Source organism: Fusarium oxysporum, chromosome 6 (assembly GCF_000149955.1).
Source record: "Fusarium oxysporum f. sp. lycopersici 4287 chromosome 6, whole genome shotgun sequence".
NCBI lineage: Eukaryota > Fungi > Ascomycota > Sordariomycetes > Hypocreales > Nectriaceae > Fusarium > Fusarium oxysporum.
Window position 1 is genome coordinate 2614492 of NC_030991.1, and position 71105 is coordinate 2685596.

Sequence of the window (71105 nt, forward strand, 5' to 3'; positions counted from 1 at the left end):
CGCAGGTTTTGCCCCGATCTCTTGTGGGCGCTAGGTAGGAACTCATCTAAAAGTATAATAACTAAGAACTTGCTTGACAGTAACCTTAAGCTCCCATGTTAAGACTTGCTTCCTTTCATACCGTCCTCGTCTAAACTGATCATAAGACTACGCGGAAGAGGTCAGTCATGGACGGAGCTAAGCTTTAGGCAGCATACTCACATCTTGGTCGGTGGCACGATCTTTGCTTAGGCTGGAAGGAGGGGTATTATTCACCATGACTGACAGGGGTTATTTATTTCACACGGTTAGAACCATGACAAGTTCAGTGTGCTCTGCGCTGCAACATACATTTCATCAGAGACTTCTGTTGCGGAAAGGAAGAAGCGAATAAAAACCGAATCTTCACAATCATGTGCCATTTTCCGTGCGCCTGAACCTCCCCCATTCTGGGATCCAAGAATTGTCGATCGGCGTTCGTGGTGAGATATAGTAAGTAATAGAAGTCCTAACACTCTCCCCTTCTCGGTCCAGCCTTTCAGTAGCGGATGCGGAAGGAAAACCTATTCGAGACTTTCCGCCACCGGCAAAAAAAATCATTTTCTCGACATAATGCCTATCATATAAAGTCTCATATAAAGTGTCAAAATGTAGCTTCGTCATACTTGCCGCCCTGCTGGTACAGTAATCGAAGGTTGACCGAAATGTTCCTGTACATAGTATCACCTTCTCGAGTGATAGCTCACGGACTCGTGTCCGCTGAATAAATCCAAGCAGATCCGTCTCTTTGGCAGAAACCCCAGAAAACTTGCAACGCTTTAGGATGGGCAGCCTATCAAGTTCGACTATGCGCTGTAGAATGGTTTCGTAGTAGAAATGACCGACTAAGGCCGAATAACCCATTGGGATCCGAAGATAATCTATTTCCAAGTTTTCAAGTTGGTTGCATAGCCGAAGCAGTCCTGAAAGGCCGACAAAGTCGTTTTCATCTCCAGCTTCTGCTTGTACCTCAGCCGCATCCTTCTTGGAGGATCGCCCCACGTCCTGTTTGTTCTCTTGTAGAGCTCTACGAAACGCGAAAACCCGAGTGGAGAGGCTTATTGATAATGACCTTAGGGTTGCCAAAGTCTTGGCAAAACCGGAGTCATTCCAGTCGATTGCATTGATTTGATCGCACACCAAGCTAGAACAATGCATGTCCGGTTCGCTGAAGATGTTGAGGCTGTCAATGCGCAAGCTGCTCGCGGCTAATGCAGATACAACTGTATCAAACGTGTGCATTGTGCATAGCCACACACTCTTCTGCAAGGGGACTAAAGGCCCTGAATCGGCACGTAAGGTCATTTCTTCGCCGTTACGGACAATGGCTACTCGTAGCGTAAGCAACCGAAGACTTCCGTTCTTGCTGTATTTTGCAAGCCCGTTGAATGCTTGGCTAAGTAGATTGACTTGCATCCTCCGTGTTTCTTCTTTTTGCCAATAATTTTCCTTCCGTGGTTTCCGGCTTTCGCATTCCTTGACAATACCTACAAGATATAGGTACTGGATTAGACATCGAAGACCCCCAGCTTGAATACCCTCAGCGAATGTCCGTAGAGCATCAACCGTGACATTGACATGTTTCGAACGAAAGAACGTCCTGAAACGATACTGTGAGGATTTCAAGGCAAGTGATTTGCAGGTAAGGCGAAGATTGCGAATATCGTCGAAGTCTAGCAGCTGAGCAATGCATTCGACAACGGGTTCTGGACAGCTTTCCAGACCTAAAGGCATGTTGTATATGAAGAGTAAACAAGGATATGTGTGAACGAGGCCGTTTGTTCCTCTTTGGTGTTTAAGATGGGTATCTTGATTTGTATAAAACGGAACGATATATCCAGAGTTAGGTGCACTAAGGTGGCAAAATGGCATGGCCTCGACGCTTATTGGGAACCATTGAAGAATAGGTATGACGAAATAGTAGTTGATCAGACAGCTATCCTCTCACCTAGCTGTTGGTCTTGCTTGAGTGGATTATGTCACTATTTCGCCCATAGCAATCACCTAATGTCCTTTAGATAACCTCAGTCGGCACGACTCACTGCTAGCCATGAGGGAAGGTTTACACCATTGGGTCTAAAGCCTATAATGGCGTGATGGCAATTGCGGGGTAAGACCGCGGTCAGGAGACAATGTCTCTAGGTGTCAACTGAGTCGTCTTGGATCAGATCATAAATTGTAAAGTTGATAAGGAAACACGTCATTGTTACAATGCCAAAAACTCTGTCTAGAAGGAAGTCAGATCACTTACACAACACTACTGTTCCCACATGGGTATTACTGGCGCTGCATTTAGAGGCACCCTTCACTTCAATCATTGCATCAGATCATGCCGAATCATGTTGAGCTTACAACACATTGACAATGAGCAAATCCTTTCTATAGAGCCACGGAGCGTCCTCTCCAGTCAGATGTAAAGACTTTGCCTTCTTTAATGCTATATATACCCCCAGCAGCTGACTTTCAGAACGATGAGCTATAATGACTTCCCATGTATCCCTGCAGATCACTAGTTTCTCAACAAGCACGCAAAACAATAGGCGGTTTACTTACCAACAAACGCATCTTTCCACATTCCATTGCCAACAAAGTACGCACGATGGCTCTTTTCCCTCGCAGCCTTTATAATTCTGATTCCCCCTTTCACCCAATCTTCCGACTTCTCGAAGATTACGACACATACTCCCGAAAAGATCAGAATACTCATAACACTGGAATGATCCACTGGCAGCCCAGGTTTGATATTTGCGAGACGCCTCGGGCTTACGAACTCCATGGGGAACTTCCTGGTATTAACAAGAAGGAGGTGCAGCTCGAGTTTACTGAGCCGCAGACACTGGTCATCCGTGGAAAGTCCGAGCGAACCTATACCTCAGGGAACCCTCCTGCAGGTTTTGTCGAAGGCCCATCTGCGCATGGAGCTATTAAAGGCGATGGCGACGACCACAATAAATCGCAGCCTCAACAGCCAGAAAAGGGCGACAAACATGGCGAAAAGACGAAGTATTGGATTGCTGAGCGCAGCATCGGCGAGTTCTCCCGCACCTTCACCTTCCCATCTCCTGTGGATCAGGATAGTGTCAGCGCCGGCTTTCAAGACGGGATCCTGAGTATTATTGTCCCGAAGGTCAAGAAACATGAGTCCCGCCGCATCCATATTGATTGAACCTAACCGCGAGGCCAGCAAATACGGCGGCGTGCTTGAGCTTTCACTGATCGTAACTTGTCTTATCATTCTCATTTTCCTTGGAGGCTGCTTTTGTATATCTATAATATAATTCGGTCCCTATCTTCTCTCATTTATTAAAAATACACGCTCTCTGCAACTTCCATAGTAAGATCTACAAGATAGTCCTGTTCACAACCACCTCTAGCCTCCCAAGAACGTCTTATGTGACTCTTCGACTGATTGAGTGCTTTTTACTGTCCGGAGTAGTGCTGCGAGGACCTTGTCAGATTATGATGTTGTGGTTGTAGAATTGTAAGGAAGTTTCAGTTGTTTGGCAAAGTTAAGAGAGGCTGGTCGTACTGCATGCGTAGTATGGTAGCATTAAGTTATTTATTTATAAGACTAATATAAATAATATAACTTAAATCTCTGCACAAGTATTAACAGATTTAACCATGTAAAACATCGGACACGTTGTGACATATCACGACGCGTTATAACGCCTAAACCCAAATGTCTCCTCCTTTACTCGATTCATATGGTCGGTGAACCTTCAACTTCGAGATGGCGGACATACCTCTTGACCCTGAACTACCGACCAACCACGAGGGACAAGCCGAGGTCCCTCGGCGTTCTCGGAATCCAGACACCACGACGTCCGCCAGCCTTCTACTTTGGCACCGACAAGTGATGAGGAGCGGAGAATCTTCCGCGTCTGGAAGGGACTCACGCTGGCCGAGCGCAGCAAATATACCATATCATGGGTATGGAACTATGGGGTCGAGATTCAATCCAAAACTTCCCGACTATGGATCTGTATGCCATGTGTGCGCCAGAAGACCCCCACGCTACAGTCATACGAATCCAAAGGCACCCAAAACGCTGAACTCCACCTCTGGAATGCTCACGGCTACTGGGATCCATCAGGACGACGTTCAACACCGCCAGAGAAGAAAGGAGGCAAGAGGGTTCTTGCTTCTATTTCGGACTTCATGAACCTGAAACGTTTCGATCTAAAGGAGCAAGCGCTGGCCAACAGCTTGATCAAACGATTTGATCCAGGAGAGTTCCAGAAGCTCATTGTCAACTGGAGAGTCGAAAGCCAGCAATCGTTCAAGCCGGTTGAACACCCTCGATTGCAACAGATTTTGGAATACCTCAATCCGGCGGTCAAGGTTACGAGTGCGCACATCACGGCGAAGACTGTGCACACACTGGCGGTTCAACAATTCGAGCGATGTCATAGCACGGTCCAACAGGTCTTAAAGAGGTCGCCGAGTCAGATCCATATTGCCTTTAACGGCGCAAGGACTAGGAATCGTCACGCGTTACATGGCGTGGCGGCTGTCTTCAGAGACACAGAGAATCAGCTCCAAAAAGTTGTGCTCGGCATTCCGGAGCTGGTAGAAAGACATACTGGCGAGAACACTGGCGCCGAGATCCTCGAGATCATTAAGTCGTTTAGCATCGAGGACAAGGTCGGTTACTTCACTGTCGATAATGCAGCAAACAATGAAACGGCAATGTCAGAGATAGCAGAAGAGCTGAAGTTCGACCCGGTTCAACGACGAGTTCTATGCATGGGACACATCCTTAACATTGTTGTTAAATCCATTCTCTTCGGAAAGGATGCTGATACGTTTGAGAAATCTCTCGTCAAGGAGCCTTTGACGAGAGCAGCCCGTAACCAGTGGATGCGGAAGGGTCTTGTCGGGAAAGCGCATAACTTCGTCGTTTGGGCCCATAGGGCCGACTTACTGACTCAGTTGCTTCATCAACTGCAACGAGTCTCACTTGCAGCTTCTGGCGAGCCTGAAAGTGGAAAGCAACAGCCAGTTGACGTTGTTCTTGATAACGATACTAGATGGTTGTCCCAATACTACATGATAAAACGAATGCTTCGCTTGCAGCCCGTCTACGAAGAATCCATCGCCAAAGCCAAGAGGCTATTCCGAGACGCTCGGAAAGGTGAGAGAGGACAGAATCCTCCTCCCTGCCTCGAGGAGTCGAGCTTCATCAACGAGAACGATTGAGCGGTGCTGGGGGCATTTGATGAGATACTCTCTGATTTCCACGTCGCTATGCAAGTACTTCATGGAGACGGGAAGTCTCGATATCGATCGTCTGGAGTTAGGGAAGCTTTTGGTTCCATGACTGATGTGCTGGAGGCGTTCGAATTCCTGCTTGGGAGGCTCGAGGACGCAAAATCGCGTATTGAGAGGCATCCTGCGCCGGAGCAATTCTGTGTCAATATCAACCTTGGCTGGAAGAAGCTCGATAAATATTACAATACGTTGAGGGACTCGCCAGCATCCTACGCCGCCGCCGCCTTGCACCCTAGCCTACGATGGGACTATTTCGACGAGGTTTGGGGTCAACAGCATCCGGGTTGGGTCAATGAGGCGAAGGAAATCGTGCAACGTCTATGGGATACGGAATACATAGACCTACAGATCACAGTCACCTCTCTTGAAGGTTCGGTTGTGAAGAGGCGAAAGACAACTTTGTCCTCTTTTGATCGGTATCGCAACCGATACCGTCAAAGCCAACCCTCCGCTGCTCAAGCGGATGAATATATCCGCTGGCAGGCCATTGTGTCTGGGAGCGACAAGGACGTCGCAGACCCAGTTGGGTACTGGGTGCTCAAGAGGTTTGAGTATCCAAGGCTATCTCGAATGGCTCTTGACGTCATGACAGTGCCGGCCATGAGCTCGGAGTGCGAGAGACTGTTCTCCGCCACCGGGTTGATGGATTGATTCCCTACCCTGGACTCGGGGTCATTAGAACCAGGGGGCACAGACAATATGTCGATGGCCATGCGACTGAGACACGGATATGTCCGAACCTGATCCGTCTGACACCACCAGACCAGAGGAGAGCCTTCGATCTTTATAGGCTGGTTGTGGATAAAGTTTTCGAAGTCATCTACGTCCCTGGTTATGTCTTCGGCGACCATAATCTTGTTCAGAAGCGGATCAAGTTCGTTTGAGTCCCCTTGCTGCGACCTAGACGCTTCGCTCAGCGCCTGGGCAGGTCCGAGGGCGGGCGCCATCTTGTATTCTTCCTCCCATATCGAAAGTGCGTCCCTAATGGCAGCCTCGGCCCATTCTCCCTTCCAGTTTATTTCAAGGTATCGTGCTCGCTTCGACGGATCAAGGAGAAGGGCAGTTGCGTAGATAGGAAACTCCCCAGACAAAGCATGGTACTTATCGAGTACGAACCAGCCCATACCAATAGAGTGCAACATGAGAGATATCATTTGTCTCCTAGGCTTCATAGAGCTCCTAGCCAGAGGATCAGAAACTGGTTGGTTGAGTTAGGTGAAAGCTGAGATGATACCTTCTTCTGCTCGTAGTGGCGAAGTAATATATCCTTGATCATGAGGTTTTGTGAGAGCGTCGCCGTCACACCTTGAGCCCACAAGGTCGTAGACGATAATGGTTGTAGAAACACGTGCGTTTTCTCCAGGTGGTCCCAATCAGAAGAGGTGAGAATATTGTCACCTAGAGCTTTGTCGTAGTCAAGTAGGAACTGCTTTGCTGCTTTTTCCTTATCAGATTGACGATCATCCTGTGCCATGAATTTCAGCGCGTATCGTTATGAATACCGAGCCGTAATTGATGCGATCATCCCATGCATCACTGTGGATAGGTGAGTTACGTAGCCACAGCCCGATCCGGTGCAGTTTGCGCAGCGCTGGCACCATAATCCAGCCCCCCCTTCTGGTGTTGTCTGGCTTATTATCTGATCTCGGTGGAGGATTTACCTTCTGAATGGGAGCTAATTTGCATGCAACGCCGCCAGGATGCTCTGTCTGAGCATTTATATGATCTGGGTGGTTTGTCGTATTACCACCAGACGCGTCGTTTAGGATGAAGTTGTACGGTTCGTAGAGCTTATTCCCAGTGATATCGCCAGCAGCATCGAGGGCGACTTGAAGTGCTTCTCGTGAAGACGCGAAAAGAAAGGCTCGAAGGGATAAGTTGATAACATCAAGGATACATCGGATATGGTGCCGTTTTGGATCCCAGTTGATCTGCTATAAATTAGACGGCTAGATAGGAGAACGAAGCTGGAGTACGACGCACATTGCGGTCCTGCATAAACCCGGTTGATAAGTGCTGCAAACATGTTTCGTTTGATGCCGCATTATCACCCGTATGACAGCCGAGCTGATTCGCGATATCGTAAATATCAAGTGTTGAGAAGATAATCAGAGACTGATGTTCACCGGAATGGCTGTGTCGAATCTCTGGTAGACTCAGAAGCTCTCGTCTGGGTTGGTAATCTTCGTCAACCCATCGTGCACATACTGCTAGCACACCATGGCGGTGCGGCGATGTCCAGAGATCAGATGAGATGTGGATCTTTAAAACGGCGCTTCGTAACTTAGCCTTTAACTCGACTGATAAAGGCTAAAATTTGCAGTAATATGACGCATCGCTTCATAGCTCGATGTCAGTATGAGGTCCTCAATTGCCGGATTACAGGACAGCATGATGTCCTGCATCTCATCCCATGTAACTGCCGAAAAGGGAAGGCGAAGATGTGTGAGAAGGCCAACCATGCTCTCAGTATATCGCTGAGGATTGAACACTTTGCGGAGGGCCGATTCTGATGGCGTTGCTGTATAATAATTATCGGGCCTAGTTTGCGTTAATGGAGGTCCCATGTCCGATGATCGTTCGAGTACTGTATTGTCTGAAGAGTTGATTAACGTACATGATAAGCGAGTGTCTCAGACAAGCGAGTGTCTCGGACAAGCGAGTGTCTCACTGTACTGTGTTACCTAAAAACAGCTTACCTTATAACACTTTTTTAGCTAAAATAAAATAATGGAAAATATTAAAAACTATAGTTTTAAGTAGTAACGTATATGATAAGCGAGCGTCGCAGACAAGCGAGCGTCGCAGTATACTGTGCACCTAAAAGCAGCTTACCCTATAGAGCCCAAAAGTTTAAATAAAATAGTTAAAAATCTAAAAAAAAGTAGTTTTAAAGTTAGTATAGTTAACTAGGTAAAAAAGTATTTTTTAAATATTTTTATCTACTTTATTTCCTATATAAAACCTTAAAACACAGTGTATAGCACAGTATAAATAGACTTTTTAATATAACTCTATTAAGATAATAGGTATAATTTCTATAAAGATTATACTTAAATATATAATAGTTAGGTATATTATATTATAATTTGAACTAATTTAAAGCTAAGTAGACTTTTTGAGAGCAGTTTAAAAAAGTCCTTTTAAGGTGAAAAATGGCTTGCAACGCTCGCTTGTCTGCGACGCTCGCTTATCATGTACGTTATAGCTTTTAAAACTAAGATATTATTTTTTAGATTTTTTTTAATATTATATTATATCAAAATCCTGTTAAAATACAGTATAAATAGATTTTCTTTAATAACTCTATAAATAATTTAGCTATAATTCTCTTATAAAGTATATAGCTTTCTTATATAGATAAAAGTAAGTTATACAGCTTTTAGCTTTTTTAAACTTAGCCTGAATTCTATATAAGCTTTGTAAAGTCAGCTTTTTAGGTGTAAAGTGACGTGGGACACTCGCTTGTCTGAGACACTCGCTTATCATGTACGTTATATCACGGTGTTTGCGTTTGGCGTGGTATATGGCGTTGTGTCGTTTGGGGTATGACCAGGCCTGATCAGAAGAACAGAGAAGGCATTCATCAACCATTGGTCCCTTCGTTCTGCGCTTCCCTGATGGTCCGGACTGGCCTTTTTTGGGATATGTCGCACGGAACATGCAATCGAAGTTCAGGACCTCAGATGATGCTGATTCTACATCAATAGTAAGGTCAATAGTCATCTGGTGCTGTAATGAAGAAGCCATTATTAAGAGTAGCAGAGGCACAAAATAATACAGCGTATTATATCTACACACTTGAGTGGTGTTTGAGAGATTCCAATACTATAAACATGGGGAAAATCGGATGTTGTCAGGCGATAACGTGCCATCCGACCAGTCAGAGTGTGCAGCTTATCCTGATATCTATACTGACATGAACTTACGGACAAATTGTTCAGCTGCCTGCCTGGGAGGGATTTGATGAAGGGTCATGTGCTGAGGATTATATAATTATATAAAAGTCCGGAGACTACTCTTTTGCTGGTCCTGTAATATATGGCAAACTCCGAAATCCACGAGCAGTTCCTTGGAGGTTGGTAACTCGGCAGACCTTCTGATCGGGGAGCCGGGCTTCTGTGATATAGTCTTATTGATCAGACAACCTCTATTTACTGACTTAAGACGTCTCGCGCTTTCGGGCTATGCGCACTGATTAAATGTTGACGTAACCGCACAGACCTCCTTCACAATCATCACCATCAGTGCTAGGATCATTGTGCAGACAAAATTCAGACCATGGTGACCAGCCAATCACTACCTTACGTCCTGATCACAGTACTCCCACGCAAGATTCTAGTCCGTGCTAGCATTTTGCCGACCCACCACAATCCCTGGACCCTGGAGCATTCAATGAACCCCGCCATTGTATGCACACAGTGCATCTCAGCCGCAAATCTTTACGATTGCAACATGCTCTGCTCCGCGAGTTGGAAGAGACAGAATATGGTTCTAGACTCTCAGAGTAGGTGAGTCTTAGTGGCTGCGATCTCCTGATTTTATATAAACAGAGCATGATGATATGACCGGGCCATCAATACCCAACAATGAGGCCCGTGATTGAGGCTCTGTATGAATTTGGCCGCATTTCATAATGGCACCAGTAGCCACTGTATCATGGGATTTCAGGCTCGGTTCTAGCCAGCCGTATTCCCAAAGTCTCTGGCAAATGAGCATAAATTTCATCTATCTCGACTGAGGATTTGTTTAACTCGACCTTCTTCAGTTAACATACCAGATTCCACTACAGTTTAGTTCTGAAATTATTCTCCTACGCTGGGCATTGGATAGCCCCTCCTGAACCCTCTACTGTTACAAACTCTATCAGAACTATCCCATCCACTGCCCTGCAATTATGTCCCAGAGAATCTACTCCGAAGTACCTACTACTGTCATTAATGACAAGGACCTGACCTATGAAGGCGAGGCGCTCAGCGCTTTACACGAAAGAGCCCGGAGCGAGGCAATCAGGACGGCGCAAAGTCATAACGCCACCCCCAGATATGCCGCAGTACAAGGTTTGCACCAATCAATACCTTCACGAGAAGGCAAGGCTATTAACCAACTATCGATATGGGCATAGGAGATGCAGCACTCCCGTGCAAAAGCTGCATGGAGTTTTCCTGGTAGCAATTAAAATTGAATCCTATTGATATAAATCGCCTCTGTAATATTGATGATAATCGTGTAGCGTAGGGTTGCAAGTAAGAATAGCTATTATCAATGGTTCTTACATCAAGGACAATTACGCCTGTATCTTGACAAGTAGGATACCCTTGATTGTCATCTAATAAATGGCGTTAAGCGATATTGGAAATTGAAAACCATAACCCTTAACTTGACAATTTTGGTATTGCTTCTCAAGATATTCCTAGGACCAATTCTCTTCTTGGCCGACATCAGAGCCTCATACCTATCCCCAAAAGCCGTCTTCAGATCCAGCTCTCCATCATCCAAAAATCCCACAGAAGCAAGCTCAAGAATACTCTTGGGGTCCTGCTCAAGAAGCTCTTGCTTCAAGGCCAAAGTCCACTGGTCTGTCACCTTGGACGGAGCTTCTTCGGGCGATGCTGCGATGATCCTCAACCAGTAGTGATCAGAGCCGGGCGAGAAGACGGATTTTTATGCATGGCTTAGGTCCCGATGAAACTGGAAGAAAAAGCCAGGACTGGGGATAGTGTCGTTGTACTTGGCCAGGATCTTAACCATCTTGGGTCTAGGAATCTTGAAGTTGAGAGTCCGCGCTCGACCGTAAACACCATAACCAGCCGTCTCATCATTCTCGTCACAGTGAGTGGATTATGAGTTCGCGTTGACGATGTGTATGTCGCATGTACTCAGAGCTTCAATCTGGCCTATCCACTTGCGGCCCTCCTCGTGGTCATCATCTACCCAAGGGCATGACACAGAGAAACCGTTACCGATGCGAGGATCGCTACTCCAACGGGCTGCGAGGACAACCAGTTCGGGAAATCTTCAGCGCTGAAGAGTTTGTGGTAACCTTCAGCGAAGGTAGCCTAGGCTGCTTGATTGTTTCTCGACCCAAACGCAAAGGTACCTTCAAGCACCCGTGAGAAGAGCATGAATTAGCATCATATGGATATAAGTAACTCCAGAGTCCAAGCTTAGACTCACCTCTTTCAACGTGTACACTTTGATGGTCAACTCTGCGAATGACTCCGAAACTACCACCTCCATCTTGCAATGCGATCAACTCATCACCAGATGCATCAACAAGCGCACCTTCTACGTTGACGTACTTTGCTCCGTCAAGCTGATTAACCCCTAATCTACATTGTAGAGATAAAGGGTCGTACTGGCCTAGTGTTACTCAACCGATGTACCAACTGAAGCATTGGATGTAGATTCGCGGTTGTCCATATTCGTGACAGTACGGTCGATGTTTCTCATGTTGTTGTGATGTGTCTCTGCTGATCCAAAGCTTTTGCTAATTCCCTAGTAATAATCCAGCTCTAAGTTTTCCTAATATCAATGGTTCCCGAGTTCCTTCCTACAACAATTCAAAGACTCGTCTTCATTATAGAATTAGATCGGCCGTCCGGCTCCAGTGAATCCACAGTTTCCCAGTTCATCCGGAAGGGTAAGGTAGCAGTTGTCACAATGCTGGGCTCATAGCTGCTGCCAGAAAACAGTGCTGGATAGCCACGCTATGAAACTGAAACTGGGGGGAGTTTCAGTTTCACGAAACCGGGCGTCAGTATAGTTTCAGTTTCATATGAACCGGTTTCAGTTTCATACGAAACAATATCCAGTTGCAGTCCAAATTTTTGACAAGCTCGGCATCGATATACTCCTTATCTCCAAGTACCCCAAAGATGTTTGGTATTATCTGCCTACCTACACTACCAATTCCCTAGGCTCGCCATCACTTTCTGCCCTCTTACTCCTCTCTATATCTTCTTGGAGTATCCTTACAGCCGCGTCGATATCCTCCGCTTCCCTAAACACCCCTGCAAGAAGCGGCCTGCTCTTTCCCTTTGGAACGCTTATCCAACTTTTAATGCACTCACATGCCTCTACCATTTTGGCAGACATGCTACTTCTATCCCATCTAACCTGCCGTCTTGCGCCTGAGAAGGTTCGCTCTGCTTCCGTAGACATGGGGGGGGATGCAGAATATGTCAATAGCCATACGGCAGAGGAGGGGGAAATTCTCTCGCTGGGTCGGTTCAAGCCACCACTGTAAGGCCGTTTGTTGTCCAATCCCAACCTGTGAGCCCTGCGAAGCATCATCAAAACCAGGCCATTAGAAGCCTTCAAATTACTTACATAAATAAAGCGGTCGAATTCATCCTTCACCTCACTCGCTGTGCTGTACACCTTCTGCCTCCAGCGATCAAACTCATCGAGTTCTTGCTCTTTCTCCTGTTGTTCATCTGGGAGCTGGTAGCTCTTGTAGTCTGTGGACCAGATCTCCCTTACAGCCTTCACGGCATTGCTGACCCAGGCTGGGTTTCTCTTCCACTGCTCACTCAGATAGCTCTTTCGGAGTGCTGGGTGGAGGAGAATACCGGCCACGTACACCGGGGCTTGTTCGGTAAGCTGGTAATACTTCTCGAACTTTAGCCAAGCCACGTGAAAGCGCGTATAGAAGCGTGGGCCACTGAAAGCCCGGTTTTTAGTCCGCGTGAAGTGATGATGGAAGAAATCCATATGGGAGAGAACTTCATCGAGTGTATTCTCCCGGCCTTGGCGCACCGAGATCTGGTGGAATACTTGTAAGAACGCATGAATATCTCCTAGTTCGTTCCAGTCGTTGTGGTCCAGTGCATCTTTCTCGATTTTGGCATGATTTTCTTGAATCCAATCCATGAACTTTGCCCGATTCTCAATTGCCACGTCAATGAGGCGAAACCATGAATTCCAACGTGTGTCATTGTCCCTCGGCAAGGCCCTGCCAATCTCGGCCTTGAAGTCGTTGTAAATGCTGGTAGAGCTCCTTGAATATATGCACAAGTTGTGAAGTTTCCCCAGAACACTAAACTCCCGCCATTCCTCGGTAGCTTGTGCCTTCGTAATAATGCCCCCTTCTTCTCTTTCGGATAGCCTGCACAGCCGCTCATACGCCTCATCAATCCCCTCTCTCTCATCCTCTTGAATCTTCTTTGCTTTACTCCGAAAGAGGAAGGCTTGAACGATGAGGTTCATGATGTGGCCACTGCAGCGTAGTCGCCTGGCAACCGGATCTAAACCATCAATCTCTTTTGCGATATCGTCAAGCATAGTGTCGTTAGCGTCGTGGTTATCCATCGTAAAGTAGCCAACCTTTCCTCTGAGATCGTACTCTTCGACAACCTCCAGGAAAGCCTTGGCTTGCAATTTCCCGTTGTGGCTTCCTTTGAACTCGCGCAGCGACAATAACGCTTGAGCGACTCCTCTCGTCTCCGCATCTACAAAATGGACCACGATTGCCTGGTATGCCGCCTTCTGTTCCGATGAGGTCCACATGTCAATGGTGAAGTGGACCATAGATGAGAGAGAATTATGAAGCTTCTTGACGAGTCCTTGTTTTTGTTGAGCGAAAGTCTTTTTGAGAAGCTTCGGCACCGCTCTGCGGCTGCGTAGGAGGACGTCCCGGGCCATATAGTTGCAGGAGAGTATAACAGCATGAAACTCGGGGTACTCGATGAATGTGTGGGCGATATTGCGAACCGCAAGAAGCCTGGCAAGTGCTTTCTCGAATGCAGGAATATTAATAGCGTTTGCCAAATATTTTTCCTCAGTAAGGTCTCGACTGGCTTGACGTTCCTCCTGCCTTCCGAACAAGTCCGTAATGGTGCCATGTTGCTGCTTCTTCAGATCCGACCTTCCCACATGCTCTATCACCCGGATGCCATGAAAGTCCCGCAGGTGCTTGCGGGCTCGACTCAGGTTCGTCGTTATCGAATTAGGCTTTTTCGTGGAGTCGCAGTGCTTGCAGTACCAAATTTCGTGGTATGAGGTATCGCGAGCTTTCTCCCCTCTCTCTTCATAAGGGCCACGCGCCTCGTTCCAAGTGCTTTTGTTCGTACGGCCTTTGGCGCGCTTGCCAGCCCGATCAGAGAGAGAGAGTGATCCAATGTGTGCTTCGCGGGAACGGGAGAACCAGGAGAAGCAGACCCCAAGAGCTCATCAGAAGGCTCCGATAACAAGGGAGCGGGCGAAGCTGATGACATGTTGTCGGACAATTAATTCCACAGGGATCAGTGATGGCACCAGTCAACTGATAAGAATTAACTAAAGAACAAATGAAATTGAACCGCCATGTGTTCGGGCACAGCTATTTAAGCTCATGTCGTTAGGATTGGAGTCCTTGATGCGACAAGCTGGACGTAAAACCGGAGACACGACTCCAAAGTACGGGCCGCGTTTCACATCCAGTCGCACGAACCTAGTGGTGATATGCGACACATATTTACTATTAGCAAGTTTCTAACTGCGTTGAAGGCATTTGGTTTGCAAAATTTTCTTGGTTAAGTACTAAGATATTTGGGACTCATCGGGCGTATATGAAACATATGAAACCGACTGAAACATATGAAACTGGGGGAGTTACTGTTTCATACGAAACCGGGTCCAGGGACTGTTTCAGTTTCATATGAAACAGTATGAAACAACACGCGTGGCTATCCAGCACTGCTGATAACACGCCAAAGACCAGCCGTCACGTCAGAGACCTGGGGAAGAACAAGAGCCCCTCTACCAGAAGGCGGTATTCTGTGATATCAAAAGGGTTTGAAACCCAAGAGTCCAAGATCGCCTCTTTGAGCACCAGAATAGCCAGCCTGGAGGAGGAAGTGGCCGGTTGAGCAGAGGCAAGAAGAGAAAGGCGATACCGAACCCCAATAAGAAATTTATCACGCTGGTAGAGGCTCTAGCAGCTGTTGACACTATTTCAGAGCCAAACGAAGCAATTGAAGGGGTGGATGTTGCTGAGGATGTGATCGAGGTGGGAGTGATAGAAGAGGATGAGAGGTCAAATTCAGGGAAGGAAGAATTAGGTGTCGTACGCACCCGCACAGGGCGTGAGGTTAAAAGACCCAGAAAATATCAAAACAGATTCAATTTTGATCTAAATTTTAGTGATAAACTTATTTTTACTATTTTTATTAAGTTTTTCCCATGAGGTTAAAAAAGTGCATTATGTATGGGGAAATCTTTTTTTCGCTGACCGGCAGGTGGGTATGACCGGCAGGTGGGTACTGCATGGTAAATACATCCTTGGATAGTTATCTCCAGATTTCGCTTCTACTTCCACTTCCAAATGACTTCACTTATTGACTGGGGCATTAACACTCAAGATGAGCCTCATTATGGGGAGACATGCCTGAAGGTCTACACCCATGGGATTGGCACATTTCATCCAACACTCTCTATACCATCTGTGCAGTTCCTGAGCCATTGATATCGCCTTCTTCCTCTGAGTACTGCGTGAATGATGCTATTACGGGCAGCATGGTGAATGATGAGGGACTGTACTCTGCACCGTTATCAGGATCTCTGTCCAGCACGCACGGCGTCGAAGAATATTTTCAACCTGCAAGTCGAATACAGCAAGCAAGCATGCGTGTACGAAGAGGCAAGCTTGGACATTCTGCAAGATCACCACGGAAGCTTAAGCATTGCCACTGAATCGATCCCAAATTCGACTCCACCTGAGGCCGAACCTGCACTGCCCACTGGCGTGAAGGTCAGCGCTAGCATCAAGACCCACACGAATGCGGTTACAAAGGCTGAGGGGAAGAAAAGAAACAGACGAAAGCCCAGTGACAAAAAGAATGCAAGAAGGACGAAGACTGAACTCAACAAGGAAGAGAAAAAACGCTACATGAAGATTTTGGAGAGGAACCGAAGAGCTGCGGCGGATTGTCGTGCCCGAAAGCAAGAGCAACAAGACAAGTTGAACGCAGAGGTGGAGAAGCTCCAAGACCAGCACAAAGAGCTATCTGCTTCCTGCAACGAGCTGAGGGAAACAGCTTACCAACTAAAGCTCGAGCTCCTGAGGCACGGCGACTGCGACTGCACCCTCATTCGGCGATATATCGCAAGTGAAGCGGTCAATTCTGTCGAAACTCTGATTTCGAAACAATCTCCCTTCAGCAGTCCCAACTGCATCACTGCCAGTGCCAGTAGCCCGAGACGAGGACTGGGCGGAAATAACGGATGAATAAACCACCTGGCATGTTCCCATGAAACTGGAGTCTAGTGGCTGTTTTAGTGGTAGATGCTGCTGATGAGTCTCTTATCATGTTATGGTCTAGGACAAGGGATGCAGGATGAAGGGACGGGCGATTGCGACAGGAAAAGATGATTGATTTTGTTCGTACTGTGGGCATTAATGGTGCATTGAAGTGACACCAATAAGGGTGGAACAACTCGTTATATCGTCATAGGGTAATTAGCCAAACTTTGAATACAGCAGCTTGGCCAATAATTGATGTTGGACGCTGGGACTAGTTCAACAGCCGTCAGCCACCGTACGTTAAGTTAGCTGATAACAGATAAGCGATGTAACCATCGGGATCTGTAAAAACATTGGGTACCGCTGCCTGAGATGATGGACATCGAACCATGGCCAGTCAGATTGGTTAGCTTCTTCAGACCGAGATCGAGATCACCAAGACCCTGATGGTGATGAAACGCACGAATCGCAAACGCAGACAGCTATGTATATTGATATCAGGTGATGTGGCTTGGCTGCATCTCACCACTATTCGACATTATCGTAATCAACGCCATGCCCCGATAAGTCTTTAGTTTTGTCGGGTAACCGGATGCAACTCCTGCAGGGCCTCGACCCTCGGCTATCCCTTTGAGTGCCACAGCCCTTAGGCGGGGTCACGACAGGGGTATAGAGCCAACCAAGATAAATGAAACTAACGGTACTTTTCCACACATACTAATTTGTATGATGGTAAAAGTCCCAGCAGTTTTGATAGTTACAAAGAGCTACCTTACAGACTTGGCAAATCTCTTATGAACTTCCGGTACCCTGCACGTACTAACCTTATGACTAAGCTAAGTGGGGCGAGTGACTCTCCTAAGGGCTGTGGCACTCAAAGGGATAGCCCAGACGCGAGGAGAGTCGAGACCTCCCAGCACATTGAGGTAAGGTAGGTCGGAAAATATTGGGGAATAACACAAATTGATGTGCCATATCACAAGCTTTGCGTATCACATACCAACGCCACCAGCTCCGGGCTGTTGTATATAATTCTTTGTGCCAGAGGCATTGAGCTAGTCTCTCCCCTTCAAGACATCGCCATCATTGGATGCACAGATTATTATGAGCACCGCTGCTATTATTTCGGACTTTAACGTTTTCGAATGGGACGGAACGCCATTTTCCTCCAAGGTAAGTAGCGGTCGGTATTCGACAGATGCAGGACGACATGAACCCTTGTCGCATTTAGGTAATCTTCCAATCATTGCACAATTTCACCTGTCCGTGTGGCCAAGACACCGGTGCTCTCACAACACCTTGCCACCCCTCATGGCAGTCCAGGTTGACACCTCACTCACAGTCGACATTCGATAATATCCTCAGTCAATTCGAGCAGGGTAAGATGCCCATGGTCTTATCGAATGCAGAGAATGACCTTCTACAGACCCTGTGTTCCTCGATCCCTTGTACCGGGCACCTGGGTATTATCTTCGGCCAATCTCGCCCATCCCCAACATACCCCTCACCCAACCGCGACCAAACCCCTCTTCAAGTCAGCTGCACAAGACAGGAAAAGCCTCCTCTTGTATCACCAATAGTTGTATTGGGAATGATGACCTACCTGCACAGAGCGGAGAGGGGCCGCAGTCGAAGCATTCCATCAAGAACCTCGATTCATCCTGGGCCGACATGAACCAGGCAAAAGTCCTGCCGCCAGCACTTACTGCGGGGCTTTTGGAGCGACGCGACTCGACAACGAGCAATGAAGAGAGTCTTGTGGGCTTGGAAAAAACTCCCACTCAAGTGAAGATGCGCTCGGCATCACGCAGGCCAAAGAAGGTCGTCAAGAAACCCGCACTCCCTGCGCATGTCGTTCAAGCTAGGGAGTGCCATAACAATGTTGAGAAACAGTACCGCACCCGCTTGAAGCAGAAATTCGAGCGACTATTGGCTGTGCTCCAAGCTTCAAAGGCGAAAGACGAGTCCGGCCACGAAGAAGATCCGGAAGCACCGGGCTGTGGTTACAGTCGAGGGGAGGTGTTGGATTTCGCAAGGCAGCGCATCCTCGCCCTCGAGGAGGAGAACAGACATCTGTCTGATCAGATACAGCATCTGGACAGGGGCTTTACGATCGTATAATGACACAAAAGAAGCTGGATGTCGGCAACGACAACATGTACATAGGTAGTGCTATAAGATGTTTGTGGATGTGAGTATGGCAAACCACTCACTTATTATATGTATTTGCTTTGCTTTGCATGAGACACTTTGAGGTCCGTGCGCTCCACTTACCGCAACTGGCGGAACAACTGCTTTGCGGCGTAAAGGTTGTCCTGGTTGCTACATATCTTTGATGCTCGATAACAAGGCTAGCATCATCTGCCGGGCTCAAACTGGAGCCCGTGGAGAGTGCAAGCCTCCATATGCTAATCTTGAGACTAAAAGATACTAAATTCGACTGGAATTGGCAGACTATGATTAAGTTCCCTAGTACATCCGGCAGATAGTAAACTCTTTGTAACTGGTCAATAGAACACAGATTTGGTCCTAGTAGGATATCTAAACATTTTCTATCCGTCCATCATATACATGGATCTGCTGTGGTCTTTCCAGTCTACAAGCGTTGGTAACAAAGTTATGAATACATACAGGGCACGTATCATGTTCTGCAAGGTACCATGCTGCGATACAATCAGAATGAAAAATATGTATGTATGTATGTATATTTTTCGTCCGGGGGGCCGTGAGGCCCGTAAAGTCCCCTATTGGGGCACAGGACCTGCTGAGCTAGAGTTTCTAGTGCTAAAATCTACGTAAAGCATTCGCAAATTACAGAACAGACCAGTATCTAGCATATCATCGGCTCAAAAGCGCGTCCTGTCGAGCCTGTTACCCGTCAGCGGGATGACCAGGTGCGGCTATCATAGCGATAGCCGCTGTATCAGTCAGTCTTTAGTGAGACTGGGGAGAGGCGGCGGCATGACCGCACAAGGCGGCCGAGCCCATGAGAATAAAGAAAAGAAACAAAGAAACAGAAGGGAAAGGAAGATAGAAGGAGAGGAGGAGACGCAAATGCATCTCCTATCTGCCTCGTTTAGTAACTAGTGCATATCCTTTCGAAGAAGGCGCTTGATTTGGTCAACTTGATGTACTTGTCGAAGTTCCTTCCCATTGCGAGGTTGACCGCCGCAGTCGGCGAGGGGACGAGCCTTATTCGACACCGCGCGGTACTTTCCTGTAGTAGAAGACATGGCTAGGTGCTTTGCGTCGTCCGCGCGAGCAAGTCACCCGCGCGTCGTTGTGGTTGAATCATTCGTGGTATGCAGCGAAATCCCCATGGAGGGATCTTGCTGCGAGTAGATGGTGTAGGGCAGCCCGAGGGAGCGAGAGTTCCGGTGGGCAACATATAGTCGCCTTGACATTCAATCTCTTGTATTGCTCGGGAATGGAGATTGTTCACCATATTTCGAAAGCTTCTTTTGGTTTCTGCCTCGCCACCTTTCGCAGGTATGCTAGCGTCTGCTGAGCGCCTTCCGGTTCTGGTAGCGAGGACGCTGCCTTTGCTAGTTTATCGGCTTGTTCGCTGCCGGGAATGTCTGTGTGGCCAGGTATCTAGCGTACTAGACAGACTACAATGTCCCGTGCCGCTGATCCTGGGAGGTTCAGAGCGGCCTTAGGCCCTCCAGTGCTCCTGTAGCTTCAGCGTCAAAGACTTCGGCAGGTCTAAGACGGCCCGAGCCCTCGCAGATGGAGAGGTCCTTCTGGTGAATGGCGAAGCCATAGCTGGCTGCTCCCTCCGAAGACAATAAGCCGTCTGAGTATACGATCTAGGTGGTTAGGTCTACTGTCTCAACCCACTGGAGGAAGGCCTCGGCCGATTGCTCTTTCGGGGCTGTCTGCAGGGGTGTATCTTATCCCTTGCCGAAGCATTTCTGCATGAGGGCTGGTCGTGGACAGGGTGCGAGGAGTTCATTGGTCCTCCGAAGACGGGTTCTAAAGCTGCTCTCTGTTGGAGCTTGGTACTTCCGCTTAATGAGCTGATGGTATGTGGGCTGCCTGGGTGGAAGCGTGCGCTTCGCGAGGGGGTGAGCCTCATCAAGGGATTTAAGCCGGGCGGAGAAACAGTATCGACGTGCTTCAAGAAGCTGAGTGATAGGTGGTATCCCGCTTTCCCGATGGAGGATGGCGACTGGGGTCGTCTTCCAGACAGGGACTATAGCTCGCATAGATTGAACTATAGCCTTGTTCATTCTCTGCAGGAGATGTTGGATACTTGACGGCCGGTCTTTGGACGGTTGGTCCCACCGCGGTTGGGTTGCCCCTGGGTACCATACTTCGGTGCCGTAGCGGACCATTTCTTCGACAGAACGTGATGACGCAGCGGCCGTTTCCTCGACCGTGTCACCGACGCACAGGATGGCTGTGTCATCTGCATAGCCGAACCGGCCTTGAGGGTTGCTCAGTCGGTAGGTGGGCTCTGTATATAACAGAAAGAGGATCGGCGATACCGGCGATCCCCGAGGGAGACCGCACTGGAGAGGAGAGAGCGGGGTGATTATATCTTGGTACCTAACACAAGCAGATCGGTCATCCATAAAGGATCTGGCCCATCGGGCGAGATGTTCGGGCCAGCCCTGTTCCCGAAGTCGCAGAATCAGTCTGTTGCGCAGGACAGTGTCGAACGCGCCTTGGATATCCATCGTGACCAGCGTGGCCACCTTCTTGCGAGCAAATGCCTCCTCAATGTCGTGAACTAGGGCGGCTACGAGGTCTGTTGCAGACCTCTTTGGAAGCGCTCCAGCTTGTTGCGGGTGAAGGACTCCATAGTAAATACATGCCCACGCGAGACGGCGCGCTACTAACAGTTCCAGTCCCTTGCCGAGGCAGGAGAACAGAGAGATGGGCCGTCAGGTCTCTGCGTCCGGGTTTGGCGATCATAACCACCTCGGCCGCTCTGAAAGGCTTTGGGTGGTGGTTTATGGCCAGGCACCCCTCGAAGAGGCGGCGAACGTGTGTTCCGATAATATGCCATACTGCTGTGAGGAGCTTGACTGTGATGTTATCTGCCCCCGGCGATGTATTCCCGGTACAGAGGGTCGCGTCCTGTGCTTCTTCTAGAGAGATTTCCTGCGGGAATGGGATCGTTTTGCGAGGGCTGACTTCGATTCAGGGATTCTGGATATCATCCTCAGCTGTCCGACGCTCTAGAGTTGCTCGCCGGAGCGCGTTGGCCTTGTCGAGCTGGGTTTCGTAGACTATGTCGTCCACTTGGAGTGGAGGCGGTTGGAAGGCTCCTGGCGATCTCAGCCATCGGACGGCCTTGAAAACGGAACTGCTGTCTGAGAAGCTGTTGATCAAGTTCCGCCAATAAAGCCTTTTGGTGCGGCGGACCACATGGTGGAAATCTCGCTTGGTTATTTGAACCTCTTGGTTGAATCCGAGAGGGTACAGCCTTCTGATCGCCCGATACCCGGCAGCAGCAAGGGCGCACTCTTCGGTCCACCACGGAGCGTTGCGTGCTCCCTTCCTCGCAGGCCGGCCCGCTGCCTTTGCTGCTGATTGCAAGAGGCTCACTAGTGTGGATGCGAGCTTGTCTAGTTCTAGTGGGCTTGAGGCGGCGACGGGGATCGCCGTCGATCCCAGCTCTACGATTTCGACGAAGCGCTTGAGCTCGTCGTTCTGGCGATAAAAGTTGACTATTGTTGTATCGTTGACCGTTTTTACCTGTATCGCCAACACCTTCCGTGGCTTCTTTAGCTGTGTCGCCGACAGCTCCTGTGACACTACCGACGGTGTCTCCCAGGCCGCCGGACTTCTTGACTTTGGACTGGGTTGTGTATTCGCTCTTTCCCTCGTCGTGGGAGTCGTCCTCCTCCTCAGGCTTTCCTTGTCCTATAGGCATGATCTTGCCGAGGACATCGCCCGAAGAGCTGACAACATCACCGGTGGTGTTGACGGTGTTGCCCATGAGGTTCTTGAGGTTATAGGTGTCGGCGATCTTGTCAACAATGTTGCCGGCGTCATCTAGGACATCTCCGGCATCATTCAGGACGCCAGCTCCGCTCCTGGGGACTGACTCAAAGTTGACTGCAATCGGGACGATAAGTCCCATATACATCTTAATACTGGGGCCCGACTGGAGTATCACCGCAATGACGATCGCACGCCCCATTATGTAAAATACACAACGTGACAACATCACCACATTCTGGTCAACACTTTGATACACTCACCCCATCGTATTCGTGCGTATCTAACACAACTCAACCAAGAACCTACACACATTCAATGTGGCACATGAGAGAATCAGGGCTCGTGACACTTTTATCTAAGGGAGCGACGAAGGTTAGCCTCCTATACCAATGTTCAATCTGCCGATATCATAGGCAGTAGGATGCTGCCCGATGTTAGTTGTAGTCGTTCACTCTCATCGCGATCCTTGCCTCATTTCTATCCTCATTTCAACACCGTGTGACATTTGCCTGGTCAATTCGTTAGGGCGACATCAGGTAGCAATTTATAACAATCCGGATCGTTTGGGGCTTATTATCACAATATAAATTATGTAAGATATTATGTACCTTTAATTTAACGCGTTTTAATTGGCTGGAGCCCCCTGAAGTGACCGTGGTGGAGGTTTACAACATTAAGGGAAACAAGCGCATTGCCGCCAGTGCTACCATTGCCAGAACTTAAAAAGTCCAGGAAAGCCTAAGAGGGATGGCCTGGACTCTATGCCTGAGGTACCATGGAAAACGAGCATCCAGTGCCAACGGATTTTCCCTTCCAGAGCAGCCATCGGATGGTTTGGAACATTCCATCATGTTCCTGCGCAGTCATTCCCTGTTTCTTGGCGATCCTTCGTTTTCAACTCTTGTCTTGGTCGCCGGCTTGTGTCTCGCCATTCGCATCGGCTTTGAAATCGAGCGGAGTTTCCTGGCTCGACGAGGACACTGTACCATCAGAGGCAGATCCCTTTAGCCGTCGGAGATTTCCACGAAGCTCGAGGTTCTTGCGTTCCAACTCAGCGCGCCCCTGCTCCAGTAATTGTATATGCTTGCGAGCCATTTCCAGAACTTCACCCTTGCTCACACGGCGGTCCGCGTCATTCCCCTCCGAGTCGTCAGTATCGCCATTTCCGTTGTTCGCCGCGCGAAGTTGTTCTGGTAGGACGCTGAGAAGGGATTCGAATTGGGCATTGAGACGATTTCGATACTGCTTCTCGACAAGATTGTGGGAGGCGCGCGTTCGGCGTTCCTTGGGGGTATCGTTTGGCCGGGAATGACTGTTTTTCGAAGTATGAGACGCGCTTCTGAGCTTTGCTTGACGGCTAGAAGCTGTTGATGCTGCAGAAGCCATCGGCGTGGATCCAGACCCAATGCTGGCGCGGCTGTACTGCGGCGTGAAGCTGGGACTGGCAGCGTCCGATACCGAGGGAGCGCCACCAGTATTAGCAAGGGATGTTTCGGAAGACTTTCTGTTATCTCTTTTCTGTCGTCGAGATCGGGCGGTTCGCTTTTGTCGTGAGCTCGAGGTATGGTCATCTTCTTGTGCTCCGTCTAGGCCCGGCTCTGCCCAGGGCTTGCTCGCTACTGTCCCTAGAGAAAATGCGTCTGATTGTTGTCGGTAGGCTGTTGTTCGGTTATAATCGGAGGCAGTTTGAACATCTTGAGACAGGTCTGACGTGGGAAGACCACCATATGTTGGTTGATCTAGACTGAGGTCCCAAGGAATGGGCTCCATGATATCCATTGACGTATCCGCTACATCCATTGAGTTTAGTCACGGCTGCGAGTTCCAAGTAGCTTTGGTGTGACATACAGAAATTTAGTGTCATATCTACATCCAGAATGGGTGATGAGATGCAGTCAGATTCTGGAGAGGAATCGGCTGTGCTCTGGAAAGGCGACTGTGCAGGGCCATCGAAAAAAAGGCCCGGGAAGTCCTTCCCATAGTAGTTTTCGTAAAATGGTGTCTTATTGGAGTAATAGTCGGATCTGGGAATGGGTTGATCCCACACAGGTGGAAATTGACCGATTTCTGACGCCACAGCCTAACAAACGATGAGCATGTTCTTCAAGTTGGAATATGACAATGCCCCACGGTTTGTTCCAGGGATCTGGATACTTAATGATGTGCCGCGGAAACTTACGCGAGAGCGCCACAGGGATGCCGGCTTTTGGGGGAATGTGGAGCAGGATGCTGGGGAGAAGGATGTGTTTGGGTAGGCTGATTTGCACGGAGTAGCTGGGGGTAGAACCCCGAGTGGATTCAGTGACAGAGGATCCCTGGTACTTACATTTTCACTTGTGCGACATGACAGGACCAGGTCAAAAGGACATATCGTAGCGTCCATTTTCGTGCGGGAGATAAGGTCAGTGTGACCTCAACAGTGATTTTTGCGCTGTCTAGAGAATGGATTACGTGCGAGATAGCCTGATGGGCGAGAACCATGATTCTTCAGGGACTTGATATAACCTTGGAGTTGAAGTATTTCTGGATGCCGGGAATAACACTGTCCGGCAGCAACTTAATCCTTGATGAAAGTATGGGCTGATTACAACGGCCATTGCCGAGTCACGGGGAATATTATGTAGGCCCAAAATCATCTGATACAATAAGTTGGGATCCCAGCCCGTGGGCGGCCCAGAACGGGATGCTACCCTGTTCTACCCCACTCCGATGTATTTGTAGGGGTTCCGAATCGCACAATCGAACGATGGGCTCAAGTTCTGGACCCTTTCAGCCACGCTTGTTTCAGCCAATCATCAGCATCTGACTGACATCAGAGGTAGATCACGACAGGGGAGCTTTTCCTGTTGAATGATTGATCTCATCGTTTTGAGTTACTCCGAACGCTGATCCATAGTTTTTTGTCCAAGGATCTGAGCCGGTACTTTTGTACGTCATACGATACATATGACCAATGGTTTAAGGGGGGTTGAATCCTGCCTCTAGGTCTAGACTTGGGGAGTTGGCAAGGGAAACCCTGCAGGGACTAAGCTACAGACTTTGTATCTACTATGTACTGTAGGATTTACCGGCAATTCGGCGATAAGGCTTTAAGGGGCGCACGGAGTTTAAAGTCCAGATTGCGGACGACCTCCATGGCGAATTGTCTCTTTAGACGGCATAAGCCTCCAACAGGTCACTTACCCCACTTTGCTTACTAACCCCGCTAGTACCTGCAGGGTACGTGAAGTACCCGTCAAACAGCTTCTTCATTCAACACCAGCAAAATCATCAAAATCCTCATACAAATTGACCCTAACGAGTCTCAAATGAAACGATGAGCTCTCAAAAGATACAAGATTACATAGATGATCGCAGCTTTGATACCCCGCCTTTGAGGGCACCTGATGACCCCACCGGCGTGCCTAATTTTCCGCCCGAAGAGGGTCGCGGTGATGATTTTGAACCTTTCAACCTAGAATATCGTGATTTTAAGATCAACCCTCTGCCCAAGGAACCACTCGAATTATTCCAGCTTTTCGTACCTATTTCCCTTATATAGTCATGGATTGAATACACAAACAGCTGGGTCGCTCACTTGCTTGAAAATGCCGTTACTGACAACTGGAATATCCCCCTTTCTGAACACTCACGCATCGTCGAATGGGAAGGCATCTCCACCGCAACGGCTTATGTATGGCTTGGGGTCCTTATTTACCTAGGAATTCATAGGGAAATATCCCTCAAGGGCCATTGGGAGGCCCCTAGGCTAGGAGATCAGCGACCTCTTCACTCGATCATCAAGTTCATGCCGTTACGGAAGTTCGAGCTGACCACACAGTATTTCCGCACTTTTGACTACACCAAGCTCGATGTGAGGGTTGAGAGCGATCTTCCAAAGACCTTCCAAGCGGCTGAAGAGTGGTCTGAGCATATACAAAGGGTGTCTATCGAGCACTATCTTCCAGGGACTAATCTGACTGTAGATGAGTGCATGGTGCCGTTTACGGGCAGATCAAAAGAGACAACGCTCGTCAAGAGAAAGCCCACGCCAGTGGGGTTCAAAATCTGGGTTATTGCGCAACAGGGCTACTTTCTGCAGTGGCTTTGGCATGTAAAGGCATCACCATATAAGGCTATAACGGTCGAGCTACCTACATCACAACAGCGCGGCAAGAAGGGAAAGCTGCTGACCGTGATCCCTCTCAGCAATACACAGAGCGCTTTAGTTCACCTACTGAAAAGGCTGTCTGTCAACACAGACACAGCACGTCTTCACAGATAACCTCTTCTCGTCACCGCAACTCTTCCGCCTTCTTCGGCGGCTTGGATACGGGGCTACAAGCACGGCACGCCCTAACTGCGGCATCACCACCGAGATGAAGCATATAAAAGATACCACGCCTTTGGTGTATAACGAGGTATATTTAATCCCGACGAAGGATAAACAGGTACAGACAACTTTACCTATATTTTCCTCACTATTTTGTCTCTTTCCGTTCCCCTAAGGTCCTTCAAATCGATTGGCAAGATAGCTCTGTGGTGCTATCCCTTTCAACTGTGCACAGCAAAGGCCCTCACGAGCGCACACCAAAAGAGAGGAAATTGCCCGCCAAAAGAGGCGCAACGCCTGCAGCAGGTCTTCAATTGAAATCAGTCCAAGATAATCCCTATTCCTACTGTTGCCGCTCAGTATAACGATGAAATGAATCACGTGGACCGCGGCGGTCAGATAAGGTCCTATACAACATACCAGCATCGTTTCCGGCGCGGTCCTTGGCAGGCATTGCTTTGGTCTTTCCTCCTTGAAGTCGCACTTGCGAATAGCTTCATTTTACAGAAGAAAACGCGGCAGCCTCATTGGAAGCCCTATACCACGCTTCAAGCTTGGAAAGAGGCTATTTACAATGCCATTTTCAACAAATGCGCAACTGAAAGTCACACAAGGGAAGAGAGGCCGCACAGGGAAGGAGGAAGATATCGAGGATACAGAAGCACGGCAAATTCACCTACAAAGAGATATCAATCATGTGTATAGAGGTAAATATTCCGACTGCCTAGCTTCTAAAGGCTGCCGGCAAGGACAGCCTCGATCCTTCACAAGAAGGAAGGAAAAAGGAGGTTATCTACAGCCGATATCAGGAAATCAGCGGCGGTCGCAGACCCGATACGGCTGCAAAGTATGTGAGGTAGCTATTTGTAACACAGCGACCTGCTGGTACTTCTATCACACGCAAAATTAGGTGTGTGTGGATGTATCTTGAGTTGCGCTAATTTTGATTGGCTCTAGACCCCTGTCGTGACCACTTTGGAGGCTTATGCCGCTCAAAGAGATAGATATTTTCCTAAGGTGATTCTGGTATTCGAACGTGAGCCTCGGATTAATCCTCTCGGGTTCAGCTGATAAATTGGCTAAGCATGATCACTGTACAGTATTGAGCACTTGCACCTTCCTCTCCAACAATAACTCTCGTTTAGGAGCGCAGCCCATATATCATTCTTGAGTAGAAGTGTGTATCTCGATGTACTTACCTGATTGATGCAAGCGACAGAACTTATAACTCGCACTGTTGGTCTGTCTCCATTTCCCCACATTCGCGCCTTGGACTCCACACAGCAGCGGTACTTCTAAGTACTTCATTTGCTAAGCCAGAAATTGCTTACGCACCCATAAGGCGGCCAAATTCTGACAGAACATCTGCTTATCAGGTAGAGCCATGTACCCAGATGGCCCCACCCTAGACTTTACAAAGAGCATGTTTTTGTGGACCGGAAGGTGCTAGTGCTCAATACTGTACCTTGCTTTTCGATACTGTCTCTCCACCAAGTTCGAACGAACGTCTGGCCGCAGTTGAAACTGACTTCCCACAGGCATGTGATGTTCTATACCCATAGCAGTCCAGAAGTTACCCATGAGCCTCGCGCTATGAAGGCTCAGAGGCTTCGTGCGGACGGCCTCCTCAGCGTCATGGAGGCCTCTATTTTCTACCAGTCAGTGCCGAGACCCGCTCCTTGTTGGTAGCGAACGTGATCTCTCCAGGATTGGGTCCGGGGCCGTTACAGATTTCCTGCAGGTCAGCCCGTTGATCTGGACTGATTTGTCTGTTAAATTTCATTACCTGCGATCGTGTCTTTAGATGCCTAGGTAGTGGTCATACTAAATGTCATCGCGTCATCGGACTCGTAGTGGCTGCTACTAGGCTCCTCCAAGGCTTAACCCGACCCAGAACCACCTGACCTCACCTCAGGTGATGTGATCAAGCCAAAGAGAACTCTGAACATTCGTAGGAATAAGCACCAAAATCATAATATCGGGAAAAGGCGGCAAGTAATGCTAGAACAATGTATCAGACCACCGATATTTCGACTAACAACTAACTACCTACATTCTCGCCCGATCCCCAATCAAAAAACGGGCAATAAGTGCCTGAGCCATGGTTCCATGATTTTTGACTTCTTCGTTATGTGGCTCAGTTTGCCATGGTGCGTCGTTTATGGCGGAAACTTACGATCAAATATCTGAGAAATCAGTAATATAAGTCGCAACTGGTCCATTAGATACAACAAGAGAACAACGCGAAGTATAGCCTTTATATTTCACCACATTTTACTGAGAATTACTCTATTTCAACAGAAAGTCCCTATCAAAAGATCATTCATGCCTTATCTTCCTCCAGGTAATTCAACCAGTCACCGCAATGCCTTCGTCTCAGGTACGCCTGTAGCATTCGTTGGGGTGATAGGCAGCATTATTGGTCTATTATTAATAGTTATTATTTTGTACGCCCATCTTTCAAAGTTTTGTGGTTAATATTCATATTAATAATGCTAGCTTTATCGTAAAATCACGATATCCTCTACATCTAAAGATCCTCAACAACGCAAGCCCTTCAGAAAAATACAGAATAGTGAAAGGGTCCAAAAAGCAGGCGACATGGACTGTAACGCAGCCTAGTTCAGTTGACGTCTGGTGAGTACCAATTTGAGAGGAGGGATTTTCCTACTCGTACTAATGTCAGTATAGTGCAATATGCATCGAAGTTCTTAGGGACCAAGATAATGTCCGACGATTGAAATGTAAACATGTCTTCCATACTGGTTGCATCGACTCCTGGTTCCAGAGACACCATGTCGATTGCCCATTATGCAAGTCAATATTCATTCCAGACAGGTGCTGCGATCCTGAAGACGTTCCTTAGGCGGGGTTTCATCAGCGACGGATGATTTATGCAGGTGTTAGGGTTCTAGTGATCGAACCTTTGAGTGGTCGTGCAAAGCCTGAAAAATACTTGACAAGGGGTTTCTTCTTTTGCAATCCGCTCCCTCTCCTACGCGAGGGACGTATATTTCATTACTCTTTAGTATATGAGGGTATTGATACGTAGGGTATGAGTCTTACTTACCAGTGTTATAATTCTCTTAATCACAGAAGTAATCTAAATCTAAGACTGTAAGCTGAAGCTTATACTTTTATCATGGTTGTATCTTTGCCCAGGATGCGCTTTTGATCAGGGCGTTAAGTATGGGACTCATAGTGTGCGCATCAACAAATTCAACCAGTAAATAATGAGAATCATAAGAGCTTCCATTTCAGGCTGACAACCTCTGTGTTGCATCCATGTCTACACATACCAACCTTCAGGTGTGGCCATTACAGAACAGGTGTATGTGGCTTTGGTCGTCAAGACCATATTTTAAAGCCTGTTTGCGCAAGGGACACGGCAGCTCACTCACGATCAACGCCTTCCAGGCCGTATACTTATTACCGCCGGCTTCAATTATAATGACATATCCCAGTGGTTAGGGATAACCTCAAGGCAGGTTCAGCTGGTTGTAATTTCTCTTTTCACTACGCCTAAACGCCGGTCGGGTGGCCTAAGTTGCTAAGAGACGCCAAGGCCAAGCCCTCCCTTCCTTCTTTGCTAGCGGACTAAAAAAGCCTAGGTTTAAATGATCGAATTCGTACGCGCCTCGAAGACCAATTGCCGTATGTCCTATCGAAGGATCTTTCAAGCCCTCAGTTTGGACCGCTCTGGGTACGCTATCCGCTATGCCCCAGGTGCACTGGCTTGAACAGATATGCATGCTTCGAGCCACGGATCACACGCTGAGAGTCATATCGGCTGTTCCATTCATCAAGGGAAGTCTATTCTATCCTTAACGAGGCCTGGGCTACAGCTGGAAAGTCCACGAACATGGGTAACGCGAAGGCCCGACCAAGAGCTCGATCCAACCAGCATCATTGAGCGTGAATGACAAGGTCGCTGAAAAGTTCCCAGAGAAGATGCCATAGGATAGATCGCGTGAGGTTATCAATAATCCTTGGGATAGTATTGGCCGGCCTTCTAGCGTGCGACCTTGCCTATCTCAGTTCTGCATGTAACTTAACTCGGAATGCATACCTGCGATGTTGACGGGAAGTTCAATTGGCAGGGTTTAAATGAATTGACGAGTGCAGCGGTCGGTCCGCAATTGTGAATGTTTTGGCACCCTACTTCCTCAGAGAAGAGGATAGTCGGTTGGCTAAGTCAAGCTGTTGACTGCCCTTGGTTTAGACCTTAGGGCTAGAAGAGGCAGGTGCTATGATAATATGTAGCGTTCCAAGGCATTGGCTTATTATTGTAGCAGTGTGTCTGGACCTCCTGATTATAACTTTGTAGCATTATTTGCTAGCATAATAAAAGAATCGTCCTGATCATATCGCAAGCTGCGCAGAGGGTGAGATTCAATTGTGAGACGGTTTAACCAAGGAGCAAAACCTCTTTCAGACTTCAACAACTAAAGCCATGCATTTATTTCGCGATAGAGTCATTCGTCAATTGACTCTGTGCTTACATCACATACAACAGTTAAGGCCATTTAACATAGGTTTCACCACAGCTTGGACACACTGCGTAGGTATATGCAGATGTATATAATGCTACATTACCAGCTGAGGCAAACAATGTGCACGGCGCTTACTCTGTCGCTAACAATGACATGCGCCTTGAATGTGACATATGTCATCGAAATATACATCAAGCTCAGCATGGGATCACCCCTTTTCTACCAACATCAGAATCCAAGGCATAATCCCAAACAATATCAAATTGAACAAATACAGCGCTCGAGCTGCTTCAGTCCACACCTCCTCACTCTCTTTTGCAGGACCACGACGTCCCGCAACTCTGCGCCCCATGAATTCCATGCAAACCATAAATCCCAACCCAAACAGTCCAACTGCCATTCTTACACGTGCTCTAGCGGGGACCTTATAGCGGTTTACTAGCCAATTCGCCCAAGCAATAACAGCGATAAACATAAGTGGTGCCTCAATAATTTCGGCATGTGGCAGAGGGAGATTGAATTTGGGGATGACGTATAGATGGCGGATGGTACCAAAGAAGAAGCCTGTGGAGAAGACAACGCCGAAATAAGTAAATGCCAGGCGACTTATAGTAGAGAGGGGAAGATTGGAGACATTTTTGGCGCGTGGAGTTTTAATGTTCGGCGCCATACTTTTCGGAGATGAGTGAATGTTTAAATACCGACTAGAGTTTGGTATTGCTATACAAAGCATGACATACAAGCCCACTTAGAAGTTAGGAAGGAGGGCATGAGTTATTCTGCCGACAGGATATGCCAAGTTATAGATTGAGGCATGATCTGACTGCATCACATGGGGTCCACCGCGAGACGGACCCACTCGATTCCACAGCGCCCCCTTTGCTTCCTCCGTGATGGCACGGACCGCAGACATTTATCGAAATAAACGTAGAAGCCCAGACCAGACGTAGACAGATTATACACGACGAACTAGTCACTCTACAAGCCTACACAGATGGGAGCGCTATCCATGGTCATATTGGAGCTGCCGCAGTCTGCACCACCAATGGGGAGATTCGAAGCGTATACATAGGTCTGTCATTGGCATTGTGCGGTTGCGTGCATACATAACATGCAACGCAGCAGTTCCTGGCGGTGACCACGTTGCTGAAAGCCTGAATGTTTTATTCATAGATGCACCGCGGTTAGGGAAGCCTCGTGGGTCATTTTCATTCTTCCTGAGATCATGATGATAAAAGTGTGGCTTGCATTTCAGTCAACGAGTACACGCTTCAAGCTTTTCCTCACCTCTACTGCACTCTGAATAATTCGTCTCAATCTTTTATATATCCTTCAATATATACTGAGTTTATAGGCTATTTTTTTTTCAGCCTTGATGGAGGTAAATAACGAATATAATAATGGCAAGGTTGCACAATAAAAGGGCTGAAATTGAAGCCGCGATATTTATCAGCTGGATAATCATCGGCTCCGGCAGGCTCCTTGGAGTCCGTGCAGGGGCCTTCGTGTTGCTTATAGAAGCTCTTCTCATCATAGGAATCGACCTCTTGTATTTGATCGAGATCTGAAGATATATTTATGGTTTGAGTTGCCATAAATTGTATAACGTACATGATAAGCGAGTGCCTCAGTCAAGCGAGTGTCTCACTATACTGTGCTACCTAAAAACAGCTTACCCTATAACACTTTTTTAGCTAAAATAAATAATAGAAAACACCTTCCTTTGTCATCACACTTTCTTGGCATACAAGTGTTAAGAAAGTGGCCCTTGCCTGCACCAAGATCCTTAACAAGCGCACAACAAACGACCCAACCTGCTCTTCGCGCAGCCGCAAGCCGCGGCGATGGCCTCGTCCATGACGAGCCCGCCCGCTGTCTCGGATCGCTTTGATCTTGGGATCCACACTCCCGCCAATCTAAACCGAGAAGCCCGTGCAGCTCTCCTGCAAAACAGCCCTGCAATCGTCAACGGTCCCGTTGGTGTTTCACCCGGCCTCGGGCGGACGGCGCAGACACCGTCCTCACCACTCAACGCCGCCACCACTGCTGCAGCTGCGGAAGGAGCTGAGCGTGCCAACCCCACATCGATCTATGATCAGCCAATCTCTATTATCAAATCGGCCAATGACCTCGCCCGCGAGCGCGTGGAAGAGTACAACGCCAAGCTGATGGTTTTCCAGGCCTTCTGCGCCAAGTTTGAAGAAGCCGCTCAGCAATTCACCGCTGGACCGCAGCGACGTTTCGCTCGGCAATTCGCCGACAGCTTCCTCGGCATTTGGAAACAAGAGCTTTCCGGCGATGCACCAGCTTCTAAGCCTACCTACAGCAGCGTCGCCGCCTCGCTCCCCACTGACCACGCCCGCCCAACTCCCCAACATCAACAACAACAACACCGACAATCTGACCCACTTCATCGCCAAGGGCAACAATCGACCATCGCTCCACCCCGACAAGACCTCCGTGTCTTCATCCGTCTAGAAGCCGGAGCTCCGGCCAGGACCCATAGTGGCTATGCAATCCGGACCCTGATCCGGGAAAAACTCGGCGCCGTCTCAGACAAGATCCGACAGGTGTTTGAAGTCAGATCAGGATGGGCCATCCTGGCTGCCGACCTCGAAACGCGCGACTTTCTCGTAGAGAAGCGGGCCGAGTGGGCGGCTGAGCTGGGAGCTATGGCAGTAGAAACGAACAAGGAATGGCACACTTATGTGGTCTCAGACTTTCCCAGAAGACTGACTGACTTTCGCGGCAATGAGGTGGATAGTGACAGCGTTGTCAGCGATGAGATAGAAATCCAGACAGGGCTCAAGCCCGTTGATATACGTACTGGGAGACAATTCTCGGATAATCCCTTGACCAAGACTCTACTTGTGTCCTTTCTCAAGCCCACCAAGAGATTCTGGTCCCTCTTTGGCAGCCGTGCAGCCAGACTCATAGACAAAACCGTCCAACCTAAACAGTGCAAAACGTGCTGGGACTACCACTTTGCCCGCAACTGCCGTAGACAGCCAGTCTGCCGACGTTGTGGCATGACTGACCATATCGCAGACGGCTGTGCTGCACCAGAACAGTGCGTCAACTGCTTAGGGCCCCACGAGGCCAGCCTTAGTAAGTGCCCAGCTCGGCCGAAGAAAGTACGCGGCGTCCTTCGCCGGCTTACCAAAGAACAACGAGAACACGTCCGAATGGTGGGCGCGGAAACATACCGGCAACGATATTCAGAAACACAACTAGAGACGCATATGGAAACCCAACAAGGAGCGGCTGAGCTGCGAAAGGGGCGACATCCGGACTAGATGAACAGCCAGACGCTCACGCTCCGAGTCCAGCTGCGTCGGGAGCACCCTCGTGCATCATGGTGGCCACAGCTCCCCGGGCTACCTACGAAGCAGAGGAGGAGCCTGAGCATCATGGACTAAAGCTCACCGAAGAAGAAGCGTCGTATAATCCTGACAAGCCGTACTCATGACTATGACCAGGAATAGGTACTCGCAGACACGAAAGAACGATAAGAAGCCACTCAAGGTCTTCCAGGCCAACGTCGGCAAGATCCCACCAGCCCACGACTGCGCCCTGGCGCTAGCCGACTCGGAACGATATGACATTGCACTCCTGCAGGAGCCGTGGACAGCTCATACTAAAGCCCGCTGCCTAACCAAGACACATCCTGCGTACGACACGTTCACGCCAGTCGACATGTGGAACAGCAACGACACTCGGCCTAGAGTGATGACATATGTTCGACGAGACCCAAGACTTCTGGCTGACCAGATTCGCCCCTTTGAGACACGTGACATTCTTTGGATCACAGTCAACGGCATGACGATAGTCAACTTTTATCGCCAGAACGACGAGAAGGACGCCTTGAACACGCTACTTCGATGGCCTGTGCCGGAGCGCTGCCTCGTCGCTGGCGATTTCAATGCCAGACACCATAGTTGGCAGACGGGCCAAGCTACGAATCGCGGCCAAGAAATTGCAGACTGGACGTCAGAGAAACGACCTCAACCTTCTCAATACTCTAGACATACCGACAAATCCGCACGGCAACACAATCGATCTTGCATTCACCAACCTGCCGCTGGCCGAAGCTACTGTCGAGGACCACCTCGCCACTAGCTCCGACCATTTCACACTCAGCTTGACCTTCCCTGATATTAGATCGACTCCGATGCAGCCGGCCAAGATTCGAGTGACGACGGAAGACGAGCTCAAACGATTCGTCGAGATCGTAGAACTTGGAGCCACGGAAATCCCCCTGTCACATTCGACCCCTGCGGAACTAGACGAGCTTGCGTCGGCACTCGTAAATCTACTAACATCAGCAGCAAAAGCATCTGGCCGGCCTGCACGCAAAGGTGGACGTCCAGCTCCCTGGTGGACGGAGGAGTGCGCCGACGCCGCGGCTACTTTTCGAGCCATCAGACGTAGCTACCCTCTGGGCTTCAACCAAGATGTCCAGATGGCCAAGAGAGACTTTCACCGTGTAGTCCGTCGTGCTAAAAGGAAGTATTGGCGGAACCTCATCGATAGCTTCTCCAGCAGCAGCGCTGTTTTCAAAGCTGTCCGGTGGCTGAAATCCCCTGGAGCCTTTCAGCCTCCACCGCTACAAGTCGACAATGTTGTCTATGAGACCCAGATAGACAAAGCCAATGCACTCCGACAGGCTACGTTAGAACGAAGAACTGCAGAGGACGACATTGCAAACCCTTGGACGCCTGTCACTCCTCGTAGACCGATACCGTTCCCTTCAGAGATCTCCATGGAAGAGGCGCAGTACGCAACCCTAAGCACAGGCAACACGTCCCCGGGATCGGACAACATCACAGTCAAACTTCTCGAGGCAGTATGGCATATCATCGGGACACACGTCCGCCGTCTCTTCGCAAGATGCCTTGCAACAGGCCATCATCCAAAAGTATTCAAGGAGGCGGAGGTGGTCATGATCGCAAAACCGGGGCGCAGAGACCTCACAGAGCCACGAGCATGGCGACCAATCTCGCTGCTCTCTTGTCTCGGCAAGGGACTCGAGCGGCTGATCGCACGCCGTCTGGCCTGGGCAACGGTGCACTTCAGCGTCCTTCACCCACAGCAAACGGGGGCGTTGCCCAAGAGGTCGGCAACAGACCTGGTGACAGCCCTGATACATGACATCGAAGAAGCGTTTGCAAGCAAGAAAGTGGCGACTCTAGTCACAATGGATATCCAGGGTGCTTTCGATACCGTCATGTGCAATAGGCTCGTCCTGCGTCTTCGCGAACAGGGCTGGCCTAACCATTTGGCTCGCTGGGCTGGCTCCTTCATGAGCGGCCGGTCTGCGCGTGTCAGGTACCAAGACACCGTCACGCCCTCTTCTCCCCTACAGTGCGGCCTCCCTCAGGGGTCGCCGGCATCGCCGATCCTCTTTCTGCTCTACACTGAGCCAATCTATCGACTGGGCAATCCCCGGGGTCGCTTCGGCTATGCAGACGACACGGCCATCCTGTCCATAGGCGACACGGTAGACGAGACTACTGCCATGGCATCCAGTTCCATTGAGGAGATGGTGCGATGGGGCGCGGCGAACGGCGTTTCCTTCGACACGAAGAAGACCGAAGTCATGCACTTCTCCCGTAGAACACTCAGGACTGCCCCAGCAGTACGTCATGGCGATGTAGAGAAGCACCCCGAATCAGCGCTGCGCTGGCTGGGCATCTGGCTGGACAGCAGGCTATCTTTCCGACTGCATGTCGAGAAGTGGGCGGCTAAAGCGAAGGCAGTAGCCTATCATTTACGGGGTCTCACTAACACGATACACGGCCCTCTACCGAGCGCCGTTCGAAGTGCTGTCAGAGCATGTGTCGAGCCAGTGCTACTTCACGGCTTGGAGGCGTGGTATCCAGGCAGCACTAGGCCGCGATGGAATCAGCCCACAAAGGAACTACCGTCGAGCAATCAGCATCTCATACAAATAATGAACAAAGCCATGAATCAGGCCATGAGAGCGATACTACCTGTCTGGAAGACGACTCCCACCGCCATCCTACATAGGGAAAGCGGTATACCACCAATTGACCAATTGCTCGAAGCAAAGCGACTAAGATTCGCCGCACGACTCAAATCGCTAGACGAGGCTCACCCTCTGGCGTGCCGAACGCGCCCGCGTCGACCGCCTGACCGACCTACCTACCACGACCTCATCAAACGAAGATATCAAATACAGACAAAAAGTGTCTTCAGGACACGTCTCCGACGCACAGACGAGCTGCTTGCGCCCTGCGAGCGGCCAAAACTCGTCCAGCGATGCTTCCATCAAGAACAGATGCCTCCACTCCAGATGGCGTCAAAAGAGAAATCGACTGGCGCCTTCCTCCACTGGGTTGAGAGACTCGACCCGCTCACCTTGGTCGTATACTCAGATGGCTCTCTATCCTCGGAAGGAGCTGCAAGCTACGGCTTCACCATTCATCAGAACAATGTCCCCATCTTCGATGGATCAGGTCGCCTTGGGCCTGCCGAGGTCTTCGACGCTGAAGCTACTGGGGCATTAGAGGGCCTCAAAGCTGCCCTGAACCTGCAAGGGTCAGCAGCGCAAACCATTTTCATCTGTCTAGATAACCTCGCGGCCGCCACGTGCCTGCGAGGCACGCCCTCCGACTCCTCTCAAGACGTCTTTCTCGAGTTTCAGGCTCTAGCGGCATCGCACGGAGCCACACAAGTACTCTGGGTCCCAGGACACTCCTCTATCCCTGGCAATGAACAGGCCGATAAACTGGCAAAAGCAGCGTCATCACTCCTCGAACCTGAAGGTGCTCAACCAACGCTGGCTTACCTACGACGGATCGCGAGACAAAAACCAAAAGAAGGATTCGAGACGTGGTGGTCTACCTCCGCTCCTGAGCAATACAAGAGACTCAACCTCAAGGCGACTACAGGCTGCCCACCAGAGCTGACGCTCCCGCGCGCAGCCTTACACCACTTGCTGGCAGCGAGGTCCCTCCACGGGGACTTCGCCGCGTATCACGAGAGGTTCGACCACGGCGATGCGCGCCTGGTCTGCTCATGCGGCCGACGCAAAGCACCGGATCATATCTTCTACTGCAGAAAGGTACCGCAGCGTCAACGGATGAGGCTAGCACCCTCACCGAATGCAGCAGTCAATCTAGCAATAGGAAGAGACTTTACCAAGTTTATCGATCTGTCTAAAGACAGCGCGTTCTTTGGGAAAATTTGCCCTCGCTACTAGGCGCCCACGACTTGAGAAGCACTCGCGACTCTCTTTCTTTCTCTACCATCGACGTATTTCCTTGTTACCTTTCCTTTCTCTCTCATATACTCACGGCCAGATGAAGGGCGGGCCAACGCCCCTCATTTGGCCGCGACTACCTTGAGGCAGTTTCAAGCTGCCGCATGCACAGGCTGATCTCAGCCTCCCTGATATCAGGCTCCAAAAGCGGCTGTAATGTCCCGGCTGCGCCTTGTCATCCCGCTGACGGGTAACAAGCTCGATAGGATGCGCCATTTGTGCCGATGAGATGCTGGATAGAGTGTGTTTGGTCTACTAACGCGGTTGCAAAAATTGGAATCTGAGGGAAGACTAATTTCGCGTCGCGAATGACTAATCGCCCTTGTAGCCAATGGTATTTCTGTAATTAGCTTATAGATAGATCCCCAATTCTCTAGCTCAGCACGTCCTGTGCCCCAGCAGGGGACTCGGGGCCTACGGCCCCCGGACGAAAAATATACATAACATAACATAACATAACATAACATAACATAAATAATAGAAAATATTAAAAACTATAGTTTTAAGTAGTATAGCTTTTAAAACTAAGATATTATTTTTTAGAATTTTTTTAATATTATATTATATAAAAAACCTGCTAAAATACAGTATAAATAGATTTTCTTTAATAACTCTATAAATAATTTAGCTATAATTCTCTTATGAAGTATATAGCTTTCTTATATAGTTAAAAGTAAGTTAACGTAGTTGATAAGCGAGTTAGCCAGTGTCAGACATTACGTGTATTCGGTTCATTGATGTGAATTGGTGTATTCATCTTGTGTTCTGTTGAAATCTACCCCTTAGAGGTTTTACCATTTCGGCTGTAATCTTAAAGTATCCCTGCTTGCACGTGAGACCCCAGCACCTGTTCAACACACCCCCCCAGACTGGCCATCGTGGCTCAGTCTGTGCAGTCCGTATTCCTATTGTCAGGTTGGCCATCCTTCCGATCCCTTATTCGGCTCATCCATCAAGCTGTTCCTCTGCTCTGACAAAGTCCTCCGCAGTGAGCTCCTTGAACCTTCTCTCTTGAATCTTATCGTTAATATCCACTAGGCCAACCTGCATGACGAACTTCTGGAACTGCTGAGCGGGTAATGCCTTCGTGAGGCCGTCCGCAATCATCTCGGTGGTGGGAGTATGCCGGACCGAGATCCGGTTAGCGAGTGCTTCCTGGCGTAGCCAGTGGTTATGGATGTCGACGTGTCGAAGTTTGGTCTGCAGGAGCGCCACGTCGGAATTAATAAGCCGAATGGTCTGCGCGTTATCGCACTGAATGATGATGCTTCTGTTGTCAAGGGTCACGCCGAGCTCGGTGATTAATCTGGAGATGAACATGGACTCCTTCGCAGCCTGCGCAAGTGCCAGCAACTCCGCCTCTGTTGTAGAGGTAGTCACGGTGTCCTGCTTGTTGGCGCGCCATCCAATAGTCCCTCCAAATAGCTTCATCACGTAGGCTTGCGAGCTCTTCCGATCGATTGTGTTGTCGGCAAAGGAAGCGTCACTGTACACATCAAAAGTGTCTGTTCCGCCGAGTTGTAGTGCAAGTGCCCTGGTGTTTTGCAGATACCGGAATAGGTGGTCCAAGGCCTCATGGTGATCATCGCTCGGGTTCATGTTGAATCGACAAAGTCGAGAAACAGCAAAGGCAATATCGGGTCGAGTGATTACTGCCAGGTAGAGCACTGATCCGGTCTTGCGTTGATACTGCTGTATTGACGCTGTTGATGCGCGCTCTTCGTTCGGAAGAAGTTCTTTCGTGGTCATTGGAGTGAGGGAAGGCTTTCCCCCTTGAATCCTAAAATGACTAGTGATCTTATCCACGAATGACGATTGCGACAGCCAAATCAGACGTTGGTTTCGGTCGCGAATAATCTCAATTCCAAGAAACCACTGTAGCATATCTCCTCCAGAGAGTTGGTACTTTTCTCGAAGCTTGCCTATCGTCCATTCGACCGATCTTTGATTGGTCTTCTCGTAGGCAACAATGAGGTCGTCCACATAGAAGAATATCAATATTCCTCCTTTCGAGAGACAGCATGGCTCGTGAGGTACAGACTTGAACCCAATGTTCGTAAGGGTGGTGGTTAGTTCCTTTTGCCAAAGTAATGGTGACTGGCGCAAGCCGTATAGTGCTTTCTGAAGTTTGAGGATCAGGCCAGGCTTCCGGTAGCCTCCGGGCATCCGCATATAGACGTCCTGTTTCAGTTCAGCATTGACAAAGGCGTTGACGACATCATACTGGAGAAGTTCTAAATCAAAGCGAGCAGCTATAGCCATGAGTGTTCGGAAAGATCTGCCGGCAAGTGTGGATGCATAGGTATCCTCGTGTGTCGACTTGGCCTGTTGATCGCCTCGTACAACGAGCCGGGCCTTGCACTTGGTGAACCATCCGTGCTTGTCGAACTTGTATACATAAACCCACATGCAGTCCAGGAGTTCCTTGCCTGCGGCTTCTTCTCTCTGAACCTCACGCCAGGAGCGCATTTCTTTATGGCTTTCAAGATGAGTCTTTTCTGCCTCGCGGAATAGGTCACCTAGTGGATGGTTCTTGAGGTCTTTATGCCTTTTTGGCAATATTGGCATGTCTCGCCGGTGTATTCGGCGTTGGCCGTCACCTAAATCTGTCAGCTTTGCAGATTGTGTTTTGCGATTGGGAGAATCCATCAGCTTAGTAGATTCCCCTCGACTTCCCGTAAACTGAGGTTCTCCGCTATCAGGGTGGCAGCTGGCCGAGCTCGCCTGCTTCTCGAGCTTCCGCTTACTCACCACCTTGCCATTCCAGGTCCCTTTCACAGATGCGAGTCGACCGGCATTAAATGCGGCCTCCCAGTAACTGCTCGGAGTTGAAATGACACGAGGGGCTCCATTTGCGCCGTCTCGTCCCGGGGAAGTGCCAGCGCTAGGTGGGACATGCACCATCTTCGCAGCTCGTAACTGAGGGGGGTTTTCCCCCTCCTTCCTCACGGGAGGTTCTCTGATAGTAGCGACCAGAAGGGCAGCAGGCCGTAGAGGGCAAGTCTCCGGGGTCAGGTAGGGAGTGAATCGAGCGGTCGTGTAGGGGTGATCAGTCCCGTCAGGCTCTTCTCGATTGCGATCTCCTACGACTAGTGTCCTGCCAGTCTCACCCTGCGTAATCGTGAGATCACGTTCAAACCCTCTATGTGGATAACTTGCAGCCTCCCGCTCAAACGCTAGTCCTTCAGGCAAGGCGCTTAATTCCTCGTCTTCTTCTTGGGTAGAAGCATCCAGATTGATGCTAGATCCCTGTGGGACCTCTGCATCAGTGAGATGCTGAATAAGTTCTTCCTCGTTTAGTTCTTTTAAATCATCCTTGAGGTGTTGGACATCCCCAGAGAACGTCTCCTTCTCGTTGAAGATCACGTCTCTAGTGGAGATGACCTTGTTGGTCAACGGATTCCAGACCCTGTAGATGTTTGTCGAGTTATACCCGACCAGGTATCCTATCCACCCTCGGGGATTGAGTCGTTGTCGCCGATTCTTCTTTTTCAAAGCATCGGTCGTCATCGCAAAGGCTTTACAGCCATACACGCGTAGGTGTGTTTGATCGGGCTTACGCTCCGTGACAACCACGCCGTCCCTAAAGGCAAAGTAAGTGTAGAAACGCTCATATGGCGTCTTCCAATTGTAGATATACTTGGGTGTCCTATTGTATAGGTATACGGCAGCGCGCCAGATCTCAACCCAAAGGAACGAAGGCAGCTTTGCTCCAGCTCTCATTGCACGAGCTTTCTCCTTGATCACACCCCCCGAGCGCTCTGCGCCGCCATTTTGACTTTGGGCATATGGCGCGGAGGGCTCTAGGCGCATCCCGTTTTTGATACTGAGGAAGTCACTTACCTGGTGACTATCCGGGATCTCGTTATCACACTCGATGACTTCGGGCCTACACTGGAGTTGTCGCTCTAGTGTTCTGAGTAGATGCTCAAGTGCACCGATAAGCGTTGGTGCAGTTCGATCGGGAAGATAATAGTCCCAGATATAGCCAGAGTAACGGTCGGTGACCAGCATAGCTGAAGTGTAGCCTGGATCCCCACTCATGTCGTGGAAATCAATAGCGAGTCGGATTCCAGCCTTCTCGGGTGGAACTCGTCTTTGTCGACGGACTTGGCGCTTCACCTTCGCCATTCCACAAGCATCACACTCAACCGTGGAGATCCCTCTGATCTTCACCCCCCGACATTGGCCCACGAGGTGCTTGAGTGCTTCAGGCCCTGGGTGTCCAAGTCGAAGGTGCCAAAAGGTTTCGTCTCCACTGCGAGGAGGGCGTTTAGTCCACGAATCATACTGTTTCCGTTTGGCTAGGAATGCCGCTGCCGTTGTTGATTTGTCGATATACTCCAGTACGTACTGGTCGAAATGATCCGTCAATGTGCAGAGGATTGAATCATCTTTCCTGCGGATTTGGTTGTTATTCCCTTTGGTATCCCAGTAGTAGCCCCTTTTCCGCAACTGGCGGTATGACACAATATTGCATGCAAAGTTTATGCAATGAGCTACATCTCGCAATCTGAGAAGAGAGGGTCCTTGAGGTCCTTGAACGCGAATATCCACGTTCCCGTACCCGTGAATGGCCACTGGTGACTCCCCTGCGTAGACGAAGTCTCCAGACGGTGCCGGTCGGTAGTTGAGGAACCTGCATACTTCATTAAAGATATGGATTGTCGATCCAGAGTCAAGGATGGCAGAATGTCTGAGAGGGTAGGGGGCACAGTTGAAGGCTGCGATAAAGTTGTGCATCACTAGGTAGCTTGCCTTGACGTGTGCCATACCCCGCCCAAGTCACTCGTCCTGAGTGGTTCTGTCTCTACTTTTGGACAATCGTTTGACTTCCTCCACCAAACCAGTATCGTTCTTGAGACGGTCGTTTATTAATCGTTGTATCGCTTGGTTGGGCTCCCATCCTTCGGCTTTCTGGGCTGGGAATAAGTACCAGCAGCCTCTCCAGTCATGGAAACCCAAACATCCTCGACAAGTAGGGCCGTCCGGGTTCGGATTGACGGTCGTCTCTGCTCGTTTTCGTTTTGTTGATACTCCTCTTCCGCCGCCTCGTGCTCTACGCCCACGGCCTTGGCCTCGCGTATCTCGATGTGCATAGGATGTTTCGTCCGTCGCCCAATCTGAGGCGTCTCCTTGGACTTCAATAGTGTCATTATCGCGGTCTGTGATTGCAGGTCTGTCGTTCCTGGATGCAGCGCCGTATGTGGCTGCGAATGCGCCTCTCTTGATTCCTGACGGCCTTCCGCTAGCGTTGGCCATTTTGGCTTCGTATCGAATGTCGGCAGCGACCTCTCGATAGTTGAGGGAATTATTGAGGATTTGAGGACGTCGGTGTTGTCGGAAAGTAGATGCCCAGCTGGGGAGAACATGGTACATTGCTCGGTTCAGGTCTTCCGCCCAGCATTGCGCGTCGAGGGCATCAGGGACTTTCTTGCTGATCGCTTCGGCCATCGTCGTCTCCCACTCCGTGACCCACTCGTTGAGTTTGTTGATCTTCGGGGCTGTATGTACGGCTTTGTGGTACTTGTCGCGCGCTTCGGGTCGAAGGCGTTCGTTGTATACCACTCCAGATCTTCGTAGCTCCTGATACCACTTGTCTAATCGGTCTCCCGTGACGCAGGATGTTTTCTGATACGTGGCCGAGACCGTCTTGAGGACAAACTCGACCAGCTTCTGCTCCTGTTTCTTCGTCTCTCTATACGCCGTTTCTTTCAGAGAGTAGATCCTGATATCATGCTCGTATTCCGCTCTTCCTTCAGACGTCAACTCTCCGATTCGCCGGGGCGGTACGTAATCTGAGCCGGGCGTCATTGTGCCACTATCGGGATCGTCCGGATCTGCTTGTCTGGGGTAGTCTCGGATTTCTGGAAGTTCTGGTCGCTGAGGCCATCGGATGCGATCGGTCGGATCAATATACTGCCACAGGTCGTAGGCGTGCGCCAGTTTCTTGAATTCGTTGGACCAGGAGTCCCAATCCTCCGGAGACGCGTAGCTAATGATCCTCTCGGCGTGTTTGGCCGACATGGTGATAGAATGAACCGAAGGTCGTATGCATTTGGGTGCGCGGGTCGCTGAGATGCAATTGAGACTCTTAATTGTTAGACATTACGTGTATTCGGTTCATTGATGTGAATTGGTGTGTATTCATGTTGTGTTCTGTTGAAATCTACCCCTTAGAGGTTTTACCATTTCGGCTGTAATCTTAAAGTATCCCTGCTTGCACGTGAGACCCCAGCACCTGTTCAACAAATGTATGCCTCGCTTTTTATAAGAGTTTCTAAACTCAGATAGTTGTATTCCTATTAACATAAACCTCTTACTAAAGTTGATCTCTACAGGACCACAGCCTACCAAGCCACGATAAGCTTAAAACTACGGCGCACCCACGGAAATCATGATTTAATGCTCTAGATAAACTTTTTATCTAATTGCGATATAGGCCTCGCTTTCTATAGATTTTTCTGATCTTAGATGGAGGAGTTCATGTCGAAACATGTCTCCTGCCAAAACCGCTCGCCCTAGTATGGAATGCCCAGTTCACCAACTGGGATACCAGGGGATTTATGGATTGTGTCAAACATTACGTGTATTCGGTTCATTGATGTGAATTGGTGTATTCCTGTTGTGTTCTGTTGAAATCTACCCCTTAGAGGTTTTACCATTTCGGCTGTAATCTTAAAGTATCCCTGCTTGCACGTGAGACCCCAGCACCTGTTCAACAGCCAGACAAGCAAGTTAGCCAGTATACTGTGCAGCTAAAAGTAGCATACCCTATAGTATTTTAATCCCTAAATAAATTAGCTAAAAATTAAATAAACCTTTTTCCTAAAATAGTATAGTTAATCTTATTAAGAGGTATTTTTAAAAGATTTTTAAAAATTTTGATTTATATAGAAAACTTTAAAATACAGTGTATTTTACAGTATAAATAGACTTTAAAGTTTATAGCTATATAGGATTTATTTAAAAATCTAAGATAATTAATATAGCTTACTTTAGGACGTATTTATAAGTTACCTAATTATAAGCTATTTTAAGCTTGATTTGAATTTTTAAGAATTATTTAAAAAATAGGTTTTAAGGTGAAAAGTGTACTGGCTAACTCGCTTGTCTGGCTAACTCGCTTATCAACTACGTTATACAGCTTTTAGTTTTTTTAGACTTAGCCTGAATTCTATATAAGCTTTGAAAAGTCAGCTTTTTAGGTGTAAAGTGACGTGAGACACTCGCTTGTCTGAGACACTCGCTTATCATGTACGTTAGTAATTTAGCTGTAAAAAGTTGGAAGCTAAAGCTCTTGGTACCCCGCTTGTACTGCTGTAATGACAGGAATAGGGTGGGTGGGGTACGAGTTGTAGCCTCATTAGGAGACAACATTATGTGTTGCATGTGGCTGTAAAAACATCAAGAATTGACTAGCGGCCCCGCACTCTGCCGAGAGAGACAGACAAGGCTTCATCAAGACTTCAATCAATAAGATTACCAGTTTCTGCTCCATAATACGTTGAATCCACCCCATCATGCGCTCAATATACGTAGCGCGTATCCAACCAGTTGTGGACAATTAAAAGATGTGGAGGTGTCACGTCGGGAGGAAGTGGTTTTCGCAAAGGTGGGGTGGCGTTCGGATACTTTTGGTTTTGTAAAATTGACCTAGGTGGTCACTGAATGAAAGTATCTTTTCCAGCGTCGAGGTTCTAATCATGGCAAAACCATGAATATTAAGTCTGGGAATTGTATTCAATAGAGGATATAAAAGCATAATTCGGCGGGGTGTGACGTGACAAGCTCACATATATCATGTGAAAGTATAGGACCCTGGGCAGTATCTACATGGTTGCTACTGTCAAGGAATAATAAAGTTGATCCAAAGTTACGTTTATTGTGGCTTTGCGTTGCGAAATAATCTAACCATTTTTTGTTTCTAGTGAGCCATTCGACCTTGCTTATGTATGTGTTAGTTGTAAATTACCGTCACGTCATCCTCACGCAATACCACGTGGCTAGTGGATAAGCCAACGCTGTTTTGGTCGCCATTAATGGTCATGTAATCATCACGTATTTACCTCGAGAGGTCCTCAAATAATGAGATCATTATGGCCTGTTGTAAACTTGATATCTCTCACCCACGTTGTTATTAATTTCATTAGTCGAAAGTTCTCACATGATTGACAAAGAAGCTCCCCCGCTGTTTGCCATATATAATCAAAATTACCTCGCTTTTTAAACTACATGACACCAATAGCATACATCAGGCCATCAGACCACCGGTAGGAACACTATCTTAGCCTTAAAACACGTTCCTGAAGGCGTCTTCCTCTCACCATTTTTTCGTTCATCGCCGCTGTTTTGACGATTCCACAAGGTTCATTCCGATATCGATGCTTACTCAAATCTCAAGGTCATTCATTCCTGCCATCTATAGCACTGCCCGGTTTAGAACCTTGATTAACTACACTAAACTCGGTCCCAGATACTTATCTACGATGAAGGCTCTCGTCTACAGGGCAGTCAATGCGGTATCCCTCCAGGATCGGCCTATTCCCACCCTTTCATCTCCAACTGATGCCATCATAAAGGTCACAAAGACAACTATTTGTGGTACAGACCTGCACATCCGAAAGGGCGATGTGGCTACCTGCCAGCCCGGCCGCGTCTTAGGTCACGAAGGCGTTGGTATTGTGCACTCCACAGGATCCTTTGTCACGCGGTTCAAGAAAGGTGATCGTGTGCTAATCTCGTGTATCTCGAGCTGCGCAACTTGCGAGTACTGTCGTAAAGGCATGTACAGCCACTGCATATCGGGAGGCTGGATCCTCGGAAACACCATAGATGGCACGCAAGCTGAGTTTGTCCGCGTTCCATTCGCTGACTCAAGCCTTTATGCCATCCCCCCGGGTGCTGATGAGGCTGCCTTGGTCATGCTGAGTGACATATTCCCCACAGGACTAGAATGTGGCGTGTTGAATGGCAAGGTACAGCCAGGAGGCATCGTTGCCATCGTGGGATCTGGTCCTATAGGTTTGGCGGCTTTGGTCACGGCCCAGATGTACTCACCGTCCAAAATTATCATTGTCGACATGGACGCCAAGAGGCTAGAAGTTGCGAAGCACCTGGGCGCCACCAAGATAATTGACAGTTCCAAAGAGAACCCAGTTGCTAGTGTTATGGCTGCAACAGACGGCAAGGGATGCGATTCTGTTGTTGAGGCTGTGGGAATCCCAGCAACATTCGAGCTATGTCAAGAGTTACTGGCACCCGGCGGCACCTTAGCCAACGTCGGGGTTCACGGTACAAAAGCGGATCTTCACCTACAGAAGCTCTGGGATAGAAATATCTGTGAGTGCGTTCTTCTTAAGCAAGGGTATTGCTAACCAATCGTGATACTAGCCATCACCACGAGACTTGTTGACACTGTCACTACACCCATGCTTCTCAAGTTAGTTGGGTCAGGCAAGTTGAAGCCAAGCCTACTCATCACGCATCGTAAGCAAAAACTTGATTCAATCAAGAAAGAGCTAACCTATTGGTCTAGACTTTAAGTTCAGTGACATGGAGAAGGCTTATGAAACGTTTGGAAAGGCGGCTCAGCATGGGGCCTTGAAGGTAGTTATTGACGTGGACTGAATGTTTGCATATGTTTCGATGTTATGACCGTCTGATGTAGTATATTTCTGAGTTCTAGTACTATTTCCGAAGGACATTCCAATGAAACATTCGGACATCATAGTTATATATAATCAGCATGTGCTAGATTAGCCTGGGTTGGCATGAAAGATAGGTCACTGAGTAGCGCAATATCGACGGCGCGGCTTCAATGTTGGAAACACACCGCAGAAATACCTTCGTGTCCTTATACGCAGAGATGAGGGATGTCTCAAACGTTGGAAGACCAGGGTAGAGATAGACTCCCGAGCGATTGGGTACACATCTTCTCCGATATCAACGAGAAGAAGCTACATCATGTTAGTCGAATTATCTAAGGCTCGGATGTCATGTCGTATTAATTACGGTATCAGACTTGGTCAACGCAGGATGGCGAAGACCTACGTTGGCGCTGATCGTCATTACGCGCAAGTGAAGCAGCGCTGAGGCAGGATGTGGCCACGAACGAAATTAATATTATTCTCAATGTTGAAGACGTTTAAAGATTGATAAGTTATTATTCATTAGAAGATTGCTGAGACGCAGATAACATCACACGTCAGCCCGAGTCGAGAGGGGTCTGCACCGGTCGGTTAATTAAGCCTGTATTCAGAATCATAAGTCTAGAGTGTGATCCACAGAAGTTCGCAGAGTAACTCCGGTGGGGATTGCGGCTCAGCAGCTTGGGCCCACCGGTGGTGATGTGAAGATATCATGGTGGCATCCGGTACGTTCAGTTGTTGAATATACATATACTGTCGGTATTTAGTTGGCTGCTGAGACCAAGTTCTAGAGGCTCATTCTTGGCGTAGAGTGCGGTGATCTCACTCATTTGCCCCCTACTATGGAGTACCTCCAAATCCTTCATCACAACTACATGGGCGTGCCTAGTCATCAGATCACACACACCTCATTCCCATAATAATCATGAAGATTAGGTTTCGTTTTGATGGCATCAAAGGGTTCATGCACAGACGAGGCGGGCCAAGACCATACCTCCTCCTACAAATGAGCCTAGATGCTTGAGCATACCAGCCCACTTTGAGGGACTTCCCAGATGATAAATTGTTTGACAGCGGGCCGCTTCAAATCAACAGATGAACTGTCAAGGCACTCTGACCCATGCGAAGATGAATCCTTCATGTACCGTGTCTAAACAGGCTAGTCTGATGTCAATTGAGCTAGGATCTGTTGAACAGGTGCTAGGATGTCACCTGCAAACAGGAATACCTTAAGATTACAAATCGCAATAGTAGAACTTTAAAGGGGAAGATTTTGACACAAAACAACATAAATACACAAATCTGAATCAATAGACCGAATACACGTAATGTTTGACAGGATCCTTCATTTTTACCATCACACTCAGCCATTCCAGTTGTACTCTTATTTCGGCCTTATTAGAAGGCATTGGTGTTTTGTTAGGCTTGTTAAGGCTTCTAACGTATCTCACCACCCCGCCCACCCCCCACCGCCCGATTGGTGATAGTCTCAACACCAACAGATAGCATCTATGACGCGGATATCTCACGGTTGCAATTCTTATTCAATTAATTCCAAGTTTTTAAAATGACTTTAAATATACCTGATCGTGAAATGAGGATTTTTCGAGCCATTTCTAACGCCCGTGAGACGAGTATTCGCGCTGCATCATAGCTGGAGACCGTTCCTCGCTCGACATTGAGGGATCGGATCAACGGTGCTTAATCGACACAAATAGCACATGAAAAGTTCCTCTCTCTGACTCCTTTACAGGAAAAGGAACTCGTTGACCTTATTTTACTGCGTGAGAAGGCGTTCCAGCCTCTTCTGAAGTCAGAGATACACTCATACGCACAGCATCTTGCTGAACTCAACGGTCTTGGACCGCACCTCGGCAAGAACTGGGTCAACCGTTTCTTCAGGCGTCATACGAGTGTTATTTTGAAGCCATCACGACTTTTTTCTACTGCAAGAAGGAAGACAGTGACAGAGGAGGGACTCAGGGAGTATTATCGTGGTCTTCTGGCCATTTGCAAAGAGTTATCCATAGGCTCAGACCGCATGTATAATCTCGACGAAACTGGAGTCCAAGAAGGGGAGTCTTTGGCCGGGGCTGTTGCCGGAACGGTCCTGACGACTTCATCAGAGAAGATACAGTCTGACGCCTCGGCTTGGATCTCAATCCTCGAGACTATATCTGCTACAGGTCAGCGACTAACCCCGTGTATTGTATATACAGGAAAAACATCACAGGGCCAGAATCTTGGCGATTTTATTCCTGATTGGAAATACACATGCAGTAAGAAGGGCTGGAGCAATACGGAAATTATGTTACGGTGGTTTTATGATGTTTTTCTCCCTGGGACGACGCCAAAAGACCCGTCACAATGGAGACTTCTCGTCCTGGACCAACATAAGACTCATATCTCTGTGGAATTCATGAAGAAGGCATATATGAACAAGGTCTGGCTCAGTTGGCTGCCTTCGCATTCTTCTCATATCACTCAACCTCTCGATGTGGGCATTTTCGCAGCTCTGAAGAGGTATTATCGAGCTGAGACGGCCGGGATGCATACGTACGAGGCGACATCCTCTCGGCAGAAACATATCTTCGCAACTGCATATAAAATAGCTTCCAATAAAGCGTTCAGTCAAGACAATATCCGGAATGCATTTAAAGCATCTGGAATTTATCCTGTCGACGTTGAGAAGGCAGTGTTAAAGTTGAAGCCCAAAGAGCGTCGATCCGTGATTTCAAACCCCCTTATAACACCACCAATCCAAGCTCTACAGGGCGATGATATCTTCGCGACGCCTTCATATAGTCATGATATTGAAAAACTGCTTTTAAAGGTGAATTGGGCGTCAGAAAACGTGCAAAGGGACATCAGATTAATCCTCAGGAAGGCAGGCAAGTCCCTCGATCAAAAGATAGCCGAAAACTGCACCAAAGACGAGGCAATCGTGATCATAAGAGCTCGAGAAGTTGATCAGAGGCCACCCGGCCGCTCGCAGGTCAATTTTGACCCTAATCAGGCTTTTCCTGATATACCACAATTGATCTCAGCCCGTGATCGGGCTGAAAGGAATACCTGGAAGTTAAATAATAAACCAGCTGCAGAAATACGTCCGAAAAAGCGGAAAAAACAGACTACTGAGTAGGTATTTTTTAAACGGTATCCAAAAAAGAATTAAATTTAAAGCTAACGTGTTTGATAAGCATGCGCCGCAGACAAGTATGCGCCGCACTTTTCCCTCTTACATCATACATTTTACCTGATCAATTAGTTTTCAACCATTTATCATGTCACAATCTTCAATTGAAGCTAAAACCCTTCTTGCTCTTCAGGCCCTTCAGAATAATCCAAAATTAAGTGTCCGACGCGCTGCAAAGATGTATGAGATTGATGAGCGCCGCCTACGTCGCCGCCAGCAAGGCATTCAATCACGACGCGATTGGATTCCAAAGTCACGGAAACTATCTGATCTGGAAGAGCAGATAATAGTCCAATTCATTCTTGATCTAGATTCGCGAGGATTTCCCTCGCGATTACGTTTTGTGGAAGAAATGGCTAATTCTCTGCTTGCTGACCGCGATGCGTCACCTGTCGGCAAGCGCTGGGCTCATAACTTTGTAAAGCGACAACCAGAGCTCAAGACGCGTTTATTTCGGAAATATGACTACCAGAGAGCTAAATGCGAAGATCCATCGATTATTCGTAGCTAGTTTAGGCTCGTACAGGACACAATCGCAAAGTATGGTATCCGATCAGATGATATCTGGAACTTTGATGAGACTGGCTTTATGATGGGCATTATTATGGCCGGAATGGTCGTCACCGGTTCAGAAAGGCAAGGCAGACCAAAATCAGCGCAGCCTGGAAACCGGGAATGGATTACTGTAATCCAGCCGATTAATGCAGAAGGTCAATCGATCGCACCGTTTATCATTGGTGCAGGCCAATATCACCTTACGAATTGGTACCGAGAATGCGACCTCCCGGGCGATTGGGTTATCGCAACGAGCCAAAATGGATGGACAAATAACCAGCTAGGCCTTGAGTGGCTAAAGCACTTTGACCGATGTACAGCCAATCTATCAGTTGGTTCCTATCGTCTTCTGATCCTTGATGGTCACGAAAGTCACCACTCGACCGACTTTGAGATATATTGTGAGGAGCATAATATTATTACGCTTTGTATGCCGCCTCATTCATCTCATCTACTTCAGCCTCTTGACATCGGGTGCTTTGGGCCGCTGAAAAAGGCATATGGTCGAGAAATTGAGCATCTAATCAGAAGCTCTATAACTCACATTTCGAAGACCGAGTTCTTCCCGGCCTTTTATGCCGCTTTTCAGGCTACTATGACCGAGAAGAATATTAAGGGAGGTTTTAAGGGAGCTGGCCTTGTCCCTTTTGATCCAGAAAGTGTAGTCTCAAAGCTTCATGTGCAGCTACGGACTCCAACACCTGCTGAGGAGGAAGCAGGCCAGGCACAACCTTGGACTTCAAAGACCCCGAAGACAATTATTGAGGCTGAATTGCAGTCTGAATACCTTGAAAGACGAGTTAGAAGGCATCAAAGCAGCTCTCCAGAGTCAATTTTAGAAGCACTAAAGTCTCTTTCAAAAGGAACGAAGGCAGTTATGCATGAGATGGTTTTAATGAGGGCTGAGATTCAAGATCTTCGACAGGCGAATGAGATACTTAGCCGACGGCGCAGAGAAAAAAGAACCCGCCTACAGAATAGAGGGAAGATGGCAGTAGAGGAAGGTCGGGATTTAACTGATCAGATAGATATAGATATGCAGGTAGTGGCCGAATTGTCGAAAAGTGGTGGTCAGGGAAGGTCGATGCGACCGGGGGTTCGGCGCTGTGGGAGATGCGGCAAGGCCGGGCATAATGCAAGGACCTGTCAAGAGGGTATTGAGGCCTCTGCAGAAGAGTATAGCAATTAGAATTAAACGATTAGATACTTTATTGTGTTTTTATTGAGATTTTTATTTTTAAGATGAAGACTTTTGTAACACTCGCTTATCTGTAACACCCTGTCGCAGGCCGGGCATGGTCTCAATGATCCTCAGGAACAACAGCCCTTAGTAATCAAGCTGGGTGATTTAAAGTAAAACCTGTGGGATGGAATAACGTACATGATAAGCGAGTGTCTCAGACAAGCGAGTGTCTCACTATACTGTGTTACCTAAATACAGCTTACCCTACAGCACTTTTTTAGCTAAAATAAAATAATAGAAAATATTAAAAGTTATAGTTTTAAGTAGTACAGCTTTTAAAACTAAAATATTATTTTTTAGATTTTCTTTAGCATTATATTATCTAAAAAACCTGTTAAAATACAGTATAAATAGATTTTCTTTAATAACTCTACGAATAATTTAGCTATAATTCTTTTATGAAGTAACGTGTTTGATAAGTGAGTGGGTCAGACAAGTAAGTGAGTCACTGCACTGTATAGTATTAAAAAACCTACCCTATAGTATTTTTTTATTCTAAATAAAATAGATAAAAATTTAAAAAAAATATTTTTAAGAATAGTATAGTTAACCTTATTATAAAATATTTTTTTAAGACTTTTAGCTATTTTATTTTATATAGTAAAGCTTAATTATACAGTATAAAATACAGTATAAATAGGTTTTAAGGTTTATAGCTATATAGAATTTTTCTAAAAGTCTTAAAAAATTTATATAATATATTTTAAGACTTATATATAGGCTACTAAAATTACAGCCAATTTAGGCTTAGTTTGAATTTTTAAAGAATTTTTTAAACCCCGGATTTAAGGTGGAAATAAGATTGACTCACTCACTTGGATGACCCACTCACTTATCAAACACGTTATATAGCTTTCTTATACAGTTAAAAATAAGTTACAAAGCTTTTAGCTTTTTGGGCGTAGCCTGAATTCTATATAAGCTTTTAAAAGCCAGCTTTTTAGGTGTAAAGTGAGGTGAGACACTCGCTTGTCTGAGACACTCGCTCATCATGTACGTTACCCCACACAGAAGATAGAACCAATCAACTCACTACTGCTGCTCATTCTGAATGACCCGACCTTCAATCCATTTTAAGCACATCCAGTGCGACAATTAGTCTCGTAGCTACTTGCGAAGGATGGTCCCCCACCGAGATTCCTCACAGAGGCAAGTGACTGGGATGTTGCGCTTGATATGAATTATACCTTATGAACTCTCATCTGAAATTGATCGAAGGTTAGCATTCGAACGGGTTTCCGAGGCTCTAGGTTATGATATGATGGACACCACCATTACTTACCATTCGTAGCGTTAGCATCACGCCACAACGGGACGCAACATGATGTGACGAGTCACTCCCATTCAGCCATTTTAGACGCCACAGATGTTTATGTGAGTAAATCCTATTGATCCAATTCGCTGAATACCCGGGTTGAACAATTTAACACGATTTGCTCTTATGACTGACATATGACAGCTCTGAATGCGATGAAAAAGGCAGCATCTACACGACAAGGATCAGGTGCGTATCTTCTGGCGGGGATTAACAAACTTCGGGCAGATTCAATTGAGTTTGAGGGCGCCACCTTTATCGCATGACCAATGAAGACATGTCGAGACAGCCCCGCAGCGTCGTTCATTTGGCTACTATGACGATACGCGTTCTCTGATTTCAAAATGCACATCAGACAATATGGATATATTTTCACGTCGTCCCTTCAGTCGCTTCGAGCGCTCTTGGGTCATTAAACCTGACTTATTCATTAAACAACCATCTTCTCTGCTTAAATACCTGATATCTACTTGAAAGTTCTTCATCATGTCGAACAGTTCCGAACTCCTCTACCATGTCATCCTAACAGTCATCGACTTCCATCTAGACTCTTCGGGGGCCAAACGATCCATCTACATTCTCGGCACACGTACGACACTCGACTCCGCCAAAGACTCGGCTTTCAGGGTCCTCCATACGCTGAGATACGAACCGGAGGACTTCATCGAGTACGCCGTACATTCAAGTCACACTAAAGACTGGGCTTATGGCAATGGAGTTCTGGTCTACGCTAAGGCCCCTGCAGGTCAGGTATTCCAGATCTCTATCCAGGCTACACCCAACACTGAACAGCTTCTGGGAGACAGCGATGGATCTATCATGTTACCCCAAGGAATACCTTCGCTTTACTACGTGACGCAGACCGTCATCGACTACAATAAAGATCGAACTGGCTGCGTGCAGGAGATGCAAATAGAGGGGACTTTTGTTCACCGGGCTGATGCAAACAATGCAGCGCGTAAGCTGCTTGATCCTCTTGAATTATGCAGAGTACGACACGGCGTGTACAAGATGAAAGGGGAATGGCCATATGGGGATGAACGTGGTTGCTCCATGCAGTCGCAGAGACTGGCGGAGAACACGGACTGTTGAAAGTAAAAGACTGTTGTTGAATACACATTACAAATACGAGAAGGTTGGTCTAAACGGACTCTTTTGGTGATTATGGAGTTGGTTTTAACCGATGGGGAATGTACATCTTCTTTTCCTGGAGGCTTGCAAATTTTGGTTGAGGAATTTGTATCATTAGTTGTTTGAGGCTTGCCAACTTGGGGATTCAACTTATTAGCATCTTTTTTTTTACTCAGATACTAGGCTATTAATGGGTATATCTTTCACTGCATATACTAGACATTACAATCCAGGGCATTGTTATGTGATAAAGCAAAAGTAAAGATACATTAAAGAACGAGCCTATGTACAAAGAGCTGGCACTATGTCCACATTGTCGCCAGCAAAGGAGTGATATCAAGATGCACTAATCAGCGCCCTCGTATACCGCAATGAGTAAGCACTAAGAGTTGGGTAAAGAACAGAATCAACAAAAGAAGTAGAAAACGACGTTTCCCAACGACGCGGCAATGCAGCCCAATCAAAAATGGAAGCCAGGGGGCACACAATACGGCGAGCCGTTCTGCTTGTTAAACAGGCAACCCGTCTTCGGGGGACAGACACCGGCGAACTAGAGACCGGATAAGCTTTTCCTGTCATCCGCCGCCATGGAACGGAGATACTTACTACCCAGGTGCGGTCGACATTGCAGACCTGCCAGCCCTTGAGGTCTGGCGTGCACGAGTAGGTTCCAGGCGTACAGCCTTTAGGAGCTGGGGTAGCAGCTGTGATGGCAGCCATAGTGGTGAGAAGAGGGATAACCTTCATGATGACAATGGTGTTGATGTGTGATGATTGATTGAATCTTATGATAGCGAGCGGATGCTATTGATAATGATCAAGTCAGCGCATGGCTGCTTGAGATGGCATTTTATACTTGACTGGAGTGCTTCCAATCTCCAGATCTCGTACTACAACTGCATTGCCTCCTCTAACTTATATTTAGAATAGAGGTCAGTTTGGGTCATTGTGCAGGCCATTACGAACTAACTCGTCGCATGTGAAGTGATCCACTTATGCGCCAAAGATAAGCTTACACCGGCGTCGTTAGATTGATTGGGCCATTTGACTATTGGAAGACCGGAATATAATGTTCCGATACGAGAAGCTCAAGGTGACCGTGCAATGGTGCATCAGTCAGATCAGGGACCTCGGTTAGTACTACAACCGCATATAACCGCCAGTGAAGGCATTCTTAAAATACCTTTCTAACCCCATTAACAAGCACGGAACGAACTATGATCTGATTTTATCGTGGCTTCGTGCAGATAATCGTATTACAACTGTCATAACACCTCGCTTATCGTGTAACCCTCCCTTGCTACTCTGACAGCCACCAATATCAGACGCCAGAACACAATCAGAACACCGCAAACTCTAATCACGCCGCAAGTCATAAACTCATCTCTTGAACTTTATAAGACACGGCACATTTTATGCACGATGGGAGATCAATCCCTCGAGTTATTTAACCGCACACAAAGGGCTCAGCATCTCAAGTAGCGATTGTAGGTGTCGGAGAAGTCGGCAGTGCCGTCGCTTATAACCTTGCACTGAATTCTATCGCCAGCGAGTCGCTTCTCGTTGATCTCGATCTCAATCTGAGAAATGCTCAGATCGAAGACCTCTCCGATGTCATCTACAGTACTAACAACAGTACACGTGTACGCCCAGCCACGTATCGTGAGGCCGCTCAGAGCGACCTCGTGGTCATAACCGCTGCATCTAAACACACGTTAGGTAAGCGTCCAAGTACTTGCTTTTGCTACAGGCTTATGGTTCTTTCAAGGTAAGGCAACGGTTGACTATATGTCTCGGAACACTTCGATGATACGTGAGGTGATGGAGGCGATGAAACCTTTCCGACCTGACACGGTTTTGCTGGTTGTGGTAAATCCTGCTGACTTGCTATCATCCATCGCCAAAGACATGTCGGGACTTCCTCCGTCTCAGGTCATCGGCACCGGTACTACTCTCGGCACTTACAGACTTCGTGGGATGATTGCATCTCGTACCTTGGTGAGTACCCGCGACTCTATCAGACATCTCAATCTCTCTAATACAGCACCATTATAGGTATCACCGTCTGCTGTAGATGCATTCGTCGTGGGTCGTCACGGGGACGACCAAGTAGTCACCTGGTCTTCAGCAAGCATTGGCGCGGTCCCTATTGCTGACGTACAAATGTTCAATGCTCTTGATCGCAATAGAATTGAACTAATCTGCAAGCATCGATTGCAAAGTATCATACGGGGTAAAGGCTCTGCGCCGTTTGAGATTGCTTCAGTCGCTGCTAATTTGTGCTGTTCTGTTATCTTAGACAAGCATGAGGTATACCCCGTTAGTCACTTTCAAGAGCAGTATGAATGTTGTCTCATCATGCCTGCTGTTATTGGAAGAAAGGGAATTCTGAGTTCAGTTCCGTTATCTTTGGATGCTGGGGAAGAGGTTGCGGTAAAGGCGTTGGGAAAACTAGTGAAAGAAAGTGTTGAGTCGATCCAACGAGACTGGTGGTGATGACGTTTCCTATTCACAGTGTTTTAAGTAACGTACGTGATAAGCGAGTGTTACAAACAAGCGAGTGTTACTGTCAAACATTACGTGTATTCGGTTCATTGATGTGAATTGGTGTATTCATCTTGTGTTCTGTTGAAATCTGCCCCTTGAAGGGTTCGCCATTTTGGCGCGTAATCTTAAGCATCCCTGCTTGCACGTGATACTCCAGCACTTGTTTAACACACCCCCCCAGATTGAACCTTGGGGCTCAGTCTGTATAGTCCGTTTGCTATCGTCAGGTTGGCCATCCGTCCATTCCCTTCATAGGCTCATCCTTCGTATAACTGTTCCTCTGCTCTGATGATGTCCTCCGCAGTAAGCTCCTTGAACCTTCTCTCCTGGATCCTGTCGTTGATATCCACTAGGCCAACCTGTGTGACGAACTTCTGGAACTGCTGAACGGGCAGTGCCTTCGTAAGGCCATCTGCAATCATCTCAGTAGTGGGAGTATGCCGGACCGAAATCCGGTTAGCGAGTGCCTCCTGGCGCAGCCAGTGGTTATGGATATCGACGTGTCGAAGTTTAGTCTGCAGGAGAGCCACGTCGGCGTTGATCAGCCGAATAGTCTGCACGTTATCGCACTGAATGATGATGCTTCTGTTGTCAAGGGTCACGCCGAGCTCGGTGATTAATCTGGAGATGAACATGGACTCCTTCGCAGCCTGCGCAAGTGCCAGCAACTCCGCCTCTGTTGTAGAGGTATTCACGGTGTCCTGCTTGTTGGCGCGCCATCCAATAGTCCCTCCAAATAGCTTCATCACGTAGGCTTGCGAGCTCTTCCGATCGATTGTGTTGTCGGCAAAGGAAGCGTCACTGTACACATCAAAAGTGTCTGTTCCGCCGAGTTGTAGTGCGAGTGCCCTGGTGTTTTGCAGATACCGGAATAGGTGGTCCAAGGCCTCATGATGATCGTCGCTCGGGTTCATGTTGAATCGACAAAGTCGAGAAACGGCAAAGGCAATATCGGGTCAAGTGATTACTGCCAGGTAGAGCACTGATCCGGTCTTGCGTTGATACTGCTGTATTGACACTGTTGATGCGCGCTCTTCGTTCGGAAGAAGTTCTTTCGTGGTCATTGGAGTGAGGGAAGGCTTTCCCCTTGAATCCTGAAATGACTAGTGATCTTATCCACGAATGACAATTACGACAGCCAAATCAGACGTTGGTTTCGGTCGCGAATAATCTCAATTCCAAGAAACCACTGTAGCATATCTCCTCCAGAGAGTTGGTACTTTTCTCGAAGCTTGCCTATCGTCCATTCGACCGATCTTTGATTGGTCTTCTCGTAGGCAACAATAAGGTCGTCCACATAGAAGAATATCAATATTCCTCCTTTCGAGAGACAGCATGGCTCGTGAGGTACAGACTTGAACCCAATGTTCGTAAGGGTGGTGGTTAGTTCCTTTTGCCAAAGTAATGGTGACTGGCGCAAGCCGTATAGTGCTTTCTGAAGTTTGAGGATCAGGCCAGGCTTCCGGTAGCCTCCGGGCATCCGCATATAGACGTCCTGTTTCAGTTCAGCATTGACAAAGGCGTTGACGACATCATACTGGAGAAGTTCTAAATCAAAGCGAGCAGCTATAGCCATGAGTGTTCGGAAAGATCTGCCGGCAAGTGTGGATGCATAGGTATCCTCGTGTGTCGACTTGGCCTGTTGATCGCCTCGCACAACGAGCCGGGCCTTGCACTTGGTGAACCATCCGTGCTTGTCGAACTTGTACACATAAACCCACATGCAGTCCAGGAGTTCCTTACCTGCGGCTTCTTCTCTCTGAACCTCACGCCAGGAGCGCATTTCTTTATGGCTTTCAAGATGAGTCTTTTCTGCCTCGCGGAATAGGTCACCTAGTGGATGGTTCTTGAGGTCTTTATGCCTTTTTGGCAATATTGGCATGTCTCGCCGGTGTATCCGGCGTTGGCCGTCACCTAAATCTGTCAGCTTTGCAGACTGTGTTTTGCAGTTGGGAGAATCCATCAGCTTAGTAGATTCCCCATGGCTTCCCGTAGACTGAGGTTCTCCGCTATCAGGGTGGCAGCTGGCCGAGCTCGCCTGCTTCTCGAACTTCCGCTTACTCACCACGTTGCCATTCCAGGTCCCTTTCACAGATGCAAGTCGACCGGCATTAAATGCGGCCTCCCAGTAACTGCTCGGAGTTGAAATGACACGAGAGGCTCCATTTGCGCCGTCTCGTCCCGGGGAAGTGCCAGCGCTAGGTGGGACATGCACCATCTTGGCAGCTCGTAACTGAGGGGGGTTCCCCCCCTCCTTCCTCACGGGAGGTTCTCTGATAGTAGCGACCAGAAGGGCAGCAGGCCGTAGAGGGCAAGTCTCCGGGGTCAGGTAGGGAGTGAATCGAGCGGTCGTGTAGGGGTGATCAGTCCCGTCAGGCTCTTCTCGATTACGATCTCCTACGACTAGTGTCCTGCCAGTCTCACCCTGCGTAATCGTGGGATCACGTTCAAACCCTCTATGTGGATAACTTGCAGCCTCCCGCTCAAACGCTAGTCCTTCAGGCAAGGCGCTTAATTCCTCGTCTTCTTCTTGGGTAGAAGCATCCAGATTGATGCTAGATCCCTGTAGGACCTCAGCATCAGTGAGATGCTGAATAAGTTCTTCCTGGTTTAGTTCTTTTAAATCATCCTTGAGGTGTTGCACATCCCCAGAGAACGTTGAAGATCACGTCTCTAGTGGAGATGGCCTTGTTGGTCAACGGATTCCAGACCCTGTAGATGTTTGTTGAGTTATACCCGACCAGGTATCCTATCCACCCTCGGGGATTGAGTCGTTGTCGCCGATTCTTCTTTTTCAAAGCATCGGTCGCCATCGCGAAGGCTTTACCATCCAGGACCACCTAGTGGGCACCCCCACCTAATGGACCACCAAAATTTGAATCTTCCCATACAAACTCCGAATTTTCAAGTACAACGCATTCAGCCAAGAACGTAGATACTCGCAAACCTATACCAATGTTGTATAGCAGTTTTCATGGAATTTCCCTATCGGCTTGATTTTTCCCCGTTCCGCCTTGTGGCCTAGTTCTCTAGCACTTTGAATTCTTTCGCATTTCTCCTCATCTACCCCACGCGACTCCATCCACTTGAGCCGAATTTACACCTAATTTTCTTGTCGGAACTCCTTTCGCAATGGTTCGCCGTGTTTATACCGAAGATGACGTAGCTGAGGCTATACTCGATATTACTGATAGAGGCCTGTCACAGACGGGGGCGGCCCAGAAACGTGGAGTACCTCGGTCGACCCTTTCTGGGCGACTTTCCGGTCAAGCGAGCAGGAATGAACGGATCCAGGCCCACCAGCGTATATCAAAGAGCCAGGAGGAGACACTCCTTCGTTGGGTGCTGCGACAAGAGTCTCTGGGCTATGCTCTATCGCACAGCCAGCTCCGCGCCTGTGTCGAGGCCATCCTCAAACAACAAAGCAATAACAAGCCTCTGGGTAAGCACTGGACTACGAGACTCGTCAAACGTCACCTAGAACTATCTAACAAGCTTGGGAAACGTCAGGAAGCCGCCAGATTTGACGGATTTACTCCGAAGGCGGTCAATTGGTACTTCGATATCCGGGAGGATGAGTACGGCTGGATCAAGCCTGAGAACACGGTTGACGTGGACGAGGGCGGTATAATGGTGGGTTTCGGTAAGTCTTCTACAAGTGCTCTATGGGTTTTTATAGGGCATAGCTAATTGATTGTCCATGAGGCCTGGACAGCCTCGTAATCGGGAACTCTGACCCGAAGAAGAAGGCGATGTTGAAAGGCGTTCAGTCGTGCACGTGGACCTCGTTTATTGAGGCTGTCACTGCAACTAGCCGCTCTTTAAAACCGGGAATTATCTTTAAAGGGAAAGAGCTGCAGAAACAGTGGTTTCTGAACGAATTCGAATTAATAGCGGACTGGCACTACATCACATCCCCGAACGGCTGGACCGACAACCATATAGCTCTCGAATGGTTGAAAGACGTCTATCTACCTCAAACGGAGCCTCGTGATGCATCGGATGCGAGACTTATTATCCTTGACGGCCACGGGAGCCATGCGCAGGTAAGCATTTCGGTGTTTTCGCCGCTGAGTCACCCGCTATAGGGTCGCTGACGAGCAGTCAGGACGAGTGGATGGCTACGTGCTTTCTGAACAACGTCTACTGCTGTTACTTACCAGCACATTGTTCCCATGGTCTGCAGCCATTAGATAATGGAATTTTTAATGTCATCAAAGGTGCATACCGGAAAGAACTCCAAAAGCTGGCTAGTTTGATCGATTCTGCGCCGGTTGACAAAGTCAACTTTATTCGGGCATACGCGAAAGCGAGGGAAGCGGGCATGAGGAAGAAGATTATCTTATCCGGCTGGAGGTTTACTGGAAATTGGCCAATAAATCGTTACAAAGCTCTAGCACATCCAGAAATTCAACCGGACAAAGAAAAACTGCTGGAAGAGTTCAAGACGCCGAGCCCTCCTCAACTGCACTCAGATGATACGCCGAAAACGAGCTGGCAAGTGAGGGAAATGGCCAAGCACCAAAGTCGTCCGACCAGGCAGAAGTACAGTAAGATTGCAAAGGGGCTGGAAGGTTTAGAGATGAAGGTTGCCGTTCAGAATGCGCGGATTACTGGCCTCGAGGAGCAGATGGCTCAGCTGCGGCGAGGGAAGAAAAGAAAGGCGGTACCGAACCCGAACCGACGATTCATGGCTCTAGCGGAGTCTCTAGCGACTGGAGAAGCTCTTCCTGACTCAAAGGGGGCAGAAATAGAGGTAGATGTGGATGAGGAGGTCGAGTCGGTGATTGAGGTGGGTGTCAGGTTAGAGGACGAACGTGAGGACTCTACGGTCGTAACAAAGCACTGCCAGCGCACACGCAGCGGTCGGGAGGTCAAAAAACCACGGAGAGAGTAAAATTCAAATAACTTTATAGAAACTCTCTTTAAAGCCTCGTTTATTAATTGAAAATCGGGCCTGTTTTTGCGGACATCAATATTTGGATTTTATATGGGAAGATTGAAATTTTGGTGGTCCATTAGGTGGGGGTGCCCACTAGGTGGTCCTGGATGGTACAACCATATACGCGTAGGTGTCTCTGATCGGGCTTACGCTCCGTGACAACCACGCCGTCCCTAAAGGCAAAGTAAGTATAGAAACGCTCATATGGCGTCTTCCAATTGTAGATATACTTGGGTGTCCTATTGTATAGGTACACGGCAGCGCGCCAGATCTCAACCCAAAGGAACGAAGGCAGCTTTGCTCCAGCTCTCATCGCGCGAGCTTTCTCCTTGATCACACCCCCCGAGCGCTCTGCGCCGCCATTTTGACTTTGGGCATATGGCGCGGAGGGCTCTAGGCGCATCCCGTTTTTGATACTGAGGAAGTCACTTACCTGGTGACTATCCGGGATCTCGTTATCACACTCGATGACTTCGGGCCTACACTGGAGTTGTCGCTCTAGTGTTCTGAGTAGATGCTCAAGTGCACCAATAAGCGTTGGTGCAGTTCGATCGGGAAGATAATAGTCCCAGATATAGCCAGAGTAACGGTCGGTGACCAGCATAGCTGAAGTGTAGCCTGGATCCCCACTCATGTCGTGGAAATCAATAGCGAGTCGGATTCCAGCCTTCTCGGGTGGAACTCGTATTTGTCGACGGACTTGGCGCTTCACCTTCGCCATTCCACAAGCATCGCACTCAACCGTGGAGATCTCTCTGATCTTCACCCCCCGACATTGGCCCACGAGGTGCTTGAGTGCTTCGGCCATGGTCGTCTCCCACTCCGTGACCCATTCGTTGAGTTTGTTGATCTTCGGGGCTGCATGTACGGCTTTGTGGTACTTGTCGCGCGCTTCGGGTCGAAGGCGTTCGTTGTATACCACTCCAGATCTTCATAGCTCCTGATACCACTTGTCCAATCGGTCTCCCGTGACGCAGGATGTTTTCTGATACGTGGCCGAGACCGTCTTGAGGACAAACTCGACCAGCTTCTGCTCCTGTTTCTTCGTCTCTCTATACGCCGTTTCTTTCAGAGAGTAGATCCTGATATCATGCTCGTATTCCGCTCTTCCTTCAGACGTCAACTCTCCGATTCGCCGGGGCGGTACGTAATCTGAGCCGGGCGTCATTGTGCCACTATCGGGATCGTCCGGATCTGCTTGTCTGGGGTAGTCTCGGATTTCTGGAAGTTCTGGTCGCTGAGGCCATCGGATACGATCGGTCGGATCAATATACTGCCATAGGTCGTAGGCGTGCGCCAGTTTCTGGAATTCGTTGGACCAGGAGTCCCAATCCTCCGGAGACGCGTAGCTAATGGTCCTCTCGGCGTGTTTGGCCGACATGGTGATAGAATGAACCGAAGGTCGTATGCATTTGGGTGCGCGGGTCGCTGAGATGCAATTGAGACTCTTAATTGTCAGACATTACGTGTATTCGGTTCATTGATGTGAATTGGTGTATTCATGTTGTGTTCTGTTGAAATCTACCCCTTAGAGGTTTTACCATTTCGGCTGTAATCTTAAAGTATCCCTGCTTGCACGTGAGACCCCAGCACCTGTTCAACAGAACGACGTATAGGCCTTCGTAGGCCGCGAAGCTTAAGCCCTAGTAATCAAATACACCGTGAAAAACGACAGCGAATAAGCCGACAAGCCAGTTTTAGCCCTCCTTTACTCGTAAATCGGCCGAACTCTGCAAGCAGTTCCGCAGCAAGCATCGGCCAATACTATGGAATAGGCGACGAAGATACGCTAAGCAACCTCTTTGCTTCTTATCCACAGACTTTTTCGACCTTCCCACTGCCCCACGGCTCGCAGGGCCTCCACGAACCTGCGTGGGATCTGCGGTTTGATTACGAGATTTACCTTCTAAATGAGTTTCCATCAGGAAGGACACGACTTCAGCGAGTCAGAGTCCCTATTCCAGGTCCCGAAATCGACCCTCCACCTTTCTCCTCCCCACCAGAGCCAGCCCAACGGCCATCGACCGCAACAAGAGCTGAGTTCGAATCTGCTATGAAAATTATACGGCAGGTTGTTGGTGAAGGCCAGAGTCTGACCATTGACCTTGCTCGGTCATACGAACGAGTGCGTGCATGGCGAGAGCGATGGGGTTGGTCGCCGCTCAGCTCAGACGCCTACAAATCTCCTCCACCATACTCTCCACCGCGCAAGTCACCTACACAGATTCTTCAAGTATCACCAAGGGCCGAATCACCAGAATCATTATCTTTTCAACAAATCTCTTCACCTTTTCCAGGCCCAATCCCTAACCCACCTATTCCAGGCGATCCGGCGCCATCGGCTGAAGCTCTCTTCGACTTGGTCAATTTGTTCGCGAAAGAAAACGGGTTTGGCATCGTTCGAAGGAATGCCTATTCATATAAAGGACGACGGATAAGATACTCGCTTCAGTGTGATCGATTTGGACAGCCAGGGGCTTCAAAAGGCGCAGGCTTTCGACAACGTAAATCTCGGAAGTGTGGCTGTAAGTGGATGGTAATTGCTGAAGCCCTGGAAGAGGGCAAATGGCTTCTACGACAACATCCAAACTTGGAACACAGCCAGCATAACCATGGACCTAGTATCACATCATCTGCGCACCCCTCTCATAGACGACTCACTACGCCAGTAAGGGCAACCATTGAATAAACAAGTCGTCGAGTCGGCATCCGGGCTCGTGATGTTCGGGCCGTGGTCGAAGAGCAACATCCTGAATCGTCATTTACTCAGAGGGATATCTACAACGCCCGCGCGCTCATCAACCGGGAAAAGCTAAATGGCTACACACCTACTGCGGCATTAATCAAGCTCTTCGACGAGATGGAGATTCCCTATCTTGCCAAGTGGGCTGATGACCAACCAAACCGTCTACTTGGTCTTGTCTGGACGTTTCCTTATTGTATCCAGATGTGGAAGCGGTTCCCTGAGGTCATAAGCTTTGACAACACATACAATACTAATCGATTCAAGCTTCCCTTATTCCAAGCCACTGGTCAGACCTGTCTTGGGACTGTATTCAACGCAGCCTTCGGCCTGATCGACAATGAGAGAAGAGAAGGCTTCCAATTCCTCGCTGAGAGCATTCGCCAGCTTATAGGCCAGCACTCTGTTAGGCAACCTGATGTCATTATCACCGACTTCGACGACTCTATGAAGGCCGCCCTCAATGATCAGTTTCCTGATGTGCAGCAACAACTTTGCATCTATCACATTAACTCGAATGTCCTGCTTAAATCGAAGCAGAAGTGGGCTAAGAAACGGAAGAGCAGTAGTAGCCCTGACGCCAGTGACTGGGAGGATTCAGCCCCTCAGACACAGGCTAAGCTCGGCCTTACGGACAAACAGCTGGTCCACGCGCTTACCGGTGACGAGATTCCTCACACCTACCGAGGGGTTCTTATGATGTGGAAGCGTGTACTCTTTGCTGAAACAGAGGAGGCCCACGAGAAGGCGTGGAGAGACCTTTGCAAGAAGTTTGATGACCAAAGAGCCATCCTACGCTATCTCCATGGGACCTATCTGCCGGTTAGGGCCCAGTGGGCACGCTGCTTCCTCCGCAAGCATTGCAACTTTGGTATCCGCGTCACCTCCGGAACAGAGGCAAGCAACAACAACATCAAGAGCTATCTCTTGAACGGCATGAGCCACTTGTATCGACTCGTCGAAGCAATGCAGGACATGATGAAAGATCAAGAACGTGACTTCAAGGATGCCTGCGCACAGGATGAGGTTCTTACTGCCCGTGAATACCTAGGATCAAGTGGAGACTACCTAGGTGATCTACCAACAGTGATTTCATCGAAGGCGCTTGGGTTGATCAACAAGCAATATCGTATTGCTCGTAAGGCGATGCCTACCGGGAGGAATCCCTTTCCAGAGCCTCTCTCAGACTGTAACGATGACTGCTCGGTTTCTGTCGAGCTTGGGGTCCCTTGTTGTCATAAAGTCTATGCGAAGCTGGGATCTGCAACGTCTTTCACTAGATATGATGTCCATCCACATTGGCGACTACGAGATTCATCATTCCAAGATCCATACCGACGGATTCTTGATCCTAGGATTTCCACTGCTCTACGTGGCAGACCCAAGAATACCGCGCAGCCTGTGCCTTCGAGAATGGTCATTGGCGGGAGCAGCCAAAACGTCAGTCAACTGACCAGTCTAGCAGCAAGACAGCGAGCAGGCCGTAAGCGAGGTCGGCCGCCGCGAATCGTCAATAAATCTACACTCACCAGGGTCTCGTTGGAAGCAAGCCAGCATAGTAACACGCAGGCCAATAGTGAGGTAAGCAGCATATCGACTCAGTGTCAGACACGAAGTCAGTCAGCCACCCTCGGATCTGGTCGAACAACAGGAGTCCGTGCTAGCGGTCGGAGGATGCAACCGAGCATCCGGAGGACGAGGAGTCAATGGGAGCTAGTTGACAGCGATGAAAATATACTTCCTTCTATAGTAGTCAGAGAGTAGAGCGTTAGACGTGTTTCCTGAGCAATAAACAGAGCAAGAAATTTTCCATTCAAAACGAGTCCTCTTGAGAGATCCTACTTTGCCAAGATCTTGAGAACCGGGAGAGCTTGAGGTAAGAATAAGGTCATGTTAAGAGAGCTGGTCACGCTGGGTTCGTCAGGAAGTATTTATGGGTCCGCGAAGAACTGACCAATTGAATGTTATATAAAGTCATGCCGCTGTAAGGTCATGCCTCTGTATCAAAACCGTCATGCCGCTCTATCAATTCCCAAAAAGAAATAGCCAGTAGTAGAAAAAGAAAGTTTAATAGGAGAGATTATTCTAAGAGAGATACCTAGGAACTAATAAAAGAAAATAGAAAAATAGCTAGGAAAAGTTAAAAATAAAAAGGGATAAAAAGAGACAAGATGATAGAGATAAAAAGAGGTACTATATAGTATAATAGAGCTAGCCGGCCTTAAACCCTTTGCACTACTGACTAGTTTAGGCAGTTTCTCAAGCTCTTAGGGGAAAGAGAAAATAACCTCAGTCTATTAATATTTTCTGTTTTAATGTAAACCCTGCCGAAGGCTTAAAAGCGGTCAGCTTGACCGGCTGCCTAGTAAGTAATGACTAAATCAACTCTACTAGAGTTGATTTTATTGACCCACTTTAAACCTTGTAGGGTTGATTATTGCCAAGGTGTAGAGTTTGATTTTACATTATTCCACATACAGGAAGGGTAGTGCTGATCAGAACAGGGGTTTACTATCCCTTTCAATTATCGAGGAGCTCCGGCGAGTACATGTTAGATTGGCGGCTGGGAATTGTTGGATACGCGAGTAGGGTTGATGTCCAATTGAATGAGGTTAATTTTCCCACTTGAGGGTCAATCTAGTCCCCAGGAGCTCGTCCTTCTTCTGTCTCTGTTCTGTCCTTTTATGTATATTCCCCGCCACTCAGTATTGATATATCAGGGGACCCACAAAATACACGTTTCTTTTACTGAGGCACTATCACTAATCTACCATCTTCTCGTCTCCACCTCTCTTCCGCAACCTCTGCAACTAGGGCCAGGGGGCTACTGGCACGGCTCATACGAATAGCGGCATCAGCGAAGAATTAGCCTAGGATAAGAACAATGATGGCAAGGTGAAAAAATGGCACGAATTTAATGGCGTCAAAGCGATACCGACCCTTGACAACCAGATACTGGTTTCAGACACTTTTGGCTGAGAAGACCTTACTAATCCGTCTTCGTTACGTATCCCTAGGTCAACCAAATCGCTTGGAAGGACAACAAACTTGTGTTATTCTTGTTTACCGTGTTCACCGGCGCCGACGATGAGCGTGTCGTCCGGTAGAGGAAGAAGTCATCGTCTAAGAAATCAGAAGCCAAGACTATATGCCGTTTTTTTTTTTTTTTTTTTGATGACGAGACTGTCAAGCTGATCAACATACTGACAGTGGCTGCTGCTTATAACGACGAGATGAACCACGTTGACCGCGGTGACCAATTGAGGCCATACTGAAGGTATGATCATGCCCTACGCCGGGGCCCGTGACAGGCACTAGCCTGGCCTTCCTCCTTGATGTGGCCCTTGTTAACAGCTATATTGTTCAACTTCACGGGCAGCCAAGGTGGAAGAGATACAAAAGTCACAGGAAATGGCGAGAGTGCATTTATAACAAATTGTTCAACGCCTACGGTTACGACAGTCAGGCAAGGCAGCTTTACCGAGCAGGGGACGAGCGTGATCTACAGGATGCCGAATTACAGCTTAAACGCCTGGACCGCGAGATCAACTTTGTCGACTGTCATGTTAAATCAGACTGCCTCGCCTGCCAAGGGTGTAGGCAGGGGCAGCTAAGAACAAAAGTCCCGGAATGGAGCCCTCTTACGGAGGTCAGCGGCAATGAGGAGAAGAAGAGGAAGCGACCTAAGGTGCATAGCCAGACCACCTTCGGATGCCGTATCTGTGATGTTGCAATTTGTCAAAGCAAATATTGATGGGACTTCTATCACCACCTAATGTAGCAGAGGGTATTTGTACCATTTATTTAGTGCATTTTAATTGGCCATAACCTCTCGTTGTGACCAACACGGAGGTCCGCAAGCATTGGGGAGATAATAACCGCCTTAAGCGTTAACGTCTGCGCCTCTATCCAGAAGCAGCTGAACAGTCTCTGATTGTCTCTCATGTGCGGCGTCGTGTAGGTCCACCAGTCACTGTTGATTTGCTAGCAAGGATGCGGCGCTTGTAAATAATGAATCCCAGGAATGTTAAGTTGTTTGCTTGCCTGCTGCCTCCTTGGACGAGGGCGCCGTGTGCGAGTTTATTTCGATCCGTAATATATGGCGTGGAGCACACTCACCCCTGACCCAGCCGTATCTCCATTTGTCATGAGCTCTGATTCTCTGATGAGTCTTATTGGATGTGTGTATGTTCTTGGTTTAGTTGTTTCCCCGCGCTACGTCCTATATACATCTTTATACTGGGGTCCGACTGGAGTAACACTGCTATAACGATCGCACGCCCCATTATGTAAAGTACACAACGTGACACCATTACCGTGCAGTGTAGCCAACTTTACTATTGTCGCCCCGGATGTGGCCCGATCTAGGCGTTACTTCAACAATTAACAAGAGACATTGAAGACTTGGAGGAACTGAACTTTAATCGACTTGTTCTAAGCCCCGCGAGGACCAGAAGGAACCATTTTCTGCACGTAAGGCGTAGAACAAGAAACAGGCAAGGGTTTGGACGAGACCAGACCCCCATACCGCAGCACTTCAGTGGAATGCTCGGTATTGGGTAACTCGGAACCTTGGGAATGTGAATATGTATCTACGCAGCGTACTCTGTAGGATGTGTGTGGTTATGTTGCACCCTGGTGCTCTCTCGTCCGTGGGTTACTAGCCATTCCAACACCTAGTTGAAAAGCACAACCAATCATCGTCAAGTTAACAAATTACGATCTATTCATACCAGCTGATGGCAGAACAGAAGTTACCGCCCAACGAATTGAGTGTTTGATGCATGCTTACCTATCCACTGAATTGTGAAAGGCTATCGCCAGGTCACTCCAGGGATTTTGCCCAATTAAATTTCAAGAATAGAGGGTACATTATTCTCTACCTAAATTAGCCTATGATAGATGTTCCAACAATATGTTGAGTTACAAATCGTGACATCACACTGCTAACTCCTCAAATTGATTGATGCCTCTTCTGTAATTGACTCCCCTTCTTATTATTGCTGACCGGCGCCAAAGGCTTCCTTAAGCTTCTTGACCTTGGCTGTCGAACTCACTGGCCCTGAAAAGAAATGCAATTAGCTTCTTTTTCCCCTTCGGACAAGTTTATGCTGTGCCATAGGCGTAAATTCGTCCCAAATCTTTAGGTTCTCCTCATGTGCCTATCAAGTAACAGGAGCTATATGGGCAAAGGTACTTTCCGTAGCCTTTCGCAGTGAAGT

The 71105-nt window shown here is 48.3% G+C and overlaps 9 protein-coding genes across 9 annotated transcripts; 7 read left to right on the top strand and 2 right to left on the bottom strand.

The window, feature by feature from the left end:
- Nucleotides 1-2617: 2617 nt before the first annotated feature.
- Nucleotides 2618-3184, top strand: FOXG_16233 (uncharacterized protein; the record flags this gene model as incomplete). The annotated part of the gene is made up of 1 exon (XM_018396302.1): nucleotides 2618-3184. One exon carries the CDS (start codon nucleotides 2618-2620, stop codon nucleotides 3182-3184), a length of 567 nt encoding a protein of 188 aa, XP_018256858.1.
- A 12615-nt stretch (nucleotides 3185-15799) lies between these two features.
- On the top strand, nucleotides 15800-16501 carry FOXG_16234 (uncharacterized protein; the record flags this gene model as incomplete). The annotated part of the gene is made up of 1 exon (XM_018396303.1): nucleotides 15800-16501. One exon carries the CDS (start codon nucleotides 15800-15802, stop codon nucleotides 16499-16501), a length of 702 nt encoding a protein of 233 aa, XP_018256859.1.
- A 1119-nt stretch (nucleotides 16502-17620) lies between these two features.
- FOXG_16235 (uncharacterized protein) lies at nucleotides 17621-18637 on the top strand (the record flags this gene model as incomplete). The annotated part of the gene is made up of 3 exons (XM_018396304.1): nucleotides 17621-17689; nucleotides 17748-17895; nucleotides 17943-18637. The coding sequence occupies 3 exons, from the start codon at nucleotides 17621-17623 to the stop codon at nucleotides 18635-18637; spliced, it is 912 nt and encodes a 303-aa protein (XP_018256860.1).
- A 4053-nt stretch (nucleotides 18638-22690) lies between these two features.
- Nucleotides 22691-24983, bottom strand: FOXG_16237 (uncharacterized protein). The gene is made up of 2 exons (XM_018396305.1): nucleotides 24320-24983; nucleotides 22691-24261 (listed from the first exon to the last, which is right to left on the bottom strand). Exons 1-2 carry the CDS (start codon nucleotides 24333-24335, stop codon nucleotides 23366-23368), a joined length of 912 nt encoding a protein of 303 aa, XP_018256861.1. The 5' UTR covers nucleotides 24336-24983; the 3' UTR covers nucleotides 22691-23365.
- A 638-nt stretch (nucleotides 24984-25621) lies between these two features.
- FOXG_22381 (uncharacterized protein) lies at nucleotides 25622-25723 on the bottom strand (the record flags this gene model as incomplete). Its single annotated transcript, XM_018402789.1, has 1 exon — nucleotides 25622-25723. The coding sequence occupies one exon, from the start codon at nucleotides 25721-25723 to the stop codon at nucleotides 25622-25624; it is 102 nt and encodes a 33-aa protein (XP_018256862.1).
- A 2653-nt stretch (nucleotides 25724-28376) lies between these two features.
- Nucleotides 28377-28472, top strand: FOXG_22382 (uncharacterized protein; the record flags this gene model as incomplete). Its single annotated transcript, XM_018402790.1, has 1 exon — nucleotides 28377-28472. One exon carries the CDS (start codon nucleotides 28377-28379, stop codon nucleotides 28470-28472), a length of 96 nt encoding a protein of 31 aa, XP_018256863.1.
- An 18188-nt stretch (nucleotides 28473-46660) lies between these two features.
- FOXG_16238 (alcohol dehydrogenase) lies at nucleotides 46661-48191 on the top strand (the record flags this gene model as incomplete). The annotated part of the gene is made up of 5 exons (XM_018396306.1): nucleotides 46661-46670; nucleotides 46810-46834; nucleotides 47038-47903; nucleotides 48005-48050; nucleotides 48113-48191. The coding sequence occupies 5 exons, from the start codon at nucleotides 46661-46663 to the stop codon at nucleotides 48189-48191; spliced, it is 1026 nt and encodes a 341-aa protein (XP_018256864.1).
- An 8882-nt stretch (nucleotides 48192-57073) lies between these two features.
- FOXG_22383 (L-lactate dehydrogenase) lies at nucleotides 57074-58147 on the top strand (the record flags this gene model as incomplete). The annotated part of the gene is made up of 4 exons (XM_018402791.1): nucleotides 57074-57129; nucleotides 57201-57370; nucleotides 57402-57649; nucleotides 57707-58147. The coding sequence occupies 4 exons, from the start codon at nucleotides 57074-57076 to the stop codon at nucleotides 58145-58147; spliced, it is 915 nt and encodes a 304-aa protein (XP_018256865.1).
- A 6383-nt stretch (nucleotides 58148-64530) lies between these two features.
- FOXG_22384 (uncharacterized protein) lies at nucleotides 64531-65829 on the top strand (the record flags this gene model as incomplete). Its single annotated transcript, XM_018402792.1, has 2 exons — nucleotides 64531-64544; nucleotides 64881-65829. The coding sequence occupies 2 exons, from the start codon at nucleotides 64531-64533 to the stop codon at nucleotides 65827-65829; spliced, it is 963 nt and encodes a 320-aa protein (XP_018256866.1).
- Nucleotides 65830-71105: the final 5276 nt, after the last annotated feature.